General features: G+C 46.9%; 1 protein-coding gene across 1 annotated transcript; it reads right to left on the bottom strand.

Annotated features, from left to right (window-relative positions):
* Positions 1-26,034: 26,034 nt before the first annotated feature.
* On the bottom strand, positions 26,035-59,731 carry LOC147117672 (uncharacterized). The gene is made up of 9 exons (XM_085988857.1): positions 59,596-59,731; positions 58,209-58,317; positions 40,387-40,520; positions 39,132-39,281; positions 38,998-39,025; positions 34,239-34,286; positions 34,091-34,129; positions 29,592-29,649; positions 26,035-28,319 (listed from the first exon to the last, which is right to left on the bottom strand). The coding sequence occupies exons 1-9, from the start codon at positions 59,614-59,616 to the stop codon at positions 28,271-28,273; spliced, it is 636 nt and encodes a 211-aa protein (XP_085844983.1). The 5' UTR covers positions 59,617-59,731; the 3' UTR covers positions 26,035-28,270.
* Between the last annotated feature and the right edge of the window lie 12,358 nt (positions 59,732-72,089).

Genomic DNA, 72,089 nt, shown 5'->3' with positions numbered 1-72,089 from the left:
AGCCGAGGTCACCTGCACTATGCCATTTTTTCTCAAGAACTCTTTTGTCTCTGTACTCCCAAAACAAGTGGCATTGTCATTCACCACGATCTCCGGTAGCCCTTGATTACTGAAGCTCTGATGCAGGCAGTCTATAGTAGTAGTGGAGGAAGCAGAATTAACAGGATAAACATCCATCCATTTGGGATGTGCATCAATGATTATGAGGAACATCTTCCCCATGAATGGACCCGCATAATCTAAGTGCAATCTCCTCCATGGTTTATCCGGCCACTCCCAGGGGTGGAGAGGAGCTGCTGCTGGTGCCTTCCGGTGTTCCTGACAAGTGCTGCATGTCTTGACTAGATTTTCTATCTCCTCGTCTAGCTTTGGCCACCACAAGTAACTCCTAGCCAAGGCTTTCATACGCGAGGCCCCAGGATGACACTGATGTAGTTGCCCTAGGATAGACTGTCGTGCTGGCTGTGGAATAATCACTCATGCTCCCCACAACACGTAACCATCCTGCACACTCAGCTCTGTTTTCCTGACACTGTAGGGTGTGAAGTCAGCCCCTTCCAGATGCTGTGGCCATCCCCTCACCACATATTCTCGAACTCTAGACAGTACTGGATCTTTACCTGTCCATGTTCTTACTTGCTCTGCAGTCACAAGTGCCGTGTCAGTGTCCTCCAACATCAAAACTCTGTCCTCTGGAGCTGCACGGATAGGTGTGCCTGGCAGTGGAAGACGGCTCAAGGCATCTGCGCTCCCATGGTACTTGCCCGCCTTGTAGACAATGACATACTCATATGCCCTCAACGTCACTGCCCACCTCTGGATCCGGGGTGACACCATCTGTGGAACTGCTTTCATTTTGTGGAAAAGAGACAGAAGAGGTTTATGATCGGTGCATATGGTGAACTTCCTGCCATATATGTACTTGTGGAACCTCTGTAACACAAACATTACTGCTAACCCCTCTTTGTCTAACTGGGAATAGTTTTTTTCTGCTGGTGTTAGAGTTCGGGACATAAACCCTATTGGTCTTTCAATTCCATCTTCCATGCAGTGTGAAAGAACTGCCCCCACCCTGTAAGGTGAAGCGTCAGAAGAGAGAATGATGTCTTTCTCTGCATTGTAGTGAACCAGCACATCCGACGACAGCATCAGTTTCTTGGACTGTTCAAATGAAACCCCCTGCTCCTCTCCCCACTGCCACTGTGTCTCCTTGCGCAGTAGTTTGTGAAGAGGTGCTAACACAGTTGACAAGTTTGGTAAAAAACTGTTATAATAGTTCAACAGTCCCAGGTAAGCTTTTAACTCAGCCACATTTGTAGGAGCAGGGGCATCCTGCAGTGCTTGTACCTTCTCCTTGAGTGGATGGAGCCCGGTGGCGTCCACTCTGTGTCCCAGGAACACTGCCTCATTCCCCAGGAAAGTGCACTTACTCCTCTTGAGCCGGAACCCTGCCCTCTCCAATCTCTGTAGTACCTCTCTCAGAGTGTTCAGATGCTCCTAATCGGTTCTTCCCGTCACCAGAATGTCATCCAGATAGATGGAAACATGTGGAATCCCTTGCAGTACACCTTCGATTGTCCTCTGGAAGATAGCTGGACTAGATGAGACACCAAACGGTAAGCGGTTATATGTAAACAAGCCCTTGTGTGTATTTATGGTGACATACTTCTTTGATTCGTCATCCAGTGTAATCTGCAAGTAGGCATGACTCATATCCAACTTTGTGAATTTCTTTCCTCCAGCCAGGTTTGCAAAGAGATCCTCTGTTTTGGGAATAGGATACTGCTCTAGTTTGGACATCCGATTGACAGTCAATTTATAGTCTCCACAGAGTCTTACCGAATTGTTCGGTTTTAAAACAGGTGCTATGGGAGCTGCCCATTCCGAACATTTCACCAGCTCCAGTATGTTCTTTCTCAATAGATGATCAAGCTCAGCCTCTACCTTTGGCTTCATGGCATAAGGCACAGGTTGTTGTGTAAAAAACCTTGGCAGTGCCTCCTTGTCTACATAAATCTTAGCTGGGGGGCCATTAAATGTGCCAAGTTCCTTCTTGAACATACTCTCATGTTCACTCAACACTTCTTGCAAAGTCAACTGTTTGCCCGCATCTATTTGATGTACTGCTCCCCAGTCTAATTTAAGTTCTTTTATCCAGCCCCGACCTAACAGGTTTGGTCCGGTACCCGATACTATGACTACAGGTAGCTGTTCCACTGTGTCCCTGTGTTGCACAGTTACCTTAGCTGTACCTAATGTCATTACGCGTTCACCTGTATATGTTTTAAGATGCAGGGAGCAAGGCTTTAACTCTGGAACTTTTGCACGGTTCCACAATTTTGAGTACTCTGCCTTGTTCATTATGGTCATGCTACACCCTGTATCCACTTCAAAGTTCACCTTAGAGTCATTTACTGTCAGTTGCAATGTGATAGGAGCCACTTTTGGAATGTTCTCTAACATGCTATACATTATGAACATGTCCTCTTCTTCCTCAGCTTCCCCGCTGATGTGGTGTGCTCCATGTTTTTTCACTTCTCTCCCTTGGTTTTGCTGTCCTCTCCCTTTTGGTTTGGATTCCTCCACAGGTGATTTCGCCCTTCAAGCTCGTTTTATGTGTCCTTGTTTCCCACACTTGTAGCACTTTTCCTCCAGAAACCGGCATTCACTCACCAGGTGATCACCCTTGCATCTATAACATGCCTTCACATGCTAACGTTGTGGTTTCTGACGCATGTTCAACTTGTGCACAACAACCTGACCTGCAACTTGCGTAGCATTAGCCCTGTCTGAACCCTGTATTTCTTTTACATCTCGGTTCGCTGTCTCTATGGCTTGAGCAAGTTCCAATGCTTTTTCATAAGTAAGCCCAGCCTCGGATAATAATCTACGCTGCATTCGGTTGTCCATAATTCTGCAAACTAGCCTATCTCGCAGCATTTCCTTCAGGTTGTTCCCATAATTGCAATCTTGTGCTAATTTACACAACACCACTACATAGTCCATTACGCTCTCTTCCTCTTTCCTGTTCCTTGAATTAAACTTGAACCGCGGTACAATCTCACTAGGCTTAGGGTTGAAATGTTCTTTTAGCAAGGCCACTAATTCAACAAATGATTTGTCTCCAGGCTTTTCAGGACTGAGCAGATTTTTCATCAAACTGTAGGTTTGGCTTCCCACTGAACTAAGCAGAATGGCTTTCCTTTTTCCGGCATCATTTATATCATTTGCTTCGAAAAAATAACCCAACACTTCACAGTATTCTTCCCAGGTTTGTGCTTGAATATCAAAAGCGGAAACTGTTCCTACCGTGGCAGCCATGCTCTCTTCCAACTGGTAGCTAACTTTAGCTTGTGATTTTGTTGTTTAAACATCCCGGCAGACTTTTCTTCTTTATGCAGGGTCCTTTAGTTGCCTCGTCGCCAAATGTGATAAATCCAGAAAGTGGAACAAGGAACTCAAAGAGGCTAGATGGCAGAATTAACACGAGCACTTTATTAACAACTGGGAAACACGTTTACAGACAGCCTGCATCAGCATCCTGGCACTCCACCTTGTGCTGACCTATACAGGAAGCAAACCTCTGACTTTAGCAGCAGCTTTGGCTACAGCACCACCTGTTGGATAACCTTAATCATAACATCCCAGATTACTATATTTATAATCCCATTTTAGCAGGCCCTTGCATTTTTAACCCTTTTCCCACGTAAAATACGCCTGGTGGGGATCACACCTGTGAAACCTGGCGTGAGCACTATTGGCTTGCTGACTATCAGCTGCAGGTCAACCATTAAAGAGGAGATTTGATCAGTCATCATTTGCAGGTGGCAGGACTTTGTTGTTTCAGGCCTGGGGCAAATTTTACCAGGCTTAACCACACCTGTGGAAGGTTGGAGCCTCACACACATCTCCAGTGTGACCTCCTGGGAAACCCCGCTCGCCACCTTCACTCAGCGCTTCCTCAACGGAGGCATATACCAGAAGCATGGGAGCCATTTATTTCCTTCCCTTCTGGGCATTAGATGAGCTCGAACACCAGCCGCGGCACCAGCAGAACCAGGAACAACAGCAGCAGCAACAGAAGCGCCAGTCTGCTGCTCACCCACCTGAAGCTGCACAGGCCAGAAGGGGCCAGCGCTTGGAAGTGGCTTGAGAGCACCTTGCTGCACATCAGGGGGCCATGGGGACCCGTATCTGCACTGGCAGTCCTACTCAGAAGGACTTCCATGAAGGTCTGGTTTCTCTGTTCAATAGATGCCCATCGCTCCTCAAGAGATGTCATTCTATTATGAGTACTCACCATGTTTTCCATACCCTGGCGACTTATCTCCTCCATGGAGGTTGTCATCCTTTCCATGGTGATGCGTTCATGCGCAAAGGCTGCTCATGTTCGCTATGGACTCCTCCATTTGCTCAGCAACCTGGTGACAAAATTACATAATCATACAGCTAAATGGCATACATCAGTCACTCATAAGGGGACTGAATGGTCATCATGTGCATAATAGTAGAATGATTACAGCACAGAAGGCCATTCGGCCCATCGTATCTGTACCCACTCTTTATATGGCATATCTAACTCATCTCTTTACTCTCCCACAGGTCCATCAGGAGCCGCCCCCTCCCGCCCCCCCCCCCACTGTCCAGGAAGAAGAGGAAGACGACTCTTCAGAGGAACCTCCAGCCTCTGAGGGTGCACCGTCACCAGACATAAATGCAGCTAGCACCAGCGCAGATACGCACACTTTGGTGGGTCCTATGCGAGTTAGAATAGTGTTCTCACCTGGTGTCTCACAACTCACAAGTGAGCAAAAGCAGATGGTGGAGACAGGGACAGCAGTGGAGACTCCTTGCCAGAGGGCGCAGGACGTTCCCAGCTCTGCTCAGCTGCATGCAGATGCCGAGCCTCGGGGGCCATCGAGAAAGAGGGTGATTCTGGAGGTGCAGCAAGAAGTGCAGGAGGCTTTGACAGGTTTCGCGCGCGCGATATCTGAAAATGTGCAGAGAATGGAGGAGTCCATTTCCAACATGAGCACCACCATGTCACAGGCAATGGCAACTGTAGTCTCTTCCATGGATAGGATGGCCACCTGCATGGAGCAGCTAATATGCCACTCGCAGGAGCACATGGTCTCTATGGAGAATAGATGGCAGAGGCTCAAGGACCTTCTCTAGGAGGGATGTCAACATAGACGTGGGTTCTCATGGCCCCACTGCTGTGCAGCAAGTTGCTCTCCAGCTCCTTGCTAGCAGGGAAGTGCGGGTGGCCCATGAGAGGGATGATGGTGAGAGCAGACATGCAAGTGCTCACACTTCTCCGCAGTTACCACCCCCTCAGTCAGAGGCCCTGATGCCTCCTTGGTTAGCGATGGCCGAGTCTGCCCCTGTACAGTTGCAGGAAGAGCAAACATTGGCGGGGCTATCAGAGGCTCCAAAACCCAGAGGACATCCACCAAAAGCGTCTAAGCAGTTGAAGCAGGGAAGTGAGCAGGCTGCCTCTACCTCTGCTGAAGCCATAGGGGTAGCACCTTGTAGAAGCACGTGTAAGAGAAAGATGAAACACAAGTAGATTCACAAAAGTAGCCATTTGGGTGTTTTGTTAAATAATTCAGTAAAGTTTCCATTACTGTAATGTCTCACATAAAAACCTTTATTTTCACCACTTTCCAGTCATGGACAAATTTGTGTGTACCTTTGGAAGTGGCTTAGTGAGTTGGAGTGAATGGTGAGACATAACATTACCTCCAGCAATGGTGGTCAGTGTGAAAGGAATGGCTTGGTCATTGTAGGGATGCTTTATGGTGCTGCTGTGGGGTGGTGCCAACCTGGCGCAGCATGTGGCAGCCATATGGGTGAAATGCTGAAGTTAAGTAAAACAGGCCACGATGAGTCCATCCCTGGCCTCCCGGGCAGTAATGTGCTCGGGTGCTGGTGGGATCTGGACCGCAGGTTCCTCCTGCTCCTCCTCCTGCTCCTCCTCCTCTGAAGAGGCTGTGCACTAAGTACCTTGCTCCTCATGCAGTGCTAATCCCCGCTGCTGCGCTATGTTGTGCAGGGCACAGCAGACCACGATGATTCTGGAGGCCCGGGCTGGTGCGTACTGAAGGGCTCCTCCAGATCTGTCAAGGCATCTGAAGTGCATTTTCAGCATGCCTATTGTCTGGTCTATGATACATCTGGTGGAAATGTGGCTTTCATTATATCTCTCCTGGGCCTCAGTACTTGGCCTCCTCAAGGTTGTCATGAGCCACGTCTTCAGTGGATAGCCCTTGTCTCTAGACAGCCAGCTGGAAAGCCTGTTTGGAGGAGCGAAGAGCTGAGGGTGGGAGAACTGGCACAGGATGAGTCATGGCAGCTGCCAGGAAATTTGGCGCACACATGCATGATTATCTTCCTATGATTGCAGATGAGCTGCTCATTGAGGGAGTGGAAGCCCTTGTGGTTGACAAACATTCCTGCGTGTGCAGTCGATGGCGCCCTGCACCCATTGGAAGTCAGCCAGAGTGGCAAAGCTGAGCGCCCTCTCAGTAACACTGGCATCATCAGTGGCAAAGTTGATATAATTGGTTGACTTGTCAAATACGGCATCGGTGACCTGTGTGATGCATCTGTGGGCGGCCGACTGCGAGATGCCGCAAATGTCTGCTACAGATTCCTGGAAAGAGCCTGAGGTGAAGAAGTTGAGGGCGCTGGTGACTTTGACAGCCATGTAAGGCATGTCCACCCACTCCTCTGGGCTGCAGGTCTTGCTCCAGCAATCTGCAAATGTCTGCGATGACCTGGTGCGATAGCCTGAGCCTCCTTTGGCACTGCTGCTCAGTCACGTTGAGGAAGCTCATCCCCTGCCTGTAGACCCTGTGGTTGGGCTATCGCCTCTGGCGAGGTGCAGCCCTGGACTGATGCTCTCAGTTCTGTGCAGCATCAGGTGGTTGAGAAGAAGGTTGGTGGTGTTGTTGTTGGTGCTGCTGCTGTGCCTGGTGCTGCTGGTGTTGGGGCTCATCCTGGTCCGATTCTGAGGACCAAGGTGAGACAATATATGTGGCACCCATGCTGATGGAATAGATGGCAGGACAAGTAGAGATGACAGAAGCAATCTGTCAATGATTTAATAGGTTCTAACAATGAGTTGACACTGGATGGCGACTTTGCTGGAAACACTTGCAGCCTGCAGAAAGCTAAATCTGTGCTAACAATGTAATCAGCAATAGCTTCTGTCTGAAGAAAGTGATCAGCTATGAGGTTGGTGTTTTTATTGTACTTTCCATGCTGTGCACTAACCAGCTGGATCAATGGCCACTCAACTTCCGCCTCAGGTTGACAGACATGGTTCCCGAGCTGTGTGATTCCTGTGGTCATCCAGTGAAATTTGAAAGCTAGGGTTAAAAAGACTCTTAAGGGTCTGACAAGTACCTAATAATACTTTAAATGAGCTTGTCTGCCTCTGCCGTTTGGGTGGCTGCCCCGCCTGCTAACGTGCCCGAGGGAAAGCTACGTGGGGGCGGCATGATGGCGGGTTCCTGACCCGCTGCAAGATATTTCAAATTTCCGACCCGACCTGCCTCCGATCGCGCCCCGGGGGAGGGGCCCGATACACAATGGCCCCGGGGGAGGGGCCCAATACACAATGGCCCCGGGGGAGGGGCCCAATACACAATGGTCCCGGGGGAGGGGCCCAATACACAATGGCCCCGGGGGAGGGGCCCAGCCAATACACAATGGCCCCGGGGGAGGAGCCCAATACACAAAGACCCCGGGGGAGGGGCCCAATACACAATGGTCCCGGGGGAGGGGCCTGGCCTAATACACAATGACTCCAGGGCGGGGCCCAATACACAATGACCCCGGGGGAGGGGCCCGGCCCAATACACAATGGCCCCAGGGGAGGGGCCCCGCCCAATTCACAATGGCCCAGGGGGAGGGGCCAATACAAAATGACACCAGGGGAGGGGCCCAATACACAATGGCCCCGGGGGAGGGGCCCAATACACAATGACCCCAGGGGCGGGGCCCAATACACATTGACCCCGGGGGAGGGGCCCGATACACATTGACCCCGGGGGAGGGGCCCGATACACAATGGCCCCGGGGGAGGGGCCCAATTCACAATGGCCCCGGGGGAGGGGCCCAATTCACAATGGCCCAGCGGGAGGGGCCAATACACAATGACCCCAGGAGAGGGGCCCAATACACAATGGCCCCGGGGGAGGGGCCCACACAATGACCCCGGGGGGAGGGGCCAAATACACAATGGCCCCAGGGTAGGGGCCCAAATACACAATGGCTCTGGGGGAGGGCCCAAGACACAATGACCCCGGGGGAGGGGCCCAATACACAATGGTCCCGGGGGAGGGGCCCGGCCCAATACACAATGGCCTGGGGGGGAGGGGCCCAATACACAATGGCCCCGGGGGAGGGGCCCAATACACAATGACCCCAGGGGAGGGGCCCAATACACAATGACCCCGGGAGGAGGGGCCCAGCCCGATGCACAATGATCCCGGGGGAGGGGCCCACGACACAATGGCCCCGGGGGAGGGGCCCAATACACAATGGCCCCGGGGGAGGGGCCCAATACACAATGACCCCAGGGGAGGGGCCCAATACACATTGACCCTGGGGGAGGGGCCCAATTCACAATGGCCCAGGGGGAGTGGCCAATACACAATGACCCCGGGGGAGGGGCCCAATACACAATGGCCCCAGGGGAGGGGCCTACACAATGACCCCGGGGGGAGGGGCCCAATACACAATGGCCCTGGGGGGAGGGGCCCAATACACAATGGCCCCAGGGGAGGGGCCCGGCCCAATACACAATGGCCCTGGGGGAGGGGCCAATACACAATGGTCCCGGGGGAGGGGCCCAATACACAATGGCCCCGGGGGAGGGCCCAATACACAATGGTCCCGGGGGAGGGGCCCAATACACAATGGCCCTGGGGGAGGGGCCAATACACAATGGTCCCGGGGGAGGGGCCCAATACACAATGGTCCCGGGGGAGGGGCCCAATACACAATGGCCTGGGGGGAGGTGCCCAATACACAATGGCCCTGGGGGGAGGGGCCCAATACACAATGGCCCCAGGGGAGGGGCCCGGCCCAATACACAATGGCCCCAGGGGAGGGGCCCGGCCCAATACACAATGGCCCCAGGGGAGTGGCCCAATACACAATGATCCCCAGGGGAGGGGCCCAATACAAAATGACCCCCGGGGGAGGGGCCCGGCCCAATACACAATGGCCCTGGGAATCCAGACATTTGAGAGTCTTGCGGCTGCAGAGCCGATCGCGATTGCAGTTCTTGAAGTATGTGTTCCGATGGTTGATGGGTTTTTGTGTAATGCCGGGAGCGGTTTCGTTTTCACCCTTGAACTTTGACCTTCCCGTGGGACAGCGGGCAAATCCTCTGCGCTGTGATTATTTGCCTTTGCCCCTACTCTGCCTGCTTGTGCGATACTGCAGCCGCGCGTGAGCGATATGCAGTTGTGCCACGATTTTGTGCGAATGTCGGGGAGCAGTTTTGGTGGGGGGGAGATCGAGATTCGAAACGGGAAAGGGAATCGGGGGTGGGAGGAAGAGAGAGATGGGTGAGAGCGGGGCTGGGGGAGAGAGCGGGGCTGGGGGAGAGAGCGGGGCTGGGGGAGAGGGAGAGAGCGGGGCTGGAGGAGAGGGAGAGAGCGGGGCTGGAGGAGAGGGAGAGAGCGGGGCTGGAGGAGAGGGAGAGAGCGGGGCAGGAGGAGAGGGAGAGAGCGGGGCAGGAGGAGAGGGAGAGAGCGGGGCAGGAGGAGAGGGAGAGAGCAGGGACTGGAGGAGAGGGAGAGAGTGGGACTGGGGAGAGAGTGAGGGAACATAAGAACATAAGAAATAGGAGCAGGAATAGGCCATTTGGTCCCTCGAGCCTGCTCTGCCATTCACTAAGATCATGGCTGATCTTGGGCTCAAAGCCACTTCCCCACCCCGTTCCCATAACCCTTCATTCCCTTATCTTGCAGAAATCTGTCTATCTCCACGTTAAATATATTTAATGACCCAGCCTCCACAGCTCTCTGGGGCAGAGAATTCCACAGATTTACGACTCTCAGAGAAGAAATTCCTCCTCATCTCAGTTCTAAAAGGTCAACACTTTATTCTGAAACTGTGCCCCCGAGTTCTAGATTTCCCCACGAGGGGAAAAATCCTCTCTGCATCTACCTTGTCGAGCCCCGTCAGTATATTACATGTTTCAATAAGATCACCTCTCATTCTTCTAAATTCCAATGAGTATAGGCCCAGCCTCCTGCTCAACCTTTCCTCATACGTCAACCCCCTCATCTCTGAAATTAACCGAATGAATCGTCTCTGAACTACCTCCAATGCAAGTATATCGTTCCTTAAATAAGGAGACCAAAACTGTACGCAGTACTCAAGGTGTGGTCTCACCAATACCCTGTACAGTTGTAGCAGGACTTCCCTGCTTTTATACTCCAACCCCTTTGAAATAAAGGTCAACATTCCATTTGCCTTTTTGATTACTTGCTGTACCTGCATGCTAACCTTTTATGTTTCATTCTCAAGGACTCCCAGGTCCCTCTGAACTGTAGCTTTTTGTAATCTCTCATTTAAATAATAGTTTGCTTTTTTATTTTTCCCACCAAAGTGGATAACCTCGCACTTTCCCACATTATACTCCATCTGCCAAATGTTTGCCCACTCCCTTAGCCTGTCTATATCCCTTTGCAGATTCTTTGAGTGCTCTGCACAGCTTGCTTTCCCACCCATCTTTGTATCATCCGCAAACTTGGTTACATTACACTCGGTCCCTTCATCCAAGTCATTAATGTAGATTGTAAATAGTTGAGGCCCCAGCACCAATTCCTGTGGCACCCCACTAGTTACCGTTTGCCAACCGGAAAATGACCCATTTATCCCGACTCTCTGCTTTATGTTAGTTAGCCAAATCTCTATCCATGCTAATATATTACCCCCAATTCCGTGAGCTCTTATCTTGTGCAGTAACCTTTTATGTGGCACCTTATCGAATGCCTTCTGGAAATCCAAATACACCACATCCACTGGCTCACCCTTATCCGCCTCGTTACATCCTCAAAGAACTCCAGCAAATTTGTTAAACATGATTTCCCTTTCATAAAACCATGCTGACTCTGCTTGACTACATTATGATTTTCCAAATGCCCTGCTACTGCTTCCTTAATGAAGGACTCCAGTATTTTCCCAAACACACTGCAGAGAGAATGGGGGAGAGGAAGAGAGTGGGGGGGGGGGCGGAGAGAAAAGAGAGAGAGAGAGAGAGTGAGAGTGAGAGAGTGAGTGAGTGAGTGAGTGTGAGAGAGAGAGCGATTTGGGGGAGAGAGGAGAGAGCGAGAGGGGGGGAGAGGAGAGAGAGAGAGAGAGAGAGAGGGGGGGAGAGGAGAGGAGAGAGAGAGAGGGGGGGAGAGAGGAGAGAGAGAGAGAGGGGGGAGAGAGTGTGTGGGGGGGAGAGGAGAGAGAGGGGGAGAGGAGGGGGGAAAGGAGAGGGGGGAGGAGAGAGAGTGGGGGGGAGAGGAGAGAGAGAGAAGAGAGTGGGGGGGAGAGGAGAGGGGGGGAGAGGAGAGAGTGGGGGGGAAGAGGAGAGAGAGAGAGAGTGGGGGAAGAGGAGAGAGAGACTGGGGGGGAGAGTGAGGGAGGGACAGAGAAAGAGGGAGGGACAGAGAAAGAGGGAGGGACAGAGAAAGAGGGAGGGACAGAGAAAGAGGGAGGGACAGAGAAAGAGGGAGGGACAGAGAAAGACAGAAGAGGGGTGAGGGTCCAGACGCATGTACTCTGTTCCCAGAGCGGCTGCACTTTGGAGCAACACAGGTGGAGGTGCAGCACATGTACAATGGCCGCTGGAAGGAGGCTAAAGCAAACAAGTTTTAGGCCCCCATGAAACAAAAAGAAGAATTTTTTAATAATCCAGAAAATTGTGTAAAGAAAAAATTATGGGAGTGATAGAAAGACTTGCATTTATATAGCGCCTTTCACGACCACGGACATCCCAAAGCACTTTACAGCCAATGAAGTACTTTTTGAAGTGTAGTCACTGTTGTAATGTAGGAAACGCAGCAGCCAATTTTTGCACAGCAAGGTCCCACAAACAGCAAAGTGATAATGACCAGATAACCTGTTTTAGTGATGTTGATTGAGGAATAAATATTGGCCAGGACACCGGGGATAACTCCCCTGCTCGTCTTCAAAATAGTGCCATTGGATCTTTTACATCCGCCGGAGAGCAAACGGGGCCTCGGTTTAACGTCTCATCCAAAAGACGGCACCTCAAGACAGTGCAGCACTCCCTCAGTGCTGCACTGGAGTGTCAGCCTAGATTTTTGTGCTCAAGTCTCTGGAGTGGGACTTGAACCCACAACCTTGACTCAGAGGCAAGGATGCTACCAACTGAGGCATTGGCTGACGCTGTTGAATGTCCCGCAGCAAGTTCCAGTTAAATTTTGTCATGAGTTGTCACCTTTTGGAAAGAGTTTCAGGTTTATTTAAATCATGTTATGAGAAAGGGGAAAAGTTTGTGCCCCTGTTTGTACCTCAGAGTCTGAGAGAACAGCAGCAGAAAAAAATGAAACAACTTTTCCAAAATTGATCCCAACTCATTGCTAAGGTTGGGGATAGATAACCTCACCACCTTCTAAGGAAGTTTAACCACTTTATTCACCTTCTTATTTGAGCTCCGTTTGGAATTAGAGTTTATTTTATTAGTTTTTTGTTTTATGTTTAATAACAGCATTGAAGAGGGAAAGAGAAACCTGGAGCAACATCCTCTGTCAAAGCTGCAACGAGACTTGAAAGAATTTAAAGATTTTTAATGAACTTTTCACAAAAAGTGAGCGCTAAACACACTAGTGGCCCAGAAATTCGGGTCTCCACGGGTAAGTACGCACGGGGTATTCACCCGTAGGCCCGATGGAAGTGCCGGTTTCCTGCATGCGTGGGAAACCGGCACTTCCGTTCCTCTGAACGAAGAGGTTCAGAGGTCGAACGCGTGCGCAGGTGAGGCTGCGCGTGGGCATCGAACATCGTTTTTTTTTTATACAGGTTTTCCTGGGAGGGTAAGCCTGCAGAATTTAGAAATATAAAAAGCAGGCGTAAGGCCTGCTTTTTACAAGGCAAGTGGTGAATTAATTAAAATTAAAACATTTTTTCCACAGGTTTATTATTTTTAAATACTTTAAAGCAAGGTAAGTTTAATTTTAGCCCCGTTAGAAAATAAAATTATTTTTTTCAAAAATTTAAATTGTTTAAAATAGTTATTTCATGTAATTTATAGTTTATTTTAAAAAAGTGTTTAAAAAAAAAATGTATTTGAAGATTTAGTGCTATTTTGGGGCCGTAGTATTTATAAGTCTTGACAGCACTTCCTGTCAGACTTATGAATGGAGCATTCCCTGCTCCGATTGGCTGCCCATGGCCCACGTGATCCCAGGGGACGCATCGAACTAACTGCGCCCCTGGGATACGCAAGCACTGCGCACCGGCAGCTGGACCAGGCCCCGGATCGGAATTCCACGGGAGCCCAGAGCTCAACGGCTGGCGCGCAAGGTAAGTGCAGATCGGGGGCTTGCACCCGCGGGAAGCCCCCGACCCAAATTTCTGGGCCCACACTAAGTTTCAAATATGATTTTGGAAGAAACAAACAAAAATCAATTTTCCCCTCAACTAAACAAGTTTCAACCAGGTCTTGAAGTCCAAATGCTTTTAAAGAGACTGAATTGCTTAAAACATTTTAAAATTGAAATTTCTCAATATTTGATTTTGAGCGATTGAGTGAAGTGAGTAGCTTTACACAAACATGCAACTATGCTGTTGAGGGTGGAGGGGGGGGGCGGAAAGAGAGCAGGGGAGGATTTGTAGGAGTTGCATATTTCTTTTTATTGACTTTTAAATAAAAATTAAGGGCCCAGTAATTCCGGGCACGGACGGGGTACTCACGCGTGTGCCCGGAGGAATTGCCGGTTTTCAGCATGCACAGCGCATGCGCTGAAAACCGGCATTTCCTGTCCTCTGACCCAAGGGGTTAAGAGGCAGAACGCGCGCGACTGCACAGGCAGCGCATGCGCAGTAAAATTCCTTTTTTTTCCCCCAGAGTTGCGCGCGTGTAAAGGCCTCCGGTCTTTACGCGTGGAAAAACAAGACGTAAATATTTAGTTTTTCAGGTAAGTGGGCTTTTAGTAAAATGTAGAATTTTTTTTCCACAGGTTTGTTATTTTTAAAGAATTTACAGGATGGTAAGTTTAGTTTTAGACCCTATTTTTAAAAAATTTATTTTTTTCAAAAAATTGATTGTTTAAAACATTTTTTTAAACTTATAGTTAATACAATCAGTGGGATGTTTTTAAAAATTTTATTTAAAGTTAAAGTAGTGTTTTGGCAGCCCATACTTTTCATGAGTTTGACAGCTCTTACTGTCAAACTCATGAATGAGTTTCCCCTCCCCTGATTGGCTGCACAGTGCTCACCTGATCCCAGCTGGCACATCGCACTAACTACGCCGCTGGATCAGGTAAGCACATCGCGCTGACATCTGAACCGGGCCTGTGACAGGAAATGCGAGCAGGCCCAGACTTCAGATGTCAGCGCGCAGGGTGAGTGCAGATCGGGGGCTTGCACGCGCACGCGGCAAGCCCCCGATCCTAATTTCAGGGCCAAGATGTTTAGGAAGAGAACCAAAAAGGGGGGGAAAAAAAACAAACCATTTTATTTTATCTGTCATTCTATAGTCCGAACAATACCCAGGAATAATGTAAATACAGATTTCTTCTTAAACGTTCAGTGGAGTGTTAATAGAAACAAGTTATGTAATGATGTATAAAAATTGCAGGAGGCTACTTTAGAAGAAACTACTTGCTTATTGAGAAAGACAGATTCAACCGATAATGTCCAATTTCAATTTGGTATAAATGTTTGAAATGGGAGATTAAAAATTGAGAGCACAATGAAGTTTGTTTCCCGCTATTTAATTGGGAAGTACATAAAATAATTCAACACTTTGTGATAAGAGCAGGGATTAATATTGTGGAGAATATTTGAGAAAGACATTAGAAGCAAAATTTGAAAATTAACATCTTATTAAACATTTTCAAGTCAGTCTGGTTGGTTCTCCTGTCCAGGAAGAAAGATGAATGTTTATTCCTGTTAAATCATAGCTTTTCCTGCTTTTTGTTTTTAATTCAGTAATGCAAATTGTGTATGTGTTTTTCTGTACTTGTGAATAAGTGCTGCATTTCTGACATGTACATGGGGGGTATGCTGGTTCAAGAAGACCACGTTTATCAACGGAAGTGATTGAAGTTGAAAATATGGATACCCGTTTTTGTTCAGTTCTTTTTAACACTGCGAACTAAAGCCCTTTATATTTGTTGGTTGTCTGGTTGCAGTGATTAATATTCTAATTACTTATGTGGACGTACAGCACGTCAGTGCCATAGGAAAGCCGCTGCTCCTGCTGCTTATTCAGCTATTGCTATAGTGATATGAGGTATGGGCTAATACGTTGAAAACATTAAAATTAATACTAATTGCATGAATAGATCTTCTTCGTAGGCAGTTCCCTCTGAACCGAGGATGACTTGCTGCCACATTAAAAATGAGTTCTCAGGTGACTGACGAGTCCAATGCGGGACCTACAGTCTCTGTCACAGGTGGGGCAGATGGTGGTTGAAGGGGCGGGTGGGTAGGGTGCTTGGGTTGACGTGCGCTCCTTGCGCTTGGCTTCCACTTGCTCCCGGCGAAGAGACTCGAAGTATTCGGCGTCTTCCCGGATGCTTCTCCTCCACTTTGTGCGGTCTTGGGCCAGGGATTCCCAGGTGTTGATGGGGATGTTGCACTTTTTCAAGGAGGCTTTGAGGGTGCCCTTGAAGCGTTTGCTCTGCCCACCTGGGGCTCTCTTGCCATGCCGGAGCTCCAATTAGAGTGCTTGTTTTGGGAGCCTCGTATCGGGCATGCAGACAATGTGGCCCGTCCATCAGAGCTGATCGAGCGTGGTCAAAGCTTCGATGCTGGGGATGTTGGCCTGAGCGAGAACACCAACGTTGGTGCGTCTATCCTGCCAATGGATTTGCAGGATCTTGCGGAGGCAGCGTTGGTGGTACCTCTCCAGTGCTTTAAGGTGCCTGCTGCACATGGTCCATGTCTCTGAGGCATACAGCAGGGCGGGTATCACTGCTCCTCTGTAGACCATGAGCTTAGTGCCGGGTTTGAGGTCCTGGTCTTCAAACACTCTCTTCCTCAGGCGACCGAAGGCTGCACTGGCTCACTGAAGGCGGTGTTGTGTAGGGTTTTTTTTCCTGCTCTCTTGCCCGTTCTGGCCTCCTGCCAGGCTTCGTGCAAGAATTACCCTTGAGTGGTTCGACCCACTCCCCCTACGGTTCTAGACCTTGGACTTAGATGCAGAGAACAGTAGTGCAGAGAAAAGGACTCAATAGACCAGGCTGAATAGCACGAAACGGATGCTTTTATTTTTAAACAGTTTGAAGTATTACAAAATACATGTCATAGGCACAGATTAAAGCAACTACAATCATGCACAAATTTATGAACTTGACTCTATGGAAATGGGGAACACACGGCACATCGTAAAAGGGGAAACACATTACGATTTCCCTTAACTCCCTCCCCTATACCTAAACTAAGTTTCGACCTGGGGAACCTGGGATCATGCTCACCACTCTCGAAATCGTGAGGAAGGGGGGGGTTCGCAGCCCTTTTGGCACTGCTTTCCGTCGTCACGTGGATTTGGAAACTTCTGGCGCAGTCGATATTCTCTCTCTCTCTCGGCGATGGGGTAGACACAGCCTCGATGAGCGCTCGTCAAGGTTGAGATCCACCAAGCCTGTCGTGGACTTTTGTTCATGGAGTAGAACAACCCAATGGGATGTTGAGACACGGAAGTGTCAGGCCCGGACTGTCCTCTTGTCTCCGGCCTGGTCGGTTCTCCAGAGGGTCTCTTCTCCGTCGGCCTGGGTCGTCGACGATCTCCCGACCCCAGCACCCGGGCCACCCTCGTCGTCTTCTCGTCGTGGCCGAGCCTTGTTTGGCTGAACACCGACCACGTTGTCCTTTTACCGAAACCGTCCGTCTTTAAAAAGACGAAAACGTTTTCATCGATTCTGCATCTGCCGAAGTGGAAGGGGCGCCGATCCTGGCCCCGTCCGAAGAAGTTGAAGAAGTAACGTATATGGACTTTCAATCCATAGTTATACTCTTTTGGAACAGTCTTATCTCCCGCCAAATCATAGTCCTGTCTTTGTATTAATTTTGGCGGGCAGAAATCTCTGCAGGGGCGCTTTGTCTTGTAACGGAGCCGGTGATAACTTAAACTGGCCTTCCTGGCCGATAATGTCTTTTAATGTCTTTTGCATTGTCACCGCGGCTCGGTTCGCATATTGATCGGTCCGGAGATTTTCCTTGATGGCTGCTAAACAGTTTTTCCTTTGTACAATAAATGGGTATGAGTGATTTTGCATTGTCCGCCCATATCTAGATGGGCCCCATCCTGTACTTGTAATCCATTGAATATGTATGCTGTTCCTCTGAGTTTCGGTTCCCAGATACTGGCTTTCGCGGGCTCACTGTCTTCAATCCACAAGCCTGTCTGGCTTGCAGTAACAGAAATAAAATGGTTCAGAAACTGATCACGGGGCCTGGCGGCCATTTTGTATGCCCTTTTATCAAAGGTTTTTCTGTGCAAGCTTACTTTGGTCAATAAACAGTCTTATTTTATCCAGTTTTTTCTTGCGTGATTTTTGCTGAAAATTGCGAATCTTACAGGCCCCCCTGTGATACTGATAGCTTGCTTAAAGTATCAATAATCCTTGATGAGCAAATTTTCCCTGATTCCCCACATCCAAACAATCCTGGCACTTAGCTATCTATGACCCTCACGACACATGCAGTTCCCATTTCCGCAGAAAACGAAAATGACCTTTTGTACATTTGGACAATCATAGACAGCGTATTTTAAACTATAAGACATTCACTTGTCAGATGTGCGGGGGTTGATACCCCCTGGCACCATCTGCATGCATCTTTTATTAATCCAAAAAACTTAAGAACGACTAATAACATAACAATACTTATTTCCTTATAACCCAAAACAATCACAAAAATTTTTAAAATTGAGGGACGCTTAATCTTAGACTAGCAGCTTAGAGTGGGGTATCTGCTTCCCCCATTCGCACATAGCGTTCTCTCCATTCTCCTGTGTTCTCGTGCCTCTGGAGGCGTTTGCCTCTTTTGCAATGCACGAAGAGCAAAAATATCACAATCAAAACCTGACATACTACTAGGATATGGGATGTTATTCTAATCCAGGCGGGGACCTCTATGTTGGTGAACAAGTCCCACCATGGTGGGATGGTTATGTCCAATATGTCTTTTCCTATCTCTAAAGTCTTCTGCTCCAGTGTGTAGAAATGTTTCTGTGAAATTATAACGGCTTTTAAAATCTTGGTGAGGTGTTTGGGAAGAGGGGGAATGACATAACCAAAATGCGCGACAAATCGTTGTAAGTCTGTGAAATTCTCTTTGACAGTGAGGTGAACGGTGGAGGGTGCAGGAATGGGGACAATTCGTTGTTGTGCCACTTGAACCTCGGCCCTGGGTTTGAAACAGAAACTGCTATCACCGACCGAACACCACTCGTGTTGTCCATATCGGTACTGAGGCGCTGCAGTGGTGACGCAGTATGTCCCACCCCCGATATATGCTACCTGTGGGGGCACATGGTCCTCTGCCATTGCCTCCATGGTGCAATTCACCGGCTTTGCGCTAGCAGTCCTGAACCCGCACTGCGGTTTCAGAAAGACGTTCAAGTGCTGGGGACACAGGATGATGTGTGCTCCCCGGCTCCGACATCCCGAGAGGTCGGTGCCTGTCATCGTACGCTCCCATCTGATGACGTAAGGCAGGACCGCTGCGTAACGAATGTGTGCGCCCCCCCGAATGACTCCAATGTTCTCTACTCTGTACACCGGGGCGGGCTTTGCTGCGGGACCCAACACCGGCATTCTTACTACTATTCCCATAATAGTGTGATTTGAATGTCCGCAGTCCACTGGGACTGGGTATGCTTCTGCGGCTAGTCTGAGCTGGCACGGGCTTAATGCATTCTCAAAAGGGTGGAGCGCTTGCAAGTGCTTGTTGCTGATCCAGGACGGGACCAAACCCTGTTTTAAATCCTCAAGATTACTGCGGCCCTCGCCCAGTAACCACGCCCCGTACAGCACACAGGCCTCGTTTTGCGCAGCTTGATCGGACGCATTCCGATCCTCCTTAATGAGTGCATTTACCGTTCTCGCCTGTTTCTCCAGCTCAGCAATTATGTCCTTAAAGTGTAGTGTCATGGCCTGGTCCTCATGTAGCTCAGAACCCACTACCTTATTTTCGTCTGTCAATATGTTCCTTAACTGGGCTTTTAAACCGTTGATCTGTGTCTGCAGCTCCACGTTATCTAGAGCGTTGACAACAGATGTCCCGGTATTAAAAGCAGTGAATATGTCATTTACAGTACCCCTTCTTTGCCTCCCGACTCGATCCAAAACTTCTGGCGGTGTGGTGTATAATTTGCCTCTGTCGATGTCGGCAAAGTCAAATTCGTAAAATTGTCTAAACATACGGGTTAACAGGACCTGGTATAATTGTTCCGTTTCTTTGGGACACCACTCCGGCAATCTTACCTCAGTGAGATTTAAAATCACTGAGGCCACCGCGTAGTGTACCCCTTGGTACAGCACCTGACCGGTGGGTACCAATACTAAACCGTTCCCGGGTCCCTTGGTGGTGGCTGGGCACCCTCCTTTCTGGGCTAGTGCCACCGGAAGCGTGGGCAGGGGCTTGCGTGGGCGGGTGATGAGTTCAGTGGCGTTCACCGGAATAGGGGAGTATGGGGCTCCGCACGCTCGAGTGCTGACATCCCATCTCATCCCCTTCCCTTCATCCTGCCACTGCCTCTGGAAGAAGATGGACACGCCCTTGGGGCAGACGTGTCTCGAACCCCACATACAGACATATATTCCCTCATCTGGTTCCCACCATTTGTCCCAACACACACGTAATTGTCCGTGAGTTCCCGTAATAGTCCGATGGGTATTATTACCCAGTCGCTCCCACTCGACCGTAGAGTTTCTCATGTCCTTTCCCAGCTTTCGTAGCCACCACCATCGCCTTAGTGGTACGTTCCCATTGCACACCAGACAAATCCTCTTTCCCACGGTGACGCTGACTCTGGGCGCAAGGATCCTCACTCGAGGGCACGTTAACGAAGTCTCTTGGTAGGCAAAACCGAAGTTGCTGGAATATTCCGTGGAATTTGTTCCCAACCAACCTGGCCATCTCCCTTGGTGGAAGTAGGTGGCGGTTTCCTCAACCTCTCGCTTCCCCGTCCCATCCGTTGCGATGGGGGCCGTGTCCCCGGAGCATCCGAAAATGATGACGTCCTTGGTGCGGCCTCGGTAGGCCCACCCACACCCGATCGCCATGAACGCGATGAAAATCCTTTCCATCATATCCCAGGTTTCTGTAACCAACAAAATGGTGTAGCCGGGCTCCCGATAGGTGCTGGCCTAAATTAATTGGACGCGCGGGTTCCTGGACCCCGCTCCCTAACAAACACACATACCGGGCAGACCTCAAAATTGTACTCTTAACACCATATACTTTACATTCCTTAAAACTATGACCATAATTACCTAACTTAACTTATGTACAGCGCCGCCCTCCGTGGGGCGGCTTTCCGAATCCCTATGAGGCCTGTCGTGTGCCACACCCTGCGGTGGGGCTGCATTGATCTTTGGCTTTGATCCCCCGCAGCCTGTCGCTGCTGAACGGGGATCATGCCTTCCTGGGGCTGCTCTAAACCGTGGTTGGGAAGGATGGGGAGAATCTGGCCAAAATTTTCTGGGCTGTGGCGCTCGAGCCGACCTACGAGGGGCTGCTTTGGGTCGGGCTCCCGGGGCCGATGGACCGGGGGTTGGGACTGTTACCGTCACAGCCTGTGGTTCCTCCACAGCTGCCGGCTCCAGCTCCCCTTCCTCAGGCTCCACCCCCCCGGGGTCGGGATCTGTGGCTTCTGACTCCACCTCACCTGTCCCTACAGGTAGTGGGTCTCCGCCCCCATTCCCTACCTCCCCCAAGCTTGAGTCGAGGGCGGGATCGTCGCCCTCTGACTCTTCCTCCTCCATGACTGGGTCTAAGGCGGGGTCGAGCTGTTCGTGCTCTCTCCTGCCTAAATCCCATTCAAGAGATGAGACCTCCCACTCCAATGGGATGGCCTCTCCCTTTACGCAGGCTACGGTACCAGCCTGTGTGGTCTGTGACTCTGTTACAGGCTGAGGATCTTTGTTCTCCGACCTGGTTCCCTTTGATGGCCCTTGTGCACCCGATTTAAATAGTTTACACTGGTTGATGTGAAACCATTTGGTACGTCGGGGCGTTTTCACTGCATAAACCATGGGGCTGGCCTTGTCCACAATGCTGTAGGGCCCCATGTACAGTGGTTCAAAACTCCCTACCCTGGCGTAGTTTCGGACCATGACCTGGTCTCCGACTACCCACTCTTGTTGTTTCCGAGGTTCCAACAACAGTTTATTTCCCTGGTGCTGTCTTCCCATGTTCCCAGTCGCCTGCCCATAAATCTGTCTCAGGCGCTCCAAGAGGGTTTGGGCGAATTTGTCCCGTTTCACCTCTCGGAGCTGGCCCTCAGTGAGCACCGGGGCTAGCACATGGGTGGGTGTTCGCATGATCCTTCCAGTCATTAACTCGTGCGGGGAATACCCCGTGCTTTTGGACTGGCTGGCTCGGATCCCCATGAGGACTAAAGGTAGGACCTCCGCCCATTTCTGGGGCGAGCCCATTGTCTCTTTCCTCAGCTTTTCCTTGAGGGTCCGATTCATACGCTCAACAATCCCGGATGACTGGGGATTGTATGCTACGTGCCACTTTCCCTCAATGCCCAAGAGCATGAGGGCATTCTGCATTACTTGACCGGTGAACTGACTCCCCTGGTCGGACTCTACAAAACGGGGGAGTCCCCACCGTGAGAACACTTCTCGAATCAAGATCTTAGCAGTACCCAGTGCCGTAGCTGTTCTGCACGGGAAGGCTTCTACCCATTTGGTGAACACGTCTACCAAGACAAGGCAGTACTTATAGCCTCCCTGGGCGGCGGGCAGGGGCCCTATGTAGTCGACCTGAATCGACTGCCATGGTCCCTCTACCCTCCTGATGTGCCCCATGGGCACCTTCCTTTTGTGGGGGTCTGGGTTGTTAGCAGCACACACAAGACAGCTTGCGCAGAACTCGCGGACATCGTCCCGAAGTCCCGGCCACCATCCCGCCTGCTCCACCCGTTGCCAGGTGACCTCAGGTCCGGGGTGTCCCGCTCCTGGGCCAATTGCAGGAATTCCCTCCGGTGCTGCTGCGGCACAACCCACTGCTCCTCTCGGAACAGCATACCTTCTTTGACTGAGGGCTGCCGTACTGTACGGACCTTCTACCTGTTTGCCCTCTGTGATGGCTTTTAGGACTGCTTTTAGGGCGGGATCCAGGGTTTGGACGGTCTTTAGGTCTGGGGGCGGTGTCACCCGTGTTCCCGGGAATTCCCTCCCTGCCTTGGATCGCCGCCACGGGTCCGGGTTCGTATGGGTCCCAGAGAATGCCGTTGCGGGCACCCTCCCTGGCTAGCGCATCCGCCTGCTGGTTGCCCTGACTGCGGGGTTCTGTGGTGGAGTGAGCCTTCACCTTATGGATGAACACCTCTCCTTTCTCCCCCACAGCTGCTAGGATCTTCTCCAGCAAGGGCTTAACTGTTAAAGGCCGCCCGTCCGCGGAGGTGTACCCGCGTCGGGACCAGATGGCGAGGTACTCTGTACACGAATTGCACGTGAACATGCTGTCTGAGCAAATCGTGTATGGGGTTGGGAAAATCTCGGGGTGGGTAACCACGTACGCCACTGCGGACAGTTCAGCCTGCTGCGCGCTCATAGTGCTGGGGAGCTTAATTGCCAGGGCAATGTTTGTCGCAGGGTCATAAACTCCACACCGTGAGTTGCTTGCCGTCAGCTACAGTGCTAGAACCGTCTACGTAGATCTCGCGGCCTGTGGGATGTATCCCGGCCCGTAAACCTATGTTAACTTCCCATACCCCTTCTACGGAGCATTGATGGACTGTCCCGGGATATGCCATATTGGCTGCGAGCCTTGGCGCGCAGAGGCCTTTAACTTTTAGATCCATCTGGGAAAGGAGGGTCCAGCGCGCAATCCGAGCGCTGCTTACGGTCCCATCCTTAATCCTCCCATCCAGAAGCATCTTCGTGGGGGTGTGATGGGTGAGGAGCGTAATGGGAGAGGTCCCTGTGAAGATCACTGATCTGTTCACAGCCCAATGCGTGGCCAGGAGATGCCGTTCGCAATTGGAGAAACTCCTCTCCACATCCGTGAGCACCCTGGAGGAATAAACTACTGGTCTTAGCTTGCCGTGCCGCTCTTGGAGCAGCACTGCGCTCAGGCTGTCCCCACTAGTGGCTACCTCCAGAAAGAACTCCTCTCCCCCATCTATGGCCCCTAGGGCTGGCGCGGTCTGCAGATCTCTTTTCAACTTCTCGAACGCCGCCTGGCACCCCTTGTCCCAAGACCACTCGACTCCCTTGTGTAAGAGTCGAAGTAGCGGGGCCGCTGTGGCAGCATAGTCCTCGATGAAATCTCTGCAGTACCCGGTCAATCCCAAAAAGGACCTTACACCCATTACTGTGTTGGGAATCGGCAGATCTTGTATAGATTCCCACCTGGCCTTATCTATGGCTCTTTCTCCCTCGCGGATGGCCAGACCCAGGAATTTGACTTCCTGCTGGCCGATCTGGGCTTTCTTTGGGTTTACTTTGAAACCCTTCCTTTCGAACAGTTCCAACAATTCGGCTAACAGTGAGCCGTGCTGCTCCCTTGTATCTGTGAACAGGAGTAAGTCGTCCACATACTGCACTATCTGGTTGGGCTGGCTGAACTCTTTCAAACTCCCCGCCATGCACTGATGGAAAATGCTGGGGCTGTTGTGAAAACCCTGTGGTAAGCAGTTCCAAGTGTACTGTTGCCCTTTGAATGTGAAGGCAAACTTGTACTGGTCCTCCCGCCGCAGCGGAATGGACCAAAAACCGTTCGAGATGTCCAGCACTGTGAATGTGGTCGCCGATGCTGGAATACTCCCTATTAAGTCTGCAACTGCTGCTACCGTGGGCGCGCAGGCCGGGATATTACTATTGAGGACTCTGTAGTCCACCGTGGCTCTCCACGAATTGTCCGGTTTCTTTACCGGCCATAATGGGGAGTTTACGTGGGTGGCTATCGTCCTCAACACGCCCTGCTGTACCAATGAAGATATTGCTGTCTCCATGTCGGGTTCTGCCTCCTTGGGGAAATTATACTGCTTTTGGGGTCGGATCATGGGGTCCCCGTCTACGCTGACTTCGAACCCAGTGACTCTCCCGCAGTCGTGCTTGTGGGTGGCGAACGCGGTCAGATTTTCTGACACACACGCCTGCAAGTCCGTTGGGACGTTTGTTATCATGAGCTCGAGATCGTAACCTCCTGACGGCTTCATAGTGCACAGGGTCCCCTTTTCTTCCTTCCCCGGGATTACGACTACCTTACCTAAACCGCCCTCGGCTCCCCAGAGACAGTGATTTCTCAGGTCCACGAAGATCCCGTGTTCCACCAAGAAATCAGCCCCGAGGATGCCTTTCCCCCCCCCCTCATTCCACTTCAATAGGATGCACGTCCATGTGGTGTGGAGTGCTCCCAACTGAATGGAGAGCGGGAGGGAGTACGCGCCAGCCTGTTCTTTACCTGTGAAACCCGCTACTAAATATGGAGCCTGGGCGGACAGAGGTGAGGCAAAAGTTTGTCCGTGTGGATCACGGTACACGAAGCTCCCGTATCCAACAGGTAACTACCCCTTTGTTTCTCCACCTCCATCTCCACCACAGGTCTTCTCCAAGCGTCATAGCGGAGTGGACACAAGTAGACGGGCTGCGCGGGCGTCAGTCATTTAGGTGTTTCGGCTGGGGTCTCGGGGGCGATAGGGCTGTTAGCAACCGCTACCCTCCCCTGCCAGGTCATCAGAGACCGCATAGTCTCCAAGACTGACTCGATCGCAGCGGGGTCCACAACCGCACCACCCCCTTTAGTCGGGGCAGAGGCTACGGTATATGGACTTTCAATCCATAGTTATACTCTTTTGGAACAGTTTTATCTCCCGCCAAATCATAGTCCTGTCTTTGTATTAATTTTGGCGGGCAGAAATCTCTGCAGGGGCGCTTTGTCTTGTAACGGAGCCGGTGATAACTTAAACTGGCCTTCCTGGCCGATAATGTCTTTTAATGTCTTTTGCATTGTCACCGCGGCTCGGTTCGCATATTGATCGGTCCGGAGATTTTCCTTGATGGCTGCTAAACGGTTTTTCCTTTGTACAATAAATGGGTATGAGTGATTTTGCATTGTCCACCCATATCTAGATGGGCCCCATCCTGTACTTGTAATCCATTGAATATGTATGCTGTTCCTCTGAGTTTCGGTTCCCAGATACTGGCTTTCGCGGGCTCACTGTCTTCAATCCACAAGCCTGTCTGGCTTGCAGTAACAGAAATAAAATGGTTCAGAAACTGATCACGGGGCCTGGTGGCCATTTTGTATGCCCTTTTTTCAAAGGTTTTTCTGTGCAAGCTTACTTTGGTCAATAAACAGTCTTATTTTATCCAGTTTTTTCTTGCGTGATTTTTGCTGAAAATTGCGAATCTTACAGTTGGACTGCGTCATCGACATCTGCCCTTGTTGCCAGTAGGCTCCCGAGGTATGGAAAGTGGTCCACGTTGTCCAAGGCCTTGGAAAATTTGCCCATGGACGAAAAGGTCGCGCTCAAAGGAGTTTGTGGCCCGCTCAGTACAAAACAATTAGAGGGAACATTGATCCTTACAAAATATCCCCAAAAAGGAATGCAAAATTATAGCAGTGTAGAATAACATTGCCTTCCATCAAATGCTACTTTTATAAATATAATTTACAATTTAACACTTTTTAAAAAAAAATAGGTTTATCAAACTAGGTTTTTTTTACATGTAGGCCTAGAGTTTCCGCTTGTCCTGGAATCGGCCAACCCAGGGTAAAAGATAGAGGAATTTTAAGCCCAAGTTAGGTCGAGCGTAACTCGCTGGCCCCGCCCACAGAACTAGCCACGAAACCAGATGGAAATAATGAGCGTGGCAAGTTTCCACCGATTGTGCCTGTGTGAGGAGGCTCTTCAAATTAAGCTTCTTTTTCTTAGGCTCAAAGGCACTAGTTGGCATGTTTTTAAAAAATTTAAATATTAAATATTTAATTTACTAAAAAACTGACGGTACACCAATAAAACTAGTAAATGGTTCAGTACGGTTTTTTTAAAGTAATTTTCAGTGATTTAGAATCAGGTTACTCACAGATGGTGGAAGAGACACCAATTATAAATCACGGCTAGAAATTCACCTCCTTTGCACCTCCCCTTAGTGCCTCTGGGGGGTGATAACTGGGACACTACTGGCTTTGCGACCATGCGCAGCGATAGTACCGACCCCCGCGTAATTGACGCCCAGGTTTGCGGTGGCGGTGGTAACCACTAGCACCATGATCTCCTGCGCCCAGATTGTAACGTCATCTGGTTACACAGCGTCCCGGATCTGAACTTCGGTTCCACCCCCTGCAGCATTAGTTAGAGAGGCCGGCTGCTTGGGGAGTGATATTTAAAGGTAAGGCCGATTGTGTCAATGAAAAATTTGTTTTCACCCCTTGTTGTTTTTTCAACGTTTGCCTGTGCCGCGATTGATCAGCACGGCACTGTTAGTGCTTGGGGCTGATCATCGTGGATCTCAGCTGCCGTTGACAATGAGGGACCTCGTTTCAATGCAGAGCCTGCAGCAATGGCCCTTCCCTTTAAGGGAGGGAAGGAGCCTCCTCTCCCGGCAGCGCTGCGCCGCTACCGCCCCTCTTGCCGAACTTTAGCACTCCAAGGGAAGTGGTAGCTTGATTTAGCGAAACATTTTCTTCCTGGAGCACTAACGCTGAAGTTTGCGTTAGATTCACTGGCCTAGAGCTCGGTGCTACTTTTTCGTTACTGTTAAAGTTATTGCCCCAAACCGGGCGATACTCAATTTCTCCCCCCTTATTTTTTGCGATAAAACCATTTTCATCTGTATTACTAAAACTGCACTAGGTTTCCACTCAAATAAATCAATTAATATTTTTAATGCAAGGGAAAAATAAACAATTACGTTATATTACGCTGTCCAATTGCGGTGGTGCATGGAAGAGATTAGGGGCTAGAAATTCCGTATTACCCCGTTTGGGGCGCTAAATTTTCAAAAGTTGATAAAGTAGCGCCAGGCGTTAATCCTTCTCTCCTGCCGGGAACTTCAGCTTTAGCGTTCCAAGAGGGAAGTGGGGCACTAAATCTAGCGTTACCACTGTTCTTGGGGCGCTAAAGTGTGTGAGAGGGCCGGTAGCGGTAGAGTGCTGACGAATGTTCAAAGGGAAGGGCCAATGATGGGATGCAAGATTCTTCCTTGTATTTCTGTGGGGCCTCGGGACCTGCGCGACTTGCATTACAGCCCCAAGCACTAAGAGAGTGGAGGGCTGAGTAATCGAGCATCAATCAGACGTGAAAAACATTAAGCAGGCACCAGACTGGTGCGAAGAATAAAGTTTGCCCTACCTGACCACCACAGCCTTTAAATATTGCTCCCCAAGTGGCCAGCCAAGGTGACAACGCCTCCTGCTGCTGCCGTTGTTGACACCTGGCGATGCAGCAGGGGGCGGGAGCGAATATCAGATCCAGGGCGGTAACGAGGCGCTGCGTGCCTGATAACGTCACAATCTACAGGGCGCAACAGAGCGAGGCAGTAAGTGTTACCGCCAGCACAAAAACGGCCAGGAAAGTTCGCGGGCATCGGTGAATTTGTCGCATCCGGTCGGTAACCCCTTAGCGCCCAGTTACCGCCCGCTGCAGGCGCAAACACGGTGAATTTCTCCCCAAGGTTTGTGATTATGCAAATGACTTTGAACAGAAACTTGAACCATAATTTCACTTTGGAAAAGTAGTGCAATTTGTGCCCAAAGCAGAAACTCTACCCCATAAAATTTGTGTGTAGTTTTAAAGTTACTACATTAAATAAAAACAAATCCCTTCACATAAATATTTCCTATACTTTTTCTATGCCACTGAGTTTTGTTTCAATCATCCGATCGCCTCGTTATCTGTTTCTCTTCTGGTTCTCTTGCATTGCCTAAAAAATGCAAAGTAAATAGGTTATAATAAATTATGATGTGAATCCATTCTATAAGTTGTATTTATTTATAATGACTATCTTTGGTCCACAATAGTAACCGCATTGCCGGGCCAATTATGTGAGGCTCTGCAAGGATTCAGCGATATGATTCCTGCCCGATCCCGTGCCCTGGCTTGTTCATTCCATGGTGGAGTCATTAGCTATTCGGGATAGAAAATCTGGTCTTATTGCCAAATGTTAGCCACTGAACACAAAACAATTTTCATTTATTCACCAACTCGCTGGTGAGTTTCAATACTGATGTAACCAGTCCACTAATACTCCCAGGTCCCATTTCCCAAGCGTTTATCACTACTTAATTCAAACCACTCGAGTCTTGCATTATTTCTTCCAACACAATGGCCTAGGAAATGGATTGTTCTGCACCTGTTTAACAGGCATAAAACAGGCACCTAAGAGCCCAATATGACGGGCTACGTGTGCACAGTCATTCTGCACCAGAAGTGCACCACACGTCATATTGGTTAGGGCTTCACCACAGGGATCCAAGGTGCACACCTGTAACAGGCGGTAAGCCCTATACATATGCAAATAGGGAACCCAACACCAGTTCCAGGCTTCTTTGGAAAATTGCACACTTCGTTTCTTCAGGCACTTAGCGGCCAAACCAGTGGTTCTTAAAGGGACCGCTGGACGCTGCCACCCGAGGGGTTATGTCTTAACAGTTTCACTTACCTTATTGTGGAACCAGGAGCAGCAGGAATGCACCTCTCCCAAGTGCAGGCAACATCCCCCCACCAACCAGCCCTCAGCCGACAACCAATCTGGCTGAATTCGCTCCCGCATCATGCCAGTGAACCACATTTGCCGTGGTCCTGCCGCCAGCCTCATTAGGCATGTTCAGCGTGCACAGCACCGGGAATGTGCTCCGATTCGGAGCCTCTTCCGCCTGGAGGATATCCCGGGGATTCTGTTGCGGCTCACCACAATTTGTTGTCAGAAATGAATGGCTAGTAAATCATGGGGAGCGTGTGCCCCTCAATTCTTAATATAAAGTCCCTGCATCTGAGGCTCCCCACCAGGAGGGAGATTTTATAACAAATCGGCTTTTATAGCTATCTGAAGTCATTATTCATGCACTAGTGACCAATAGCCCAGAATTAAATATGTCTCAAGACCGATAACAATTTAGAACTCTTCAGATGTAGTCTTCCAAAAAGGAAGAAAATGTAAACGTTCAAAATATTAGGTGCTCAAAGTCCCACTCACCTTTTTAAGCAGAAAAAAAGCACTACTAGAACTGCAATCCCAAGAAATATGCCAAAACCTAAAGAAAAATGATTAGAGATTATTATAATAAAACTAACAGGTTGTTTTGGTGTCAGGGTTCCTTGATCACTATATGCACACACATGCAAGAAGCTTGATGTCACCTACAAAAGAACTTGCACTTATTTAGTGCCTTTCACATCCTCAGACATCCCAAAATGTTGCACAGTCAATTAAGTACTTTTGAAGTGTCATCACTTATTATACAGGCACATGGCAGCCAATTTGCACAAAGCAAGGCCCCGCAAATAGCAATGAGATAAATTAGCAGATCATTTGTTTTGGTGGTGTTGGTTGAGGGATAAATGTGGCCAGGATACTGAGAGAATTTGCTTGCTCTTATTCAAATAGTGCCATGGGTTCTTTCACGTCCACCTGCGAGAGTAGACGGCGCCTCAGTTTAACATCTCATCCGAAAGGTGGCACGTCAGACAGTGCAACATTCTCTCAGTACTGCACTGCAGTGTCAGCCGGGATTATGTGCTCAAGTCTCTGGAATGGTACTTGGACCCACAACAGCTGATGGTTGGCTAAAGGTGCTATTTGAAATGAGGTTGGAATTGAGCACATTGTTAATTCATTTGAATCTAACTATGCTACACTTCTCTAGGAGCATTCGAGGTTGGTACTGGATGCCATTAATATCCCCTCACCTTTACGAGCACATATTAAGCTCCACACAAGCCTCCTCCCACCTGACTTCATCTCACCCTATCAGCATTTCCATCTATTCCTTTCTCCCTCATGTACTTATCTAGCTTCCCCTTAAATCCATCTATGCTATTCGCCTCAACTACTTCTTGTGGTAGCAAGTTCCACATTCTAACCATTCTCTGGATAAAGATTTATTAGTAACTATCTTATATTTATATTAACATCTTCTCTAAATCTACCCTATTGAACCTCTTTGTAATTTTAAAGACCTCGATCTGGTCACCGCTCCATCTTATCTTTTCTAGAGAAAAGAGCCCAGCATATTCAATCTTTCCCGATAGTTGTACCCTATCAGTTCCGGTATCATCCTTTAAAATCATTTTTGCACTTTCGCCAGTGCTTCTATATCCTTTTTGTAATATGGAGACCAGAACTGTGTGCAGTACTCCAAGGTTCTTTATAAATTAAACATAAAACTTTGATTCTATTCCTCTAGAAATGAACCCCAGTGCTTTGGTTGCACTTTCTAATGGCTTTTTAACCTGTGTTGCTACTTCTGATACAGCACAGAAGGAGTCCATTTGGGCCACCGTACTTGTGCCGGCTCTTTGAAAGAGCTATCCAATTAGTCCCATTCCTCTGCCCTTTCCCCTTAGCCCTGCAAATTTTCCCCTTCAAGTATTTATCCAATTCCCTTTTGAAAGTAATTATTGAATCTGCTTCCATCACGTTTGCAGGCAGTGGATTCCAGGTCATAACTCGCTGCACAAAAAAACTCATCTCGCCTCTGGTTCTTTTGCCAATTACCTTAAACCTGTGTCCTCTGGTTACTGACCCTCCTGCTACTGGAAACAGTTTCTCCTTATTTACTCAATCAAAACCCTTCATGATTTTGAACATCTCTATCAAACCTCTCCTTAACCTTCTCTGCTCGAAGGAGAACAACCCAAGCTTCTCTAGTCCCGCCATGTAACTGAAGTCCCACATTTCTGGTACCATTCTAGTAAATCTCCTCTAGTCTCTCTCCAAAGCCTTGACATCCTTTCAAAAGTGTGGTGCCCAGAATGGAATACAATACTCTATCTAGGGCCTAAATCAGTGATTTACAAAGGTTTAGCATAAATTCCTTGCTTTTGTACTCTATGGGCTGGATTTTCATTGAGGAGGCGGGTAGGAGGCGGGACTACAACCTTCGGGGTTGTAGTCCCGCCTCCATCGAGTTGTAGCTAACCCATGCGATTTTGACTTGATTGACCTTGTTGAGTCCACCCAGCGGGCTCAGCAGGCCAATTAAGGGCCACCCAGCAACAGGTGATGTCACAGATTGATATTACATCTGTCAAGACCTTTTGACAGATGAAATATCAGCGTTTGACAGCTGTTTGAAGCTGTCAAACACTGACAATCTGTACTCCAAGTTAATTCCTTCCTCTCAGGGTGAATTAGAGATCTCCCCGGAACAGAAAGCTGAATGCTGCAATTTTTGACAGATCACGGCCATTCTGCTTTCTGTGTCGGTGAGATGAAGGACTCCCGAGACCTGAAGGAAGGAAGGCTGTAAAGGTAAGTAAAGCTTCTTTAAACACACCAAACACACTTACCTCTGCACTCATGCACCCATCACTCACCTGAACACTGACATCTCGAACCCTCCAAGTCCTTCAGCCCGACGGCCCGCCTCGCTAACTTGGCGTGGTTTGGAGCTGTCGGGAATCCCACACTTCAGGGATAAAAATAGCGATTAGGCTAAAAGCTGCCTGTTAACTACCTGTTAACAGGCAATTAATTGGCACTAATCCCCTTCCCGCCTCGGGGAGGCGGGTCCCAGTGTGGATTGGGTACCCGCCTCTTTTGAAACTGGCATGGAGGCGGGTTGGGGGGCGGGATGGGTTCGTGCCCCCCGATTTTGGGATTTTTACCCCCCACACGCCTCCAATCCCGCCTCCACGGCCCAATGAAAATCCTGCCCTATGCCTCTGTTTATAAAGCCAAGGATCCCGTAGGCTTTTTAAAACAACCTTCTCAACTAGTCCTGCCACCTTCAAAGCTTTGTGTACGTATACCCCCAGGTGTCTCTGTTCCTACATCCCCTTTAAAATTGTACCATTTAGTTTATATTCCCTCTCCACATTCTTCCTACCAAAATGCATCACTTCACATTTCTCTGCATTAAATTTCATCTGTCATGTGTCTGCCCATTTCACCAGTCTATGTCCTTCTGAGGTCTGCTACTAGCCTTCTCACAGTTGACTACTTTTCCTAGTTTCCAAGAGCACAATTGATTTGTGAATTTGCACCCCTAGATCCATTTGTGTCTCTACCCCATTTAGACTCTTATTTTCCAAGGAGTAGATGGCCTTCCTCCTACCAAAATGCACCACCTCATATTTATCTATATTGAAATTAATTTGCCATTTACAGGCCTATACTACATGTTTGTTAATGTCGTCTTGTACTTTGTTGCCGTCTTGATCGGTATTAGCTATACCCCCCCAATTGGTGACTCTAATAAGAGCACTAAAAGTAACGCAAATCTGTGTGGATTATCGGACCTGCAAGAGTGCTGCTCAACCAGCTGAAAAGTTTAATTGGCTTATACAGCACTGTGAAATATTCCAACGGTGTAGTGCACAAATTTTGCGAGAAGAAAAAAAAGTAGAGAGAGAGCGGCAGAGCGAGCTGGGCAGAGCGCAGAAGACTTAACCAAGATAAAGATCTGAAGATCAGAGATGAGGTAAGGACATGGGAAGTAATCTCTCTGGGGCACAGGGGAATAGCCACGAATGCCCAGGGGGGCGAAGAAGCAGGCATGGGACATCAGACAGTCAATACCATTGAGAAGATTTGAAGAAAAGTGCCAAGGTGAAAAAATGAGAATGAGGGTGAATAAATGTAGTTATTAAACAAGGAGAGTCCTACAGATGTAGGAAAAGCGTCCAGTCCTTAAATCGGATGCACAGACCTCCACGGCCAAATCTCCCATCAAGCAAGACTCTGTACTAGGCTCATAATTTTAGGGCTTATAACATAGCTATTAACATTTAATCTACCATTTGTCTCTCTCCTTGCTTAACGGATCCTATTAGGGCTATATTAGCCTAGTGGTTATAGTAGTGAACTAACAATCCAGTGGCCATGATTTCAAATCCCACCATTGTGGAATTGAATTCAATAAATCTGGTCATTTGTGAGCTAACAAAGCAAAATTACCATGAAAGCTACTGGATTGTTGTAAAATCCCAACTGGTTCACCAATATCTTTCAAGGAGAGATCTACCACCCCATCTCAGTCTGGCCTACACATGAACCCAGTGTTGTTCAATCTCATGTCTTCAGGGCAAGGATGGATGGGTAATAAATACTGCCTTGCCAATGGCACCCACATCCGAAGAACAAAAATGAAGTTATCCAAATTCTACATGTCGACTTTTATTGCTCATTCCATTTTAATATCATCCACAAACTTGACAATCTTACCATTGATTTTAGAATCCAGGTTATTTATCTGAATCAGAAACAACAGAGGTCCAAACACTGACCCTTAGGGAACTCTAAATTTGCACATGCAACTTAAATTGATGCTTAACAAGTCCATAATAAGCCAAAAAAAAACATTAACACACATTAAACTGGGTTGTCCTTACAGGCATTTTGGGAACGGGGCGGGTGCTCCATTTTCATCAACACACCAAAGTACCATACATTGATACACATAGCACAGCGATTAGCAGCAACACACAGAATGCTTTAATCTTACTTTTATAAACACTAGGATTTAGATTTACCTATATGTATATGCTTCTCCAATTTTGGTATTTTAGATTCTGCATGGAAAGAAGACAAAAAAATGCACGATTAAACACGAATGGAAAACAACATAAGCAAGTACAAGGAATACAGTAGGCTGCCCAGAAATAATTGCAAAGAAGTTACCTGGAGTAACTGCTGTCAGGTTTGGAAAAGGTACCAGCTCCTTAATATCTACCATATAAAAGGAAAGATTATTATTTTTGGACTTAATAATACCTTTGATTAGTGAATTCAGAAAAACCAAGTAGTAATTTGTGTAGATGCACTTCAACTCAATATCTTGATTTCCTTCTAAACTGTCTTAAATAACTTTTCCTCCTTCCTTCCCTTTAGTTACCAAGAAGAGAAAGAAATTGCTTAGAGATAAAGAAAGAACTTCCGTTTATGTTGTGCCTTTCACATTTTTAGGCGTCAGTGGTAGAACTCACCTCAGAGTCAGAAGGCTATGCGTTCAAGCCCCACTCCAGAAACTTGAGCACATAAATCGAGGCTGACACTCTAGCACAGTATAGAGGGAGTGCTGCAATGTTGGAGGTGACTGCCTTCTGATAAAAAGGTTAAACTGAGGCCCCGTCTTCCCTCAGGTGGATGCAAAAGCTCCCATGGCACTATTCAAAGTGCGTGGTCATTCTTCCAGTGTCTGACCAACATTTATTTCTCAACTAACATCTCTAAAACAGATGATCTGGACATTGTCAAATTACAGTTTTGGGACATGGCTGTGCACAAATTGGTGCCGTGTTTCCTACAGTCTAACAGTGACTACATTTCTAAAGTACTTAATTAGCGGTAAAAAAAAGGATGTGAAAGATGCTGCAGAGATTCAAGTTCTTTCTTTTCTTTCTAATGCATCGCCAAGTACTTCTTCTTTCATATGGTAGTAGCAAAGCAAATCAAATGTCAATATCTTAAGTTGGATATCCAGGCCAAAGCTTCCGGTGTAACAGTGTGGATATCTTGTAGGCTGCCTGCGAATTTCCTCTGAGGGCAGTGCTCAATGATGGGCTCCAGGGTCTGATCAGGAGCTCCACAGTCACATGATGGGGATGCTTTAATCTTCCATCTATGGAGAAGGTGGCAGCATCTACCATGACTAGTTCTGAGGCGGTTGATGGTTGTCCACTGTTTGCAAGGAAGGTTTGATCCTTCAGGTTGTATTGTGGGGTCCTCTATAAAGGAATCCATTCCATATGTCGCAGTTCTTCCAAGTATTTCGCCATCGGTGATCAAGGCTGAGGGGAGATCGCTGAAGGGCTTCGGCGACAGTCCAAAATGGCCTTCTAGATTTGAGACGGGTTGGTGGTAGATTGTTCAAGTCGGCCTGGATCGGCATGTTGTAGCAGTTGTATTCTCTGGAGACTGCATATTCCTGGCGTAGGTGTGGTGGTGCGCAGCAAGAACCCATAAACAGCAAATGAGTTGAGTGACCAATTAATCAGTTTTTGTTTATGTTGGTTGAGGGAGGAATGTTGGCAAGGAGATGAGGAGAACTCCCAACTCTTCTTTGAATAATACCATCATGGCATATTTTATGTTCACCTGAAAAGGTAGCACCTCCAACAATGCAGCACTTCCTCAGTACTACACTGGAGCTTAGGTCACGTGTTTAAATCCTGGAATAGTTCTAGAATGCATAACCATCTAACTCAAAGTAAGAATGCTACCAACTGAGCCATACTGCAGCTATGGATGTGACAGAATCAGTAATCGAGTTATCCCAAAGCCCAGCTCCATGGAGGTGGAGGGTCACCCAAGTCCCAAAGACTCCAACTGACAATTCAGCATGGAATAAAATACATTGAGTTTTTGGGAGATGGAAGAGGAAGGGATGCGAGGGAGGTCCTGTGGCACCCGAGGCGGACTGCATGCACCTGCTATTACAAACACATCCCTGTTGAAAGAACAGGCACAGTTATCTGGAACTGTTGGAGGAGAACTGCCTTCACAGGCCAAGGTTCATTAGGGAAGCAGTGACAGACTTGTGCCACCAGCTGACAACCTCCACCACACAGCACAGCCAGTGGCAGTCAAGGTCACAACACTCCTGAACTTTTAATGACTCCAGTTCTTTCCAAGCCACTTCAGTGGACATCTGCAATATCAGTAAATACAGAGTGCACCAATGCATCAAGCAGGCCTTATTCACCAGCGAAAACAGCTTCATCACTTTCCTGATGGTAAGCAACAATTGAATGAGAGGGCACTACAATCTTTTCAGGTCTACAAACTGCAAGGGGTTCCAATGCATCAATGTCCAAGTGGTCAGTGACTAGCAAGTTAGGATCATGACGCTCAATAACCACTTCCCGAGCAGCCGTCAGACTTCATTTATTTTAATGCAATCCCCTGCATCTGGTTTATTTGAAGGGGAAGGCAAACTGTATGAATGGCCCCTAGGAGACCAAGCCATCTTCAGCCCTGGTAAATGACTTGCGAGAACCACAGACAAAAGGACTATGCATCTACTATAGTGATAATAGAACAAACCACTCGTATCTTGGAGCAGCATTTCATATGCTTATACAGATTAGGTAGTGAACTAGCAGCACGGCTTCACCAGGGTCTCCAAGATCACCATTGTTAGCATATTACAGAACGTTGCCAAAGACATCTAACCATGGAGGACAAGGTCCAGCTGCAGGCAAGGCCATATCAGGACAACAACAATGAAGCACCGTAGCAGCCTTGAGGAATAGTACGTCAGGCTCTCAGGAGAGATTCACTTGCGTGTCTCAATCACCCAATTAACGAACCATTTTGATCCACACAACACACCATCTCCAACACTGTCTTCTACACCATCAACTACGATGGTGGTCCATTCCTTGATTTGTTGCTACTTATTGTGCACCATCTAAAGAAACTTTCTGGTCAAAGTTCAAATAAACTTATTTGCCTACATGCCTTTTACTATTCCTTTCCCACTGTTTTCCAGTGACCGTGTTACTGTGCCTCTTCTAGAGCCTATACTACTACTATCCACAAGTGCTCCCCCAGTGGATCGGAGTAAGTGATGCGCTTGTCAGTGATAAACACTTGGAATTGAGGTGCCGCTTATGCTGGGTCATGACATGGCCCTGCAACTGATTCCACCACACTGGTTACTGCCTGGTCCTGTACTGCCCAGAGACTCTTGGGGGGGGGGGGGGGGGGGGGGGGTTAACTTTTATCATTACCGCCTGGGAAGTAAACTGACAAAGTGGCTCGCTCGCCCTTAGAACCAGACAGATTTTTATTCCAATTTTGTTTCATTCAACTAGGCAATCTACCTTACCACCAAAGTGGTGAAGACAAATTTACTCCTCTGCTTCCTGGCTCAATATTCTTGCTGTCTCCACATTATTATTTCCCTGATGGGTACTTTGTGCGATCCGGATACTTTATGCCATAAAATCATTTTTGCAATTTTGCACATTTCACCGCTTGCTTTAAAACAGCAGCTGCAGCCTTTAACTTTAAAGAAAGAACTTGCATTTATACAGCGTCTTTCACAACCTCAGGACATTCTAAAGTGCTTTACAGCCAATGAAGTACTTTTGAAATGTAGTCACCGTTGCAATGTAGGAAACATAGTTGTCAATTTGCACACAGCAAAGTCCCACAAACAGCAGTGCGGTAATGAGCAGATAATCTGTTTCTTTAGGTGTTGCTTGATGGATAAATAGTTGCAGTACAACGGAAGAACGCCCTTCCTCTTCTTCAAATAGTGCAGTTGGATCATTTACATCCACCCGAGAGGGCAGACAGACCCCGCCACAGATGCTTCTTGACCTGCTGAGTATTTCCAGCAATTTCTGTTTAAACCTTAGTTTAATGTCTTAGCTGAAAGATAGCATCTTGAACAGTGCAGCGCCCCCTCAGTACTCCACTGAAGTGCCAGCCTAGATTACATACTAAAGTCCCTGGAGCGGGGATTGAACCAATGACCTTGTGACTCAGAGGCAAGCATGCCATCACTGAGCCAAGGCTGACACCTTATTGCAGCAGTGCATAAAATGCCTCCACAAGTACTTGCAATGATTATTAAAAGTAGTAGGATTTGAGAGTTATCACACGATTGGACGTGCTTTGCTCGGAGGTATAAACCCTTCACTCTCTCATTTATAAGACTAATGGCAATCATTTGAGCAAGCTCCAACTCCACTTGCATTTCAAGCTCTGGTCAAGTTACACAGATCATTTTTGGACAACATTTCAAACTTTTACACTATACAGCATGTATACATGTAGTCACACCCTAGTTAAACACAGTAAATCACAGAGAAATTAAATATACAAGTGATTGCAAAAAAACAGAAAGACTCTTTGGCCTGGATTTCCTGTTCAGATGCTGCCAGTTCCACTAGTTACCTGGGGGTGTTCAATTCAACTTCCTGGCCCCATGATTTGAAATTTGAAACAATATTATCCCTCTTCATTGGCTGGCAGCCTTGCGACAAGGTAGCCGGCTTCCAATGCCTATCTCGACCAATATCTCTCCCTCCACACAGCGCAATCCCTGCCAGGGAGTTGCCTAAAAATCACAAACGATCATGGCCATGGAATATGGTCCAGGGCACATCCTTACAGCAGCCGGAGATACAGTTGGGAATCCCTGTTGTAGTTTAGTTCGTCATGGTTATTTAAATTGTCTTTTCTTTCGCCACATCTGATTTATATTCATAAAAAAGTACAATCTCATTAAGCAGCGATATGCTGATAGGGTGAGATGAAGTATGGTGGGAGGAGGCTCGTGTGGAGCATAAAAACCAGCATGGACCAGATGGGCCGAATGGCCTGTTTCTGTGCTGTAAATTCTATACAAAATATAATCTGTCTAATATTTAGTATTTTGCTGCTATTTCAAATTTTGTCAGCGGTGCAAATTCAAACAGATACTTACCTCTGAAGAGAAAGACGGTCTCATTTACCTAAATTTATATTTAAAAAAAAACATAATTAGAACAGAACAAATTACTGAATATTAAAATTGTCAAACTAAATATAATTTTCTGAGTTTTCCACCTCTAATCTTACCTTGTCATCTTTTATGCATCTGCATGTATATTTTACTAAAATATATTTTAATGAAGTGCAATTAAGCTGCATCTCATGTTGCAGTAGCTTTATGCAAGGCTCAATACAATTTAATTGTTTGCCTTTCTCCAAAATAGCAATGGGTCTATTCTGTGGAAAGAAAAAAAAGCCAATACTGAATATGTTTTATTTCCTGAAATGAAATCCAGTTATAAATTATTTCTTGCAAATGGTATTCAAATTTACTATGAAACCCCTTTCATGTCCTGAGGCCGTCACAAATTGCTTTACAGTCAATGAATTACTTATGTAAAACGTTATGTTTTTATTTAATAAATACTACAGACTGACTGCTGCCATCGAACCAGTAGCTGCTGTCAACGACCAGAAGCTATGTTGTTTTAAGTACTAATTAAAGTATAATAATGTTGCAGGGGGAGGATTGCACAGATTTATTTGTTCAGAACGTGAGCTCCATGTGAACAGAAAAAAGAAAGTTAATAAAAATGGATGTTTCTTGACGCAGATTTTCTTTTCCTGACACGGCTCTGTTCGGCAGTAGCGAGGCCGCTCAGTGCAAAAGAGGGGCCTGTAGGTTCTTGTTCGGGGCTTGAGGCCTACAGTGGGTGTTTACAAAGTCTTCCACTGGTTCCATTGTTCCCCTGCGCTCCGCCGCTTCCACCCCGCTCCAGAATCGTCTCTCCGCCATCTGTCTCCATCACCCGACTGGCGGTAATGCACACTCGCATAACCAGCATCAGGACCCGCACCAGGCCCCTGCAGTATTTATTGGGCCTATTCTATCGCTGGGAGTGTTCGGGGTAAAAAATACTGCCATTTTCAAACTGCGCATGCGCAACGGCTTCAACTTCATTGGCAGCAGTCACTGTCTAATTATTAAATAAATTAAATAGTATGCATGTAAACATGGCAACCAATTAGTGCACAAGGTCCCACAGACAGCAACTGAAAGAATCACCAGATCACTTTTTTTGGTGACGTGGGTTGAGGAAGGAATGTTAGATGGGACACTGGGAGAGCTCCCTCCTCTTCCTTGAATAGCACAGAGAGATCTTTTACGCCCACCTGAAGAGGCAGACAACAAATTTGGGCCTAGCCTAACCTTAGGTTCAGGATGAACAAGAAAAGCTGCACTGACAAACCCGCCAGAGGAAATTTCAGCTCAAAGTGCATCTTTGTTTTCTATTAGATATTGAACATGTGGGAGCCTCTAGGGCAAGATTCTAAAACTTACATCCACATCCCATTCTTTTTCTTCATGCCATCCATCTGGGCAGCCATGGATATTTTTAGTCTCAATTCTACATTCATTTCCAACACGAATGATTGGGTAAGTTTTCTCTGGAGTTGTTTCTGATGCAGCAGTATCTGTAAATTGAAAGCACTACATAAGAACTTAAAGCAGTGTACAGATTCTACGCAGACTTGATGGGTCGAACGCCTTGTTTCGGTGCTGTAACAGGCTGTCATTTTTTAACTTTATTATATGTGCGCCCAATACAGATTTAAAATATAACCCGTATTGTTAATTTAACGTGCTAGCTTTGTTCGGTTTTAAGCCCATCTTTATGTCAGCATGGATATCAAAGTGAATTTCTGCATCATACAGTACAACTGTTGGCACCATTACTGCAGTTTTATTGCATTTGATCAATGGGAAAATGTGGCCCTAAATTTCCTGAGCTGTTGCACCAGGAAACCACTATAACTTGGGCAGGAAATGTTGGGTTACTGTTCCTTTTTTTCTGTCCCCACTGGAAGTGGGCAGGCATATGATCACAATATGCAAATGAGGAAAGTGCATCATACAACACATCTACTCACCAATTTCACCTTGCAATGTTGACCAGAAGGGATACTTGTGTGTTCCTAGCATTCAGTGTTGCCAAGGACTCGCAGGGGGGGGTGGGTAGTTTAAATTTTAAGTGACCAGCTTCCCCAGAGTAAGTAACATTATGAATAACTGGGCACTTTAAAAAAAGTTAATTCCGAGACCATCAGAGGTCCTCTCCACACACCCTAGACGTAGGTGCCCAGTAGTGCTACAAATGGCCCCATCGCCCAGGCAAAATCTTTAACTGTTCCTGACCCCAGGAAATGAGCTGGTGTCAGGGGCACAACCAAGGGGGTGGGCAGAAATCCTATCCTGTCCAAGATCAGCAGACATTGTGGTGGACAGGAAATTAACGGCCTTTATAGTTTACAATTTTAAAGGGGGTGCAGGAACAGAGACACCAGGTAGCAGGACAAGTTGAGAAGTCTGTTAAAAAAGCTTGTGGGATCCTTGGCTTTAATAATAGAGGCAGAGAGTACCAAAGCAAGGAAGTTATTATACTTATAAACCTATATAAAACACTAGTTAGGCCTCAGCTGGAGTATTGTATTTAATGTTGGGCACTGTTACGTCCGTGAATAATTGAGACACGGACAGCAGGAGTGAACAAAGTAAGTCCTTACTGGTGGAAGTCAATAGTGAAACTAAAAACACAGAGGCTCAATAGCGCCTTTTATACAGGGGTGGTCACTGCCGGTACTGCAGTCTGAGACCAGTTATTCTCTTAAAAGGTACATACACAACAATTCCTCCCCTTTTAGATAAACAGTACATAACATTCATTTAACAACTAAATGATAACTAGTTACAATCACAATTACTGTTGCTGGATACATTGGTTAAGTTTAAGCAATTATAAGTTCAGTCTTTGAGGAGGCTTCCTGATTCTGTCTGGATAACGCCTCTTTGGGGTATCAGGTTCTTCTGGCAATGTTGAGTCAGGATCAATGTCGTTGTTTGGTTCATCTGCTTCCAATATTACCGGTTCTGCGGTAGCTGCAATTGGAACATCGATTTCATTACCAGGTGTATCAGGTCGTGGTGTGGAGTTGACGTTTTCCCGTGACTCTAGAATCTGGTCAGCATGGCGTCTTACAATGCTCTCCCCAACGTCCACGGTATACATGAGAGGTCCTTGTCGTGTACAAATCGTTCCTGGCTGCCATTTCTCAGTGCGGTAGTCCCGGGCCAAAACTGGTTGACCTATCTTAAAACTCCTGGTCGGCCTTTCATTCATATTCTGAAACTGCCTGTTCTCCACATCTCTTCGGACATTTGGCTTAACCAAATCCAAGCGGCATCGTAGTCTTCGATTGAAGAACATCATGGCTGGAGTTTGGTTGGTAACCGCATGTGTCGCAAACAAGAAGTTGTCCACCTTGTGTTGTAGGGGTATATCTTCATTACACATTGCCTTGATAGCCTTCTTGAATGTTTGGACAAACCTCTCGGCCAATCCATTAGTGGCTGGATGATATGGGGCAGATGTGTAATGCTTAACACCATTGTTCTTTAAGAACCTCCGGAACTCTTCAGACACAAACTGTGGTCCATTGTCAGAGCAAATCTGTTCAGGCAGCCCATTCCTGGCGAATATTGTTCATAAAACTGTGATAGTTTTTTCTGTGGTGGTTGAGGACATTTTTATTACCTCTGGCCACTTTGAATGTGCATCCACCGCAATTAAAAACATCGAGTCCATGAAGGGACCAGCAAAATCAATGTGCACCCTTTGCCATGGAGATGAGGGCCACTCCCATGGATGCAGAGGAGCTTGTGGTGGGGCGTTTTGGACCTTCTGGCATCCTGCACAGCTCTTGGTCATCTCTTCGATTTCTCTATCGATTCCCGGCCACCACACAAACGCTCTGGCTAAGTTCTTCATTTTTACCCCACCCAGATGACCCTCATGAAGCTCATTGAGCACTCTATCCGTCAACTTAGGTGGAATTACTACTCTGGATCCACACATCAAGGTTCCTCTGCACACTGACAGCTGTTCTCTTCTCGGCGAGAATGCTGGCGGCAGTGGTTCGCCATGTGCTGGCCATCCCTTCACCGTTAAATCATAGACCCGTGATAGTGTCGGGTCATTCCGTGTTTCCTTTTCTATGTTTGCATTCGTCACAGGGAGACATTCGACTATAGTCGAGTGGAATAACTCCATTGGATCCACTGCAAGGTCTTCTTCTTCCACCGTCAGCAACGGTAGATGTGACAATCCATCAGCATTTCCATGCTGTTTAGTTCCTTTGTACTCGATGTCATATTGGTGTGCCCCTAGGAAAAGGGACCATCTCTGCAGCCGCTGTGCTGTCATTATCGGTACGCCCTTCTGAGGGTTGAAAATGGAGACAAGAGGTTGATGATCGGTTAGTAGAGTAAATTTTTGACCGTGCAGATAGTGATTGAACTTCTTCACCCCCCACACTAGGCTGAGGGCCTCGCTGTCAATCTGGGCGTAGTTACGCTCGGCAGAAGTTAACGAGCGTGACGCAAAAGCTATCGGCCTCTCTAAACCATCAAGGAATTTATGTGACAGTACCGCCCCAATGCCGTAGGGAGACGCATCACACGCCAGCCTGATCGGCAGTGCTGGGTTGTAGTGAGCCAATACTTCCCTTGAAGTGATTAAGTCCTTACTCTTCTGAAAAGCACGCTTACAATCATCGCTCCATTTCCATGCTACCCCCGTCCGTAGCAGAATTGTTGACAAATTCGGCAAAAACTTATGATAGTAATTCACCAATCCGAGGAATGACCTCAGTTGCGACACATTTTCAGGCGCTGGGGCCTTAACAACCGCTTCAATTTTGTCAGGGGACTTATGTAACCCCTCTTCATCAATCACGTGGCCACAATACGATATTTGTTTCTTAAAAAATTCGCGCTTGGGGCGGTTGGCTCGCAGCCCATGTTCCCGTAGTCTAGTGAGCACCTGTTCTAGGTTGTTAAGGTGTTCACTGTCATCTTCACCTGTCACTAGGATGTCGTCCAAGTAACACTGAGTCCCCGGAATCCCTTGCAGGACTTGTTCCATCGCTCTTTGCCATATCGCCGGAGCCGATGCTACTCCGAATACCAATCGATGATACTGGTAAAGACCTTTGTGAGTGTTTATCGTGAGATACTTCCTGGAGGACTCCTCAACCTCCATCTGCAAATATGCTTGTGCTAGGTCAATTTTTGTAAAACACTTCCCTCCAGACAGTGAGGCAAATATGTCTTCTATCCTTGGAAGAGGATATTGTACTGTGTGAAGGACCGGGTTCACCGTCACCTTGAAATCCCCACAGATGCGAATCTTCCTTGGCTCTGGACAGTCTCTCCTGCAAGTTTCCAATCCGACGATTTGGAGGGCGGTTACCCACGGTCGACGCCCGTTTCTCGAGTTTCTTTGGATTTTTTTTTTTTCTTTCTTCTGGCTTCGACCTTCAATAACGTTGTCTGAGGTGCTGCCGAGTTGCAGGTAAGTTCGTTTCTTACTCGTCGCCAGTGTTACGTCCGTGAATAATTGAGACACGGACAGCAGGAGTGAACAAAGTAAGTCTTTACTGGTGGAAGTCAATAGTGAAACTAAAAACAGAGACTCAATAGCGCCTTTTATACAGGGGTGGTCACTGCCGGTACTGCAGTCTGAGACCAGTTATTCTCTTAAAGGTACATACACAACAGGCACCACACTTTAGGAAGAATGTCAAGGCCAAGAGAGGGTGCAGAACAATGTTCTCTCAAATTTAATTTTGTACTGAGTGGGCCACAAACTCCTTCAAGTCCGAGGGCAAATTTTGCAACAGCAACCACTTAAAAGCATATATACAGTAATGCCATATTGTCACTGTAGTGTATGTGCCTTTAAGTCAGAACTACTTTTACAGCTCCTGTATACTGTAGTACCGGCAGTGACCACACCGGTATATAAGCTTTGCGCATGCCTCTGTATCCCCAGTCCTGAGACTACCCTCCTCCAGTAAAGACCTGTTTATTGTTGATGTACAGCATCCGTGTGATTATTTAATAACAGCATATCCTCTGAATCACGGATCCAACAGTGGCGACGAGTGTCGATTCGAATCTACCTGCAACATAAAAAAAAAGTCTACCCCAAAGGAAAAATAAGGGTGAAAGTGACATATAAAGGCCAGGAAATACCTAAAATGGATATATATGTATTGCCAGATGGAGGACCACCACTGCTAGGACATGAATGGATCCGGAAGATACAATTAGATTGGCATTCCATACAGGCACTGAAGGTTGAGGCCAAAAAGGATGACGACGTCACACCTGGACGACTGTCAAAAATGCTAACCGACGCAAAAGAAGTGTTCCAGGAGGGACTAGGAACACTAAAATAACAGCAACAATTAAAATAGAGGAAAATGCAAGCCCAAAGTTTCTTAAGGCCAGACCAGTGCCTTCTGCGATCAGACCAGCTGTTGAAGCAGAGCTGGAAGGGTTGGAACGTTCAGGAGTACTGTCCAAAGTGGACTGGAGCGAGTGGGCTACACCCATCGTTCCTGTAATGAAGAGGTCGTTGAGTAATACGCCTGGGGAACCAAAGAAGGTCCGCATCTGTGGGGATTTTAAGGTGACAGTGAACCCAGTCCTTCACACGGTACAATATCCGCTTCCACGAATTGAGGATATTTTTGCCTCGCTATCTGGAGGTAAACGCTTGACCAAAATTGATTTAGCCCAGGCGTACTTGCAAATGGAGGTAGAAGAAGCTTCGAAACAATACCTTACGATCAACACTCATAAAAGGTCTCTATCAACACAACCGGCTGGTGTTTGGAGTAGCCTCGGCTCCGGCTATCTGGCAAAGGGCGATGGATCAGGTCCTGCAAGGGATTCCAGGGACCCAGTGTTATTTGGACGACATTTTGGTCACGGGCGAAAATGACGGTGATCACCTCGCCAACTTGGAGAAGGTGCTCACCAGATTAAAGGAGTATGGACTACGAGCTAATCGCCACAAGTGCGAGTTTTTCCAGAAACAGATCTCATATTGTGGCCACATCATCGATGAAGAGGGGTTACATAAGTCCCCTGACAAGATTGAGGCAGTAGTCAAGGCTCCAGCACCGGAAAATGTGTCACAACTGAGGTCGTTCCTCGGGCTGGTAAACTACTACCACAAGTTCTTACCGAATTTGTCTACGGTATTACACCCACTGAACACCCAACTGCAAACAGGGGTACCATGGAAATGGGATGACGAACGTAGACGAGCTTTCCAGAAGTGTAAAGAATTGATCACATCAAAAGAGGTGTTGGCCCATTTCAACCCAGCACTACCAATTCGTTTGGCATGTGATGCATCACCCTATGGTATTGGAGCGGTGCGGTCGCACAAATTCCCAGACGGGTTGGAGAGGCCAGTAGCCTTTGCGTCTCGGTCACTAACCTCAGCCAAGCGCAACTACGCCCAGATTGACAGGGAGGCCCTCAGCCTAGTATGGGGAGTAAAAAAATTCAACCACTATCTGCATGGGCAGAAGTTCACCTTGCTGGCTGACCACCAATCACTTGTCTCCATCTTTAATCCTAAGAAGGGCGTTCCAGTGATGACTGCTCAGCGGTTACAAAGATGGTCCCTGTTTCTCGGGGCGAATCAATATGAAATAGAATATAAAGGCACGAAACAGCATGGGAACGCTGATGGGCTATCGCGCCTGCCACTGCCTACTGTGGAGGAAGCACCAGCAGTGGACCCTATCGAGATATTTTATTCGTCAATAATTGAACGATTGCCAGTAACAAACGCGGATATAGAGGAGACCCGCAATGATCCGACTGTCGCAGGTATATGAATTGACGGTGAGGGGATGGCCAACACATGGCGACTCACTGTTGCCAGCATTCTCATCCAGAAGAGAACAACTGTCAGTATGCCAGGGGACAGTGATGTGTGGATCCAGAGTGGTGATTCCACCCAAGTTAAGGGAGAGAGTGCTAAATGAGCTACATGAAGGTCATCTGGGGGGAGTGAAAATGAAAAGCCTTGCTAGGGCTTATGTGTGGTGGCCGGGAATCAATCAACAAATCGAAGACCTAACTAAGAGCTGCTTAGGATGCCAGAAGGTCCAAAATGCACCACCACATGCCCCTCTACACCCATGGGAGTGGCCCTCCTCTCCATGGCAGCGGGTGCATATTGATTTTGCTGGTCCATTCATGGACTCAATGTTCTTAATAGCAGTGGATGCTCATTCAAAGTGGCCTGAGGTGATAAAAATGTCTTCAACCACTACAGAGAAAACGATTGCAGTCCTACGGACCATATTTGCCAGAAACGGTTTGCCAGAGCAGATTTGCTCTGATAATGGACCACAGTTTGTGTCCGACGAGTTCCAAAAATTTATGAGAAGGAATGGGGTAAGGCATTACACATCCGCCCCGTATCATCCAGCCACAAATGGATTGGCTGAGAGGTTCGTACAAACCTTTAAGAAGGCGATAAAGGCCATGTGTGACGAGGAAATTGTAGTGTATGTGCCTTTATGAGCCCCATGTGTGCTGTAATGCCGGTAATGGCCACTCGGGCTATAAACACCTGTATATTGTGTTATATCCGTTAGTACCCCTCCAGACTTTGCTTAGTAAACACCTATGAACCAACTCCTGTCTTCAGTGTCTCTATCAACACACGGACACTACAGTGGCGACGAAGTGGAAACGGACTTACCTGCAATTCGGCAGCACCTCAAGGACATCGATTCCTCGGGCGTCCATAAGACTCAAGAAAGTGAAAGATGCTGTGGTTTCACCAGCTGGCCAAGCTGGTGGCAGGTACTGCGCTAATCCTTCCTGGGCGTCAGGCTGGGGCTCCAGCGGCTGGCTCTATGGCTGGGACAAGCAGCGAAGTCGGAGGCAAGCAATAACAGACGGGGAGGGAGCACTCGGGAGACGGCCGGCGCTGCAAGCAGGTCGGCGTTCAGACCTAGAGGGAAAGTCCGGCGGGAACGAGTCTCCAACTGTAAATAAATAAATAAAAAAAGAACGGAAACCGCGGGAAACAGCACTGTCATCGGCAGCAGCGGCAGGAAAGCGCGGGAAGCGCCATATCTTTTCTAAGATGCCTAAGTCTGGCAATATTGATGCTTTTGATAGCGAAAGAGAGGATTGGACCACATATGTGGAAAGAGTAGAGGTATATTGCACTGCAAATGGAATAGATGAAAAAAAAAGCTTCAGTACTGCTGAATTTAATGGGCGCAAAGGCATACGGGCTGTTACGAAATGTAATCACTCCAGCCAAACCAAAGGACAAGGATTTTAAAGAAATTGTTGATACCCTGCAGGCGCACTTAAACCCAACACCACTGCTGATAGCGGAACAATTCAAATTCTTCAAGAGAAATCAACACAAGAATAAAAGTAACGCTGATTACCTCACCGAATTAAGAAAGCTATCAAAACACTGCCAATTCGGGGCAGGACTAGCAGATTATCTTCGAGACAAATTCGTCTGCGGTCTCTTAAGTGAAGGAACACAAAAAAGGCTGCTTTCTGAAAAAGATTTAACACTAGACAAGGCTTTCAGTATGGCTGTATCATATGAAGCAGCAGCAAGAGGAGCTGCAGAGATACAACAAAAGACACAGGACTTCGGCACCCATGAAATGGCACAGGGTTTCGAGAGATGTTATCGCTGCGGCAGATCCACCCATGACCAGAGGGACTGCTGGTTCAAGGACAAAGCATGCAGGCAATGCGGAAAGATTGGACACATTGCACGGGTATGCCGATCTGGACAAAATAAATCCACAGACAGGAAAAAAAAAATCAAAGAAAAGTACAGAAAGGTACAAAGGATGACGGACAGTAGCTCCGAAGACCAGAAGAGCGATAGCGACTCCGAAAACAAGAGACTAAGCTGTCTCAAATTACATAACGTACTTGCCAAAGATGATTACCAGACCATTTGGGTTACCCTCACGATAGCAGGGTCCCCAGTTAAAATGGAGCTAGATACAGGATCAGCTCTGACCATAATAAATTGACGGGATTACGAGAGGCTATTTCCGCGTATACCTTTAAAAGACACATCCATTATCTTAAAAACATATACGGGGCAGAAAGTATACCCCAAAAGAAAAATAAAGGTGCCTGTTGTATACAACGGCAAGGAAATACAAAAGTTGTATTTATACATTCTACAAGATGGTGGCCCACCGCTGTTAGGACGTGAATGGATCAGGAAAATACGTTTAGACTGGCAGTCCATTCAGGCACTGACGGTGACCAGTAAGAAAAAAAACGACGATGACATCATACCTGAACGATTAAAAGACATCTTGGCCAACGCCAAAGAAGTGTTTCAAGAGAAATTAGGAACCTTGAAAGGCATCACCGCCTCAATAAAAGTGGAAGATGCAGCAGTTCCCAAGTTTTTTAAAGCAAGACCAATGCCATACGCAATTCGTCCAGCAGTCGAGGCAGAGCTGGAGAATTTGGAAAATGCAGGCGTATTATCCAAAATAGATTGGAGCGAGTGGGCAACACCTATCGTTCCAGTCATGAAGAAAGCATTGAATAATAATAAATCTGAAGAATAGAGAAAAATTCGCATCTGTGGAGACTTCAAGGTGACAGTAAACCCGGTCCTTCACACGGTACAGTATCCTCTTCCGAGGATAGAAGATATTTTCGCCTCACTATCCGGAGGGAAACGTTTCACCAAAATTGACTTGGCACAGGCATATCTACAGATGGAGGTTGAAGAGGCCTCTAAAAAATCTCTCACGATAAATACACACAAAGGTCTGTACCAGTACAATTGACTAGTTTTCGGAGTAGCATCCGCTCCAGCTATCTGGCAAAGAGCTATGGAGCAAGTCCTCCAAGGGATTCCGGGTACTCAATGCTACCTGGACGACATCCTTGTAACAGGAGAAAACGACAACGAGCACCTTGCCAATTTGGAGCAGGTGCTCACTAGGCTGAGAGAACGGGGACTACGAGCAAATTGCCCCAAGTGTGAATTTTTCCGAAATCAAATATCATATTGTGGCCACATAATAAATAAGGAAGGGTTGCATAAGTCACCTGAAAAAATTGAAGCGGCCATAAAAGCCCCAGCACCTGAAAATGTTTCACAATTAAGGTCGTTCCTGGGATTAATAAATTACTATCATAAATTTTTACCGAACTTACCAACTCTTCTACACCCTCTTAATGAACTGCTACAAACAGGAGTAATTTGGAAATGGAACGAAGACTGTAAACATGCCTTCCATAAATGCAAAGACTTAATCACATCCAAAGAAGTTTTGGCTCATTACAACCCATCACTGCCAATCAGACTGGCGTGCGATGCATCCCCTTACGGCATAGGAGCAGTATTATCGCATAAATTCCCTGATGGCTCGGAACGGCCGATAGCTTTTGTGTCACGCTCATTGAACTCAGCTGAGTGTAGCTATGCCCAGATCGACAGGGAAGCACTCAGCCTGGTATGGGGAGTGAAGAAATTCAACCATTACCTGCACGGACAAAAATTTACCTTGTTGACTGACCATCAACCCCTCATCTCCATATTCAACCCTAAAAAGGGTGTTCCCATTATGACAGCGCAAAGGCTATAGAGGTGGTCCCTTTTTCTAGGGGCACACCAATACAACATAGAATACAAAGGATCAAAACAGCATGGGAATGCTGACGGTTTATCGTGCCTACCGTTGCCAACGGTAGAAGAGGCACCTACAGTAGACCCAGTGGAGATGTTCCACTCTACCATAGTGGAATGTCTACCAGTAACAAATTCTGCCATTGAAAGGGAGACGAGAAATGACCCGACTCTCTCACGGGTCTACGATTTAACAGTGAAGGGATGGCCAGCACATGGCGAACCACTGTTGCCAGCATTCTCGCAAAGAGGAGAACAGCTGTCAGTGTGCCGAGGAACCTTGATGTGTGGATCCAGAGTGGTGATTCCACCCAAACTCCAGGATAAAGTGCTAAAGGAGCTTCACGAGGGGCATCTGGGTGGAGTGAAAATGAAGAACCTAGCCAGGGCGTTTGTATGGTGGCCAGGTATTGATGGAGACATCGAAGAAATGACCAAGAGCTGCCTAGGATGCCAGAAGGTCCAAAACGCTCCACCACAAGCCCCTCTACATCCATGGGAGTGGCCCTCATCTCCCTGGCAAAGGGTACACATCGACTTTGCTGGTCCATTTATGGACTCAATGTTCTTAATCACGGTTGATGCACACTCCAAGTGGCCGGAGGTAATAAAGATGTCCTCCACCACCACGGAAGAAACCATCACAGTATTAAGAACCATATTTGCCAGGAATGGGCTGCCGGAACAGATCTGTTCTGATAATGGACCGCAATTTGTGTCCGAAGAATTCAGGAAGTTCTTAAAAAACAATGGGGTTAAGCACTACACGTCCGCCCCATACCATCCCGCCACCAATGGATTGGCTGAAAGGTTTGTCCAGACCTTCAAGAAGGCCATAAAGGCCATGGGTAATGAAGACATAAAACTTCAGCACAAGGTGGATAACTTCTTGTTCGCATACAGGAATGCAACACATATGGTTACCAACCAAACTCCCGCCATGATGTTCTTCAATAGAAACCCAAGATGCCGGCTGGATTTGGTCAAGCCCAACATCAGAAGGGACGTGGAGAACCGGCAGTTTCAAGGCATGAATGAAAGGCCAACTAGAACCTTCCAGATAGGTCAACAAGTTTTGGCCCGGGACTACCGTACCGAGAAATGGCAGCCTGGAACTATCTGCACACGACTAGGACCACTGATGTATACCGTGGACATCGGAGAAAGCATAATAAGGCGCCATGCTGACCAAATCATAGAGTCATCCGAAAAGGGACAACCTACACCACAACTCTATACGCCTAATGATGAAGTGGAGATACCCATATCTACCTCCGATCCGGTGATACTGGAACCCGATGAACCCGACACTGGCATTCAAGCCGAATCAACCTTGCCAAAAGAACCTACTACACCACCAGAAACTACTACACCACTGAGGCGTTATCCGGACCGAGTCAGGAAGCCTCCAGAGAGACTGACTTATAATTAATTAACTACAGCAATGTGTATATTATTTTTCTTATAATATGTAATTAATAATTACTTAAAATATGATGTACTGGTTAGCTAAAAGGGGAGGAGTTGTAGTGTATGTGCCTTTAAGAGCCCCATGTGTGCTGTAATGCCGGTAATGGCCACTCGGGCTATATAAGCCTGTATATTGTGTTATATCCGTTAGTACCCCTCCAGACTTTGCTTAGTAAACACCTATGAACCAACTCCTGTCTTCAGTGTCTCTATCAACACACGGACACTACAGAAATTCCACTACAGCATAAGATGGACAATTTCTTATTAGCCTACCGAAACGCGACACATGCAGTTACCAACCAGACCCCGGCCATGATGTTCTTTAACCGAAGGTTGAGATCTCGTCTGGACTTGCTCAGACCAAATGTGCGAAGAAATGTTGAGGACAAACAATTCCAGCACATCAATGAGAAGCCGACAAGGAGCTTCAATGTAGGGCAACCAGTCTTGGCCCGTGACTATCGAACAGAGAAATGGCAACCCGGAACGATATGTACAAGGCAGGGGCCATTAATGTACACAGTGGATGTCGGGGAGAACATTGTGAGACGCCACGTCGATCAGATCTTAGCGTCACAGGAACACGTCAACCCCATGTCTCGAGTACCCGGGGATGAACCCGACATACCGGTAGCATCTACTTCAGACCCAGTAGCAGTAGAACCCGATGAACTACCCGATGAAAAGGGGTCAGAATCGCCTCTGCACCAAGAACAAGAACCTCCGGAAAGGCGCTATCCCGAAAGGGTCAGGAAGCCGCCCCAAAGACTGAATCTATAAATGGACTTTTGTTGTTTAATGTACATGTTGAAATGTTAATTGTTATTTGAATATTAGGGGTACTACTAATCTAAAAGGGGAGGAATTGTAGTGTATGTGCCTTTAAGTCAGAACTTTTAGAGCTCCTGTATACTGTAGTACCGGCAGTGACCACACCAGTATATAAGCTTTGCGCATGCCTCTGTACCCCCAGTCCTGAGACTACCCTCCTCCAGTAAAGACCTGTTTATTGTTGATGTACAGCATCCGTGTGATTATTTAATAACAGCATATCCTCTGAATCACGGATCCAACAGTCACCCCACCATCTCAAATCATGAGACAATCAGAAAGACTCTTAAATATCACTAAAATTAGAGACACAGGTTAACAACGCATAAAAAAGCAAACCAAGCACTAGGGTTTCTCTCTAGAGGGATGGAATTCAAAAGTAATGAAGTTATGCTAAACTTGCATCGAACCTTGGTTCGACCACATTTGGAGTACTGCGTAACATTTGTATTAACCAGCAGTTGAACAGAATGCTTCCTGGGCTGCAGAAACCGTTTATTTAATATTGATTACTATTTTTCATTTTGAAAGATCAGTAGTTTCACATTCTCTTTGACTTTGTGCTTTAAAAAAAGGACATGAAAGAAGAGACACTGATCATATCCCCACTGAATATTCCCATCCTCAATGATGGTGGAGCCCAGCACATGAGTGCAAAAGACAAGGCTGAAGCGTGTGCAACCATCTTCAGCCAGAAGTACCGAGTGGATGATCCATATCGGCCTCCTCCTGAGGTCCCCACCATCACAGAAGCCAGTCTTCAGCCAATTCGGTTCACTCCACGTGATATCAAGAAATGGCTGAGCGCACTGGATACAGCAAAGGCTATGGGCCCCAACAACATCACGGCTGTCATGCTGAAGACTTGTACTCCAGAACTAGCTGCGCCTCTAGCCAAGCTGTTCCAGTACAGCTACGACACTGGCATCTATCCGACAATGTAGAAAACTGCCCAGGTATGTCCTGTCCACAGAAAGCAGGACAAATCCAATCCGGCCAATTACCGGCCCATCAGTCTACTCTCAATCATCAGCAAAGTGATGCAAGGTGTCACCGATAGTGCTATCAAACGGCAGTTAACTCACCAATAATCTGGTCACTGATGCTCAGTTTGGGTTCCGCCAAAACCACTTGGTTCCTGACCTCATTACAGCCTTCGTCCAAACATGGACAAAGGAGCTGAATTCCAGAGGTGAGGTGAGAATGACTGCCCTTGACATCAAGGCAGCATTTGACTGAGTGTGGCATCAGGGAGCCCTAGTAAAACTGAAGTCAATGGGAATCGGGGGGAAAACTCTCCACTGGCTGGAGTCATACCTAGCACAAAGGAAGATGGTTGTGGTGGTTGGAGGTCAATCATCACAGCCCCAGGACATCGCTGCAGGGGTTCTTCACGGCAGTGTCCTATGCCCAAGCATCTTCAGCTGCTTCATCAATGACCTTCCCTCCAACATAGAGTTATGCTGATAGAGTTAAATGAGGAAAGCCAGGAGGAGGCTCAAGTGGATCATAAACGCCGGCAAGGACTGCATGGGCCGAATGGCCTGTTTCTGTGCCTTATATCTTATGTAATCCTATGTAAATCATGAAATTAGTTGCTCTTTTTTGGTTTATAAACCTCATTAGTGGCTTTATTTAATCTCTAACAGGTCACAACTCTTATAAAAACTATATTACATGTGTCACATGTTAGAATTTGCTCTGTCAGGTGTACCATCAAGGTTAATCATAACATCTCAGGGTCATTGTCTGATTCGGATATGCTAATACTGGAGATTAGTCGGGACAAGGGACAGTGCCGTTCACAACTCCTCAGATAATGAAGCAGTCCATGCCCGCATGCAAAAAGACCTGGACGACGTTCAGACTTGGGCTGATAAGTGGCAGTTTACATTCGCGCCACAGAAGTGCCAGGCAATGACTATCTCCAACAAGCGAGAGTCTAACCACCGCCCCTTGACATTTAATGGCATTACCATCGCCGAATCCCCCACCATCAACAGCCTGGGGGGTCACCATTGACCAGAAACTTAACTGGACCAGCTACATAAATACTGTGGCAACAAAAGCAGGTCAGAGGCTAGGTATTCTGTGGCGAGTGTCTCACCTCCTGACTCCCCAAAGCCTTTCCACCATCTACAAGGCACGAGTAAGGAGTGTGATGGAATACTCTCCACTTGCCTGGATGAGTGCAGCTCCAACACTCAAGAAGCTCAACACCATCCAGGACAAAGCAGCCCGCTCACCTTAAACATTCACTCCCTCCACCACCGTCGTACTGTGGCTGCAGTGTGTACCATCTATAAGATGCACTGCAGCAACGCGCCACGGCTTCTTCGGCAGCACCTCCAAAACCCGTGACCTCTTCCACCTAGAAGGACAAGGGCAGCAGGCGTATGGGAACTCCATGACATCCAAGTTCCCCTCCAAGTCACACACCATCCTGACTTAGAAGTATATCACCGATCCTTCATCGTCACTGGGTCAAAATCCTGGAACTCCCTACCTAACAACACTATGGGAGTACCTTCACCACATGGACTGCAGCGGTTCAAGAACGTGGCTCACCACCACCTTCTCAAGGGCAATTAGGGATGGGCAATAAATGCTTGTCTTGCCAGCAACGCCCACATCCCATAAACAAATTTTTTTTTAAATGCTAGAGGACGAAACAGACGGGTCGGCAACATCCCATGTGGGGTGTTAATAGCAGATTGGCCAGAACAATGGAGGCACCGAAGCGAACACTTTTATTTGCAAGGTCACAACAGCAACTATTAGCAAGGTCACATTAACTATATTCTGCTCTTTTGTAAATTCAGACAGGAAACATCAAGTTAAATTGATTAGCAATTATATCATGAAGATGGCCATTATGTCAAGGTCTGGTGAGAAGGAACCTCACTTCAATATACATTCTAGGCAAAGTCTCATACACCCCATGCTACCTCTACTCTCACACATCCCATTCTACTGCTACACTGCTACCCTGCTCACTATTTACTACATTGCCACGTTCTGTATTATCCACAAACTTCAAAATTGAACTCCCTATATATAGATATATATACACACACAGGAAACTTTTGATTTACCGGCACCTAAATAACCGGAAATCTCAGTTAACCGGCAAAATTCAGGAGTAGGTTCAGGTAAGTTTTACTTCATATTACTTGCCTTCCTCGATCTGTTGCTGTGCAATTGGGTGTGGCTGCAGCTGTTGCTAAGCTACAGAGACGCTTGGAACTTGTGGCCATTGTTCTGCACCTGTTGCTAAGCAACAGGGTTTGTTGCTTTATACGGAGCTCTCAGCTCTCCGTATCTTTTACTATAGCTCTCGGTTATCCGGAATTTTTGATGAACCGGCACCACGTCGGTCCCGTCGGTGCCGGATAAAAAAAAGTTTCCTGTGTATGTATGTATATACTAGCTGGGGGTGCCCGGCGTTGCCAGGGCAATTTTGGGCTGCACGGTCTCCCTGCCCCTGTCTGTCCCCTCTCTCTCCCTCTCCCCCTCTCCCTGTGCTGTCCTCTCCCTCCCTCCCTCCCCTCCCCCCCCCTCTCCCTGCCTACTTACAGTAGACCTCCTTACACCCAACTCCTTGAGGGGACAAAATAAGATCTGAATTAAAAGTATGAAGCTAAGTCATTGTAAATAACTTAAAAAATACTGATATTTCTTTGATTGAATTTATTACTGTAGGAACCTAATATACACAATCTTGGAAATTCAGATCATTCTCTGTCTCTCTCTTAGTCTATAACTGCAACCATGTTGGGTAGTCATCCTTGCCGGGCGGTGCACCATCATCACATACTCAGATTTATTTTGAGTCAAATGTAACAACAATAAGGGTTTGTGGTCACACATACCGTAAAAGCAGCTTCGGTGCATTCTGTGCCCATAAAAAGAACATGTGAACTTTCTCTGATCAATAACCGGCGCCCACGGTGCGTTGTTCCGAAGTGTGGCCGCCGCTCAGACCCCAGGAACAGACTACACGCGTCTCCACATTACCCACTGATCCAGCAGAATAAATGGCTTCAGGGGACGAGAGAAAATATGCACCAAAATATAATTTAAGAGAATTTGCAGTGCTTCCGTAATTGGTTGGCACAGCCACACGCAAGAATAATTTTAAAGACTAGTCGATGCTTTCTTGCATATTTTATATTTTTGTACAGACTAGAGAGCTAATTAACAGCCAAGCAGACAACTTGGTTCCAAGGCTCCGTATCTTACCAAATGCCGTTACAATTCGGACTGGCTCTGAGAGATCACAAGCGACTCTCCGTGTGTAGATTCCCGGCCATGGGGTATTGGGCCCCTCCTTGCCCCAGCTCTCGAGCTCACTGTGTGCGGGCCCCTCCCTGCCCCAGCTCTCGAGCTCACTGTGTGCGGCCTTTGAATCTGAATGCGCAAGACCTTGCAGATCGTTGCATGGCCGCGCACCTGCACAGCTTAGCGGGAACATAGGTGCAGAAGAGATTTATTAGAATGGTACCAGGGATGAAGGACTTCAGTTATGTGGCGAGACTGGATAAGCAGGGGATTGTTCTCCTTCAAGCAGAGAAGGTTAAGAGCTGATTTGATAGAGGTGTTCAAAAATATGAATGGTTTTGATAGAGTAAATAAGGAGAAACTCTTTCCAATGGCAGAAGGGTCGGTAACCAGAGGACAGATTTAAGATGATCAAAAGAACCAGAGGTGACATGGAAACATTTTTTTTAAACACACAGCAGGTTGTTGTGATCTGGATTTCACTGCCTGAAAGGATGGTGGAAGTAGATTCAACAGTAACTTAAGAAATTGGATAAATAGTTGAAGGGAAAAAAATTACAGGGCTATGGGGAAAGAGATGAGTGGGACTAATTGGATAGTTCTACCAAATAGCCGGCACAGGCACAGTGGGCCAAATGGTTCCTCCTGTACTGTATCATTCTATGATTCTATGATTATGTTTAAGCTCTCATCATAAATAAAACTAAGCTTAGGGTGTTCATCACTAATCAAAATGACAATTTGTACTGATCACAAGATATAGACCAGGACACCATCATCCGATATACCGCAGCACACTGAAATATATAGAAAAATAAATGTAGATATTCTCTCGCTGGTAACAAGTTACATAATCCCATTAAAAATACAGGAGAACCTCAACTTACAACAGCCACAATCGCCTACATTTAAAATGTTTGTTTCTGTCAGTTGTGAATCCACTAGGCAGCATAATTGGTAACTCCTACAGAATACAAAGGTATCGTAACAATGCTTCACCTACTTTTTGTCACAGCCATGAGGAGAATGAAGAAAATTGGCTTCCAACTCTGAAGCATAGCAATCGGAATAAACTCCTCCGATAGACGGAGGAAGCCGGAGTTACGTTGCATCTGGAAGAAAAAGAAACAAGGATTCCGAAAAGATTGAAAACATGAAGGAAAAATAGTTAAGGAACGAACACGTTTCACGTTTTAGTGTAAAGCACTTTGGGATGTCCTGAGATTGTGAAAGGTACGATATAAATGCAAATTCTTTCCTCTTTCTTTAACTACGCAAGGTACAGTGGGTTCTTGCAGCTGCTGCAGGAATGTGCAATCACAGAACGGCAGACAACGGCACTGTCAACACCCAAAGCAGCTGTAGTTCTAGGAACTGTACCACTGCCTTTAGTGCATGCAATAGTGGGGACTCAGCCTGGACCGAAATTACAGTAGTGGGTGTTAAATCTCAGGGACTCGGGGAACACCTCAGACTCTTGCACTTGGCCTAGCAATGTGGAGAAAGCTCCAGCACAGGAGCCAGATGAGACCAAGAAGAGTCTGAATCACAGCCACCACAAGACACAGCAGCTAACCCAACTGCCAGCTTTCGGCTGTACAGTCCAACTTAGGGAGCACCGTCCAATAATGTAAAGGAGTTCAAGAAATACTAAGAAAGAACTTGCATTTATATAGCGCCTTTCGCGGTCTCAGGTCATCCCAAAGTGCTTTACAGCCGATGAAATACTTTTGAAGTGTAATCACTGTTGTAAACTATCAAAGAGGCGAACACGTGTTTGAGGCAAAAAATGAAAGTTTTGATGAGATGCCAGGCACGCAAGGGTTACAGTCAAACAATGATGGGTTCTTGGAGCGTTTTATGTTCAATACAATAACAATATGCCCACATAGGTCGTGAATGATGACCACTTATCCCACATCTGAATCACAACAACCACGGCAGTTACAGTATGATCTAGGATGTTATGTTGCCTGTGCAGTGTCAGGGTGCAAGTGCGTCATCGCACGCCAAAAAGCACCAGTTTCTGTGAATTAAATCTACAGCTGAGTTTAACTTGAAGCACTCACAACTCTGGTCAGAGAGAAAGCAGCGGTCCCGGGAGCACATCTTGTGAAATCGCGGTCGCCCAGCCCTGCATGGGCTGACGCTGCTATCTCCATCTGCACCCGACCTGCGTGGGGTTGGTGAATCCGACTTCTCCCAAGTGCTTTTAGGTGAGATTTGTAAGATCTCTCCCGTCACTTTCAGCCTTCGTTTGATTTTGCTTCGCTCAGAAGGGGCATTCCAAGTGAGACGCTTGGACAGGAGCGGGGAAAAGACAGCGTAATGCACTGAATCAGACACCAATCGGTACATTGATATATGGAAGAGACGGCCACCACACTCACCTGCTCCCGCCGCGGCTGCATACTGCTCGCAGATCGACTGGAACCCTCCACGCCCAAGGGAAAATCCGCCTCTCTGCTGGCTCCTTCACATACGTCATCTCACACGATCACCCACAAGCGCCTCCCCCAAGCTCACTTGTTGCTGCTCACAAAGTGCTTTAAAGCCAATACTTCTTATTTTGAAGTGTGGTCACAAACAGCAATGTGATAACAACCAGATAATCTGTAATAGTGATGTTGATTGAGGGATAAATATAGACCAGGACCAACGCTCCTGATCTTCTTTGAAATAGTGCTATGGGATCTTTTACATCCACCTGGGGGCAGACCGTTTAACATCTCATCTGAAAGACTCAGCACTCAATTCAATTCAATTCAATTCAAATCGCTTTATTGGCATGACAAGGTACATCTTATGTTGCCAAAGCATCGAAAAACATTCATGGTTGAACACATAAATACAGATCTATCCATACAGTGTATAAACAGATATACCCCTGAGTGTATAAATATACATTCATATAATTTGTATATACTCTTCTTATATTTAGTGGTTGTCCCTCTGTTTATGGCAAGCTGTAACATAGTGTGCCGCTAAGGTTACACAATTTCTCTGTTCCCCTATTAGGTATGGGAGTTTTTGGTCGTCATTCAAATTTCTGAATTCCGGGCATATTTTTGTGAATTTTGGGTAGAAATTCTCCCTTATGCCCTGATATTTTCTACAAGCTGTGAGGAAGTGCATCTCTGTCTCCACCACTCCCTGACTGCAGTGAGAGCATATCCTGTCCTCTCTTGGTAGCCGGGTCTGCCTGTGTCTACCTTTTTCGATCGCCAGGCTATGTTCACTAAGTCTGTACATTGTCAAGGTTTTTCTCAGTTTGCTATCCTTTACCATGGTCAGGTAATCAGCCATGTTGTATTGTCTGTTTAGGGCCAAGTAGCAATTGAGTTTGTTTTGGGTTTTTGTTGTTTCTGCCCAATATGAAAGATATTTTTCCTTTTGCTAAGTGACGATTGTGTTGGGGCAAATTCTTTGTGTTACGCTGTCACTGTCCTGGGGCTGGTTATTGTTAGTAGTGTTAGTAGTTACTTCACTGAGTTCCAGGACTAGTTGACTGAGGGTATTCTTCTTTATGGTCCTCTCTTGGCATTTCAGGGCTTCGTAATGATAGCAGTGGGGGTTGCTCATTTTTAGGTGTTTCCAAAATTTGGTGGCTCTTTTTTGGATAGTAATTATTAATGGATATTGGCCTAGTTCTGCCCTGCATGCATTGTTTACGGTTTTCCTTTGAGTCCGGAGGATACTTTTACAGAATTCTGCATGTAGGATCTCAATTGGGTGTTTGTCCAATTTTGCAAATTCTTGTTGTGTTAGCAGTCCCCACACCTCACTGCCATAGAGTGCAATTGGTTCAATTACTGATTTAAAAATTTTGAGCCAAATGCTAATTGGGACTTCTATTTGGATTGATTTTTTAATGGCATAGAAAGCCCTTCTTGTTTTCTCTTTCAGTTCATTCACAGCCAGATGAAAATTTCCCGTAGAACTGATTTTTAAACCCAAGTATGTGTAGTTAGTGGTTTGTTCAATTTTGGTTGTTCCTAGTGTGAAATTTATTTTGGGTCCCTGATGTCTGGATCTTTGCTGGAACACAAGGACTTTGGTTTTTTGGGGATTTATTGTCAGGGCCCAGGTCTGGCAGAACGACTCCAGCAGATCCAGGTTCTGCTGTAGACCCTCCTTAGTTGGTGACAGCAGAACCAGGTCATCTGCATAGAGGAGGAATTTAAACTTGGATTCATATAGGGTGAGGCCGGGTGCTGTAGATTGTTCAAGTAGTTTTGCCAATTCATTTATGTAAATATTAAAGAGTGTCGGTGAGATGGGCGAGCCCTGCGTCACCCCCTGCCCCTGTGGGAAGCATTTTGTTTGTTTGTCTCCAATTTTAACTGCACATTTATTGTTTGTATACATTGATTTAATTACATCATATGTTTTTCCCCCTACCCCGCTTTCGATAAGTTTCAGGAATAGACCATCGTGCCAGATGGAATTGAAAGCCTTCTGGAAATCTATAAAGCATGCGTAGATTTTGCTTTTGTTTTGATGAACATGTTTGTCAATTAGGGTCTGTAGGGTGAAGATATGATCTGATGTTCTATAGTTTGGTAGGAATCCAATTTGGCTTTTACTCATACATTGTGCTCCTCAAGGAAGTTTATAAGTCTTTTGTTTATGATACTACAGAATACCTTCCCCAGGTTACTGTTCACACAGATGCCTCGATAGTTATTTGGGTCGACTTTGTCCCCACTTTTGTATATGGGCGTTATGAGTCCTTTGTTCCAGATATCAGGGAAGTAACCGACACTCAGAACCAAGTTGAAGAGTTTTAGGATAGCCAGTTTCATTTTATCGTCTGTGTGTTTAATCATCTCGCTTAGTATGCCGTCTGCACTGCAAGCTTTTCCTGGTCGCAGGTCCTTGAGTTTTTCAAATAGTTCTTTTTCTGTTATTATGGAGTCTAGCGGGTTTTGGTTATCTTTTATGGCCATTTCGAGCTTTTCCAGTTTTTTGCATATTTGGTGTTGCTCTGGCCTTAGTGTGTTTTTCTGGTATAATTTTTCAAAGTGGTTTTCCCATGTGTCTCCATTTTGAATGGCCAATTCGTCGTGTTGTTTTTTGTGTAATGTATTCCAGTTGTCCCAGACACAATTGGAATCAATGGATTCCTCAATGGAGCTGAGTGTATTCTTAATATACTGCTCTTTTTTGGTTCTGAGTGTGTTTCTGTATTGTGTTAGTGTCTGACAATAAGTAAGGCGTAATTCCTCGTTTTCTGGCTGTCTGTGTTTTTGGTTTGATATTTTTCTAAGTTTTTTCCTCATGTTATGGCAATCTGGGTCAAACCATTTTTCATAGTGTTTTGTTTTGGGTTTGTTCTTGCGAGCTTTCAAGTTTGACCTTGTTGCCAAATTATCAAAAATATTATTTAGGTTATTCACTGCCCGGTTTACGCCTTCTTTATTGTGAGTGTATATGTTTTCCAGAAAGGTGTCCAAGAGAGCTTGAGTTGATTGATTGCTAATTGCTTTCTGGTATTTTTCCGTGCTGTTTTTGGCCCATCTGTACGATTTTTTGGTGTTGTACAGCTTACTGGGTTGTGTTTCTGTGTTGGTTGTTTCTGTCTTTTTAAGATACATAGTAATTTGACTGTGGTCTGACAGTGTTGTTTGTGGTTTGACTGTGAATGCTCTGAAAGAGGATGGGTCCAAATCCGTAATCATATAGTCTACGGTGCTACAGCCAAGAGGTGGGCAATAGGTCGATCTTCCTAGGAGGTCGCCCATGAACCTACCATTGACAATGTACAGACCCAGGCTTCGACAGAGCTGCAGGAGCTGTTTTCCGTTAGTATTTGTCTGTTTGTCGCAGTTATGCCTGTATGGATGGGAAGGGATATCGAAGTGGTTATTCCCGAATATGTAATTGTTTCCCTGATTATTGGTGAAGTCTGGTTCTTCGCCAGTTCTTGAATTGAGGTCACCACAGATCAACACGTTCCCCTGGGCCTGGAATTGGATAATCTCCCTCTCAATGTTGGAGAAGGTGTCCTCTTTAAAGTACGGGGATTCCATTGGGGGGATATAGAGTGTGCAAATGAAAACATCTTGAGTGTTAGAGATAATCCCCCTCTCAATTTTGAGCCACATGTGGTTTTTGCCCTTTTTTATAAATTTGATGCAATTCTTAAGCTCTGTTTTAAACCAAATCAGTATGCCTCCAGAGTCTCTGCCTTGGGTTACTCCTGGCAATTTATTGGAGGGGGCCACCAGCTCTGTGTACCCTTGGGGACGGCCAGTGTGTCCTTCTCCTCTATACCAAGTTTCCTGTAAAATGATAATATCCAGATCTTTAGTTTCATCTATGAACTCTGGGGTCCTACTCTTCACGTCGAGCACCGAAGAGCGTAGACCTTGGATATTCCAGGTCGAAATATATAAGGATTTCATGTTAAGTTTGGTCTTTTACTATGATAGGTTAAAGAATGATATGTGTTTGTCGTGTCTAAATGGGGGAAAAAAAGATCATCTCAATTGTCTATAAATGCTAATACTACTTGATTACAACTCTTTCTAGTAACTAGTCCTTAATTTTTTTTTTTCATTTTCTGATCCATAAGGCAGAAGTAGATGCTGCTGCACGTCTGCCTAGTGTCTCTTAATGGATTGTCTCTGCCTGAGGTATTGCGTACGCCCTGTGCATCTCTCCCTCTGTCTGGCTGTGGGTGGTCCTGTTCCCCTGTAGGACAGGAGTGGTGCAGGTCTGATATTGTTGTTGTGCATGGGGATCCTCTCTGGTCCTGGTTGGTGTGGTGGTGGTCTCTGTAGTAGTCCTGGTATGTACCCCGCTGATCTCTGGTGGTCGGGGGGGGGTCCTCCTGGAGTCTGGGTATGGACCCGATTAAAAGCGACGTCCTTCAGGGCTTTAGCAAAGATCGATATTAGTTTCCTGTGGATATGGACGTGGTCGTGAAGACATTCTACATCGAGGGTGGGGTGTTGGGCCAGGTGCACGTTGTGTTTTAATTCACAGTCTCTTGCTATGCTGACATTTATCTCACGAATTGTTTTGTTGTTAAAGTCTGTTCTTGGCAATATTGTGGAAACAGTGATTCTAGTGTTTGGGAATGTATTGCTTTCCTTCTCAATCACTGCTCTGAGCGATGTTGCTACCCCTTTCTGCTGGGCCTTTAGGTCATTTGTGCCAGTGTGTATTATTATGTGTTGGGGGGAGCCTAATCGGGTTTTGGTCAGCCATTCCAGGGCTCTGTCTGTTGTTGGGCACCGGATCTTTTTTACTATATGTCTAGGGAAGAGCTTTTTCTCCCATAGAAATTTCCCATTTGAGTCTATGAGTATTACGATGTCAGCCTTGTTGGTGTTTACTGTCTGGTGGCTTTCGCCTGGACTCATAGGTTGTGTGTTGGACTGGGGTGGTCGTGTCTGGTGTGTGCGCTCCTCTTGTGAGCGGCTCGCTTGTGGTTCCACAGTGGTGGGGGAAGACTGAGCTTCAGTATGCTGGTCGGTCTGTGTGGCACCCCCTGTATTGTGTGTCTGCTGCTGTTGTTCAGTGTGGGAGTGCAGCTGTTCAGTCGGGCTCTGTATTGCCTTATCTCTAGCCTCTGGCTGCTGGTCTAATGGTGCTATCTCTCCCCTATGGCTCTCTTTGTTTTTCTGCAGCTCTTTCACCTGATTCCCAAGTAGATTCAGCTCTCTCCTGTATCTCTCCCTCTCTTGCTTTTGTTCATGTTTCAGTTTAAGGACCTCCTCTCTAAGTTTAACCAGCTCTGTCTCCAACTGGTTAAATTTATCCTTTAGTTGTATCTGTCTGTGTGATCCCAGGGTGTGTGTTCAGTCGGTGCTGGAGGGCTCACTCACTTCCTGGCTAGGCTGCTTTTCTCTTGGTGAGCTAGAAGTGGTAGGGGGAGTATGTGTGGCTTCCTCCCTGGTAATTACGCTGGGGTTGGTCAACTGTACCATGTGGCTGTGGGGCCCCGGGGTGAGTGTCTGGTTAGAACTGTGTGGCTCGTTCGCCTCATGACCAGGCTGATTTACTCCTGGTGAGTTGTCAATGGTGGGGGGAGTGTGAGTCGCTTTTTCCCTGTTAGCCACTCTGGGGCTGTTCCTTCCCCTCTCAGTTATTTCTTTCAGTGTCTTGAAGGCCGTTTCAAAGTCGCCGAGGTTGCCTTGCACCAATATTGTTCCGTTATTGTACATGTTGACAGCCGTGGTTGCACTCTTCGGGTCCCCTGGTTTCTTAATTTTCAGTTTGGACCCATTAGCGGTTCTTTCCTGCTTAACCCTGGTATAGGGTGATTTTATTGCTGTGATCCAAGCCGCTGACTGATCTGAGTAAAAAATGAGATTACACTTTTTCCCAGTGCTGTACCAGTCAGCAAAAAGAGTTTCTGGTTTTGCTCTCAGCTGGTCTTACTTGAGCGATTTTTTAGCATTTTTTTTGGTGTTGGGGGGAATCTGGAAAAGTTTGCTCTCAGTGTGCCTCGGGAGCTGCTGTGGCTCCTCTGATTCGCTCATTTTTAGTATTGTAGAGGTAGAAATTATTGTTGACCTTAGAATAAGCTTTTCTGGGGCCCCGGGTTTGGTGTTTCCCTCTCCCGGCTCGCGAACTTTCCCAGGCCCCGGACTCGCTCGCTCTCCAGGCCTTCCCCAGGCCCCGTACTCACTGTCCTGGTCTGCATCTGGGATTTGCTGTTTCCCGGTGTCTCCCGGCTGCTCCCCTCCCCCTCAGAGGCCTCTGAGCCTCTGTCTTGGCCCGGCTCCTCGGGCCTTTCCCTGGCTTCAGGCTCCCTCCCCAGGACCCGTACTCACTATCTGCGTCTGGGAGCCGCTGCCTCACGGTGCCTTCGGGCCGCTCCCCTCTCCCTCAGAGGTCTCCAGGCCTCTGTCTCGGCCCGGCTCCTCTGGCCTTTCCCTGGTTTACGGTCCTGTGTTCCGGCCGCCGTTCAGGACTCGCGCTCCGATCTCCGCTCTGGCCCCGTGCGGCCTCCGTTGAGTCGCCGCGCTCCGGCTGCTGCTCTGGCCACGTGCGGCCTCCGTTGAGTCGCCGCACTCCGGCTGCTGCTCTGGCCCCGTGCGGCCTCCGTTGAGTCGCCGCGCTCCGGCTGCTGCTCTGGCCCCGTGCGGCCTCCGTTGAGTCGCCGCGCTCCGGCTGCTGCTCTGGCCCCGTGCGGCCTCCGTTGAGGAGTCGCGCTCCGGCCGCTGTTCTGGCCCCGTGCGGCCACTGTTCGGATTCTTCCCTGGTCTGTATATTCCTCTCCTTCTGTCTTTTTGCTTTGGCTTTTCTTTCTGTTTTCTGCTTTCCTCTGGTTTTTTTGGTTTCTTTTTTTGGGTCCCGTCTTTGGCGCTCTTTCTTTTTTTTTTTGTGGTCTTTTTCTTCTTTTCTTTCTGTGCTTAAACTAAGTTAAACTAACCTTAAACTTAAACTAGACTAAACTAAACTAAACTGAACTAACTTAGCTAGAATTTATACCTCTTAAAACTTGAAATGTAACTTTTTTTCCCCACCTTAAACACTAAAAAACATTAAAACTCAGCAGCTCATCTTTCGTGCGACCTCCCTCTCTCTCTCTCTCCCCTCCCCTCCCACTCCCTCAGTACTGCACTAGAGTGTCAGCCTAGAATTTTGTGCTTAAGTCTCTGCAGTGAGACTGGAACCCACAACTTTCTGACTCAGAAGCAAGAGTGCCTCCTACTTTTTAAAAATTAATATACTGTAGGAATGGCTAGATTCCTAACTAAAGGACTGAGGTCGAGTCAGCCTATCAAACAAACAATGTTTAATACGAAAACACAGGAGAACTACATTACAGGTCTATACTCTTTGCTGGCTCCACGAGGACTGGCTAGGGCGGCTCCCCAGCCTGACGTCATGACGTCATCACATTTTCCTGCCGCTGGAGGATCACGTGAGCAACGTGATGACGTCATCGCGTTTGGTCTCATTCTTAAAGGGACGCGCTATGTACATGCAATGATATGAACAAAGATATAGATTCATTCTGTAGCTAATAATTTGTTAAAGATAATTATGTACATTAGATCAGAGTCCCCTGGTGGCTCTGCCACAATACTTTATTGAACATTAAGAACATTTACAACATCATGATCATTTCATTGCATCATACAATTCCATTCCGCTGCTCTGCACAGCCATTCCGCCACCACATTTTAACATCAAAACCTGAAGTTTAATTTGTCTCTTGTAACATATATTAATCGATTGTACTTTAAAAATTGATTGTAAAATACTATCTTTAAATTCCTTTCTGAATAAAACATCCACAGAGCCTTATAATGATCTTTTAGTTTATATTTAAAATACTCTTAGATTGATTCTCTTCCCCTTAAAAAACAGAGCATTCCTTCTTTGCACAATCACGAATCTAGCCAAACTGAACATTAAATTAATTGCCGCTCCGCTAGACTCGGGCAGACTCTCCTGCAATCCCCATCTCAAAATTGAGTTCCATGGGATTCCCATTCTTGCTTTTCGGTCCCCACCCAGCAAAAAACTCCACACAACTGTTGAACATAATACTTAAAATCATTCAACTGCAGACATAACACCAGTAAATGGGACAGAGTCTCATCCCGTGTCCCACACACTGGGCAAGTTGCCCCCTCCACTCACCCAATCTTGCACAAGACCGTCATGGTAAAAATCCGGTTGTGAGCCAATTTGAAATCCAGTTCAAACCACGCTGGACATTTAAAATTCGCCCACACTCCTTTCCAAATCCTGTTGGAAGTCCAGCTGTGGGTATATACTCTGCCAAAACTCCTGACCAGCAGGTGTCTTGAATCTCCATTCTCTAAATACCTTATGGAAATCTCGAGTATTACAGTTGTCAAATTGGACCAACTCTCCCCCTTTCTCCAGCAGAAAGCTTGGAAAAGCGGGATGCATTTTACTTCCTTTGGAGATTTCCGCATTTATTTCTTCCATCCAATCCTGTGGCATTGCCCTCACAATCTTCTCATACATGATCCCTATTGCTTTTTCCTCTACCTCCTGATTCTCCTCCCATACCATGTCCCCCACTATCGCTTCCGGCAACCAACCTGGAATTACCTTGTATAATACATCTTTCACACATATAACACCAGCTTTTATAAAAGCTTGATTAAATAAAACCTCTCCTTCGATGTTGACCCACCTGTTCAAAAACAAGGGCTGTTCTAAAAATTCCTCAGCCCCCTTGGGCATAAACTGCACACTTTTTAAAAATTGGGCCCAAGTCTCTACAACCCCCTTATAAAACCTAGGGAGAAGTTTAATCGATTTCAAAAACATATTATTGTATTCCATATACAATATCCCCTGCCCTCCTATCCCACTTCGTTTTACAAATGCTCAAAACAACACTTCCAAAAACTTGTATTTGACTTCTGAAGAAATCTCTTCACCCATTTGATTCTAAAGGATATTTTCTTCAAATCAATATCTGGGAAATTGAGTCCTCCCTGATTTCTCCGTCCAATGATGGTATTGTAAGCCACCAAGGCTGGATTCCCTTCCCATAAAAACCTTACACAAGCCTCTTGAATGGACTTTTCCGCCCACTCAGGAATATCCTCCACCGTCAATAAGTACCATAGCTTAGATAGTAGGAGAGCAAACATCACTGTCGCTCTTCCTTGCACTTTCAACCACCTTCCTTCCCATCTTCCCAAATCTTTTTAATTTTCATAACCTTCGGTTCCCAATTTAATCAATCCACTTCATCCCTGTCTTTCTTGCACCTCATATGCACCCCTAGAACTTCCAAAACCTCCACCACGTTAAAGGGACTTTCCCCCAACCCTTCCCCCCTACCACTTCCTGCAACCAGGCATTGGGACTTACTATAATTCACTCTGGCTCCTGAAGCTCTACAATATTCCTCCACTACCTCCATAGCTTTCCTATGTCATCTGCATATTGGTGTATCACCGACACCAGCCCAGAACTGGGAGCCACAATCCCAACTACACCTTGTTTCTTTTGCATCATGTAACCTAATGGTTCTGCTACCAATGTGTACAACAATGGGGACAGGGGACAACCCTGTCTCACTGATCTCTCTATCGGAAAATATTTGGATAAAAAACCATTACATTTAACACAGCTAAATATGTTTGAATAAAAAATCCTTATCCACTCAATGAAATTTTCCCCGAAGCCAAATGCTTCCAAAACCTTCAACAAAAACTCATGAGAGACCCTATCAAAGGCTTTCTCTTGATCTATCTTTAATACATAAGCTTCCCTCCCACTCTTCCATGAGCTCTATTACATCTCGGATTGAGACCACAGAGTCTGCGATTTCCCGGCCTATGACTCCATAGGACTGAGAGGGCAAAACTATTTGCGGCAACACCTCCTTCATACGATTTGCCATAACCCTCACCAAGATCTTAAAATCCACATTTAATAATGTGATGGGCCTCCAATTCTTCAGATCTCTTCTATCCCCTTTATTTTTATAAACTAAGCTTATGACACCTCTCCTCATAGATGGGGCCAGGCTTCCCTCAATTTTAATTTCCTTAAAAACTTCTAAGAGCAATGGACTTAAAATCTTGAAAAATTCTTTATAAAATTTTGCACTTAGTCCATCGGACCCTGGACTTTACCCCCCCTTCATTCCACTTATTGCTACTTTTATTTCCGCTAATCCTACTTTTTTGTCACACATGCTTCTCTCATCCTCCTTTAAACCCTCTTCAATAAAAGCACTAACCTTCTCCATCGCCAAATTGGAAATGTCTTCTTTTGTATATAACTCTTGATAAAAGCTGCTAGCCGCCTCTAAAATCTCCCCACTTTCATGAATGATCTTCTCCCCAACCTTCAACTCTCCAATTAATGATAATCTCTGTCGCAGCTTCTCTTGCTCTAGAAAATATCTAGTGCATCTTTCGCCCTCCAATGCATCTCTAGCCTTTGCACAGAGAATAGCCCCCATGCATTTTTCAGCTTGCAATAATTCCCACTCTTCCTTTAGCGCCCGGAACTTAGTCTCAGCTCTCTTATCCCCTCCGTCAACAGCTTTACAGACATCCGTAAACCTTTTGTTTATATTCTCTTCTCGACGCTGGTTAGCTGCCGCTCTCTTTTTCCCATAACGTACCGAAAAAACTTTTACCTCATATTTGAAATTGTCCCACCAAACTCTTCTTTCTTTCAAGAACAAAGGTTCCTTCTGAGCATTCTTTATTATATTTAAAATCCCTTCTTTATAAGCAATTTCTTTCAGGTATTGATTGTTTAAAATCCACAGCCCTAAACCGATCTTAACTCTGCTGTTCCTAATTCTAAGAACCAAAGCCGAGTGGTCATTAAAATACTTTTTTATAATAAATCTCCATCACCTCAGAACTTAACCCTTCCCGCATTAACACAAAATCTATTCAGCTCTGTTTTAAAACATCACCCACCCAACCTGTTCTGGAGAACTCCCTTTTTATGGGGTTCTGGTCCCTCCATAAGTCTCTCAAATTTAAATTTGCCATCATTTTTACAATCATCCCTCTGGAGTTATCATCCTTAAAGGTCATCTGGGCTGAAATGTCCATCCGAGATGAAAATACATTAAAATCCCCCACTATATAAGGATTTTCTACCTCTGCCACTTCAGTGAATTGCCCCCGAAAAAACTTGTGACGCTTGCAATGGTCGTTCGGTGCATAGATATTAAAGAGATCGCAATTAAATTCCTCCATTTTTACCCTTAGCCGTAAAAATCTCCCCTCAGTGTCCTTGTCCACCAAGGCAACGTTCTCTTTTATGGACGGACTCACCAAAACAGCCACCCCTCTACGGTTATTGTTTGCACAACTTGCAAACACCTGTCCCCTCCAAACCTTCTGAACTCTTTCTAGGATATCCTCATCCCAAAAAGGTTTCTTGCAGACACAACAAGTCCGTGCCTTTAAAACCCTGCAATAACTGCTGCAATTTCTTCTCACCCCTCAGTCCATTCACATTAATCGAGACCAATGTAATCATGGCTCCGAAGAAGGGAAATATGCCTGATAATCTCCCCATCATTTAATCTCTGGCCCTTCCCTCCTCTCATGCTCCTTCCCAACTTTTTGGCCAGCTGTTGCTTTTTCCTGCAGCCTCTGACTCTTTTTCACCTCCTGTTTGAACCTTCCCAGCTGTTTCAGCCTCTTCCTTGCATTAAGTTTGGGCCAAGGAGCTGCCCTTTATCCCTCCTTCTGCCCCTCACTAACCTTTCCCTTTCCACATGATGCCACCCCACCTCCCACTTCCATGTCTCTGTCCCTCTCTAATTCCTCACTCTCAAGCTCTTCTGTAACCCTCTGTGCCTGCTCCCCGTCAGATACATAATCCTGCTCCCCGTCAGATACATCATCTCCCATAGAGAGTCTTCCTGCTATCGTGGTTTCTCCAACAGTGCTGCTCCCTTCGACCTCATCTCCACCTCTGACCCTTGCTCCCTGATCCTTCTCTCTCTGGGACAATGGTGCACTTATATTGCTCCCCTCTGGTGTCTTTGTCGTGCCGCTCCCGTCCTGCTGCCCCTTTAAGGCTCCTGCCTCTTGCACCCTCTCCTTGTCTTGCCCCCTCCTGTTCACCAAGATGTCCGACTCCCTGTCTTTCTTTGGAGTACTTACATTTACCACGCACCCCGCTCCTGCCTCCTCTCCCCCCGCGGACACCAGATTCTTTAGGGAGAGCTGAACCGTATTAAGGCTCGAGTCTGCACTCGACCCTTGCTGCCCGCTGCTGTCTTTGTTCTTTTCCACTGTACTTGGTGTGTTTTCCACCATCTCCATCCTGTTCTCTGCTCCACAATTTTCTGCCTCTTCCTGTGCTCTTTTCTCCTTCAATTTACCAGCGGTGTCCTCCGACTGCTCCGCTTCTCCGGCCGTTCCACTCACACCTCCTGCTCCTTCTC

Source organism: Somniosus microcephalus, chromosome 5 (assembly GCF_052327205.1).
Source record: "Somniosus microcephalus isolate GS21.2 chromosome 5, FLI_Smic_1.0, whole genome shotgun sequence".
Taxonomy (NCBI): Eukaryota; Metazoa; Chordata; class Chondrichthyes; order Squaliformes; family Somniosidae; genus Somniosus; species Somniosus microcephalus.
This window is presented reverse-complemented; position numbering and strand designations above follow the sequence as displayed.

What these genes read in the sequence shown, in the direction of transcription:
- LOC147117672 (XM_085988857.1), bottom strand. Translation starts at nt 59,616, where the DNA reads ATGCAGCCGCGGCGGGAGCAG. An exon ending in GACCGTCTTTCTCTTCAGAG is followed by an intron (nt 34,287 to 38,997) that starts GTAAGTATCTGT and finishes TTTATATGGTAG; the next exon opens with ATATTAAGGAGCTGGTACCT. An exon ending in CCTGACAGCAGTTACTCCAG is followed by an intron (nt 34,130 to 34,238) that starts GTAACTTCTTTG and finishes CTTTCCATGCAG; the next exon opens with AATCTAAAATACCAAAATTG.